This window comes from Lemur catta, chromosome 5 (genome assembly GCF_020740605.2).
Source record: "Lemur catta isolate mLemCat1 chromosome 5, mLemCat1.pri, whole genome shotgun sequence".
NCBI classification, from domain to species: domain Eukaryota; kingdom Metazoa; phylum Chordata; class Mammalia; order Primates; family Lemuridae; genus Lemur; species Lemur catta.
Window position 1 is genome coordinate 31532941 of NC_059132.1, and position 72089 is coordinate 31605029.

The window sequence follows — 72089 nt, forward strand, 5'->3', positions numbered from 1 at the left end:
GAACTGGCCATCAGTTAGGAGACGTGAGCAGGATGTTGACCCTGTCCTCCGACCTCAGGGCAGAGCAACAGGAGCTCAGACCACTCTGCAAGCCTTCCTCAGCATTGGCCTCCCGACCTCCTAATGAAAGTGAGTGTCCGACCCACCTGATGAGACTTGAGTCTGACTGATTGATGAGAGTTGTTTCCCGGCTTGCTGTCTGCTTGTAGTGTTGACTGCATTGGCAGTAGCAGGATAAGCAAACAATAAAACAAAGCAAAAATAAAACAAACAAAAATACCCCAGTCAGATCTACCAGGGAGAGCCCCACACAGGTTTGGATAGACTTACTCTACATAGGAAAATTCCAGAATAGCAGAGCTAAGGGCTTAGAGGTACCATTGCATAGATGGCAAAACTGCGGTCAGGTTGAGGAGGTGCCTGCCCAAGGCCACACGATGGAGGCTAAGGGTTTATGTGAGCAGAGGCAGCATCTGGCTTCCTGATCCTTAAGTGGGTGCCCTTTTAATTTCATCAATCTGTCTCAGTAAATGATATTTTTAGTACATTGTACTTATTAAATACAGTTTTATGTTCTCTGACCCTGTCTTAAAAGCTTGCAAGGCAAATGTTTTATATCCCTCTAAAACACAGAAAGTAAATGGTTTACTGTATGTGTCCGCTAATGGATCTCATAGGTCTTTTGGAGGCTCAGTTCTGACAGAGGTGAAGGAGTATCATAAAATTACAAATAGACCTGCAATAAGTGTTCTTGACCATGTCTTATGGTGCTTATACGTATGTATTTCAATTAGTTGTAAGTCTAGGATCACAGGGCATGCATATATTCAGCTTAAGTAGCAAACTGCTACTGCCAATCAATTTTCCAAAATGTTTGCATAGATTTATATTTCCATCAGCAGTGCATGAGAGTTCTAATTGTCCCACATCCTTGCCAGTACTTGAAATTGTCTATTTTTTTGTCATTCTAGTCATTCTGGTGAGTGTGTGATGGTTTCACATTGTGATATAAGTTGCATTTCTCTGATGACTAATAACATGGGGGATGACCACATATTTTTGACTGGTTTAGACATTTCATCTCCAATTCTTCCCATTCCAATTGCCCCTCATTTCCCTACAATTCGTGCTAAACCCTAACTTCTCCATTAACAGTGCTCTCTCTAATGTCACCCATATCCCAGTCAGCTGTAACACAATACCTGTCCTCTTCCAGTTGTCCCTGGCATCCCTAGTGTATCAGTCTGGGCTTCTTCAGATGCAAGTGTCTATAAACCCAGATCAAACTGGCTTATGTGAAAAGAGAAACAAACAAACAAAAAAGGTTGGGGGGGGGAGAAATTCTGTAGCTCACATAACTAAAAGGTCTTATGGTACATCTTAGGAATAGCTTGATTCAGAGCTCAAATGATGTCATCAGTTTCTGGTTTTTCTCTTTCCATGCACTGTATTGGCTCCATGATCAGATGTAAAATGACTGCAGTAGTTCCAGTTTTACATAGTTATAGGTTCAAGTTCCAAAGTAAAGAGAGAAATTCCTTCCCCAAACTCAAATAAATAAAAAGCTCCCAAATAGAGTCTTGTTGATTCTGATGGGCCTGTTTGGATCATGCGCCAGTCCTGGAACCTCTTGCCTGGGAGATTGGCTAAGGCCTGGGTAACGTTTCTGACCTGAGGGAGGAGGAGCAGTGGGTCAGCCCTGCTCAAAGCAAATGGATAAAGAATGGAAGCAGGTTGACTTCTCAGAAGTATATTGGGGTAAAATTACCTTGAGGGGAAAAAGATGCTGGGAAGCAAATTTAGCCGTTTTCTACTACATATGTTGCTCCAGTTCCAAGGCCAGAAACCTTTAGTTATTCTTGAATTTTCCTTCTCCCTCAGCCTCCAAGTCCATCAGTGATAACTGCCCACCAATTCTACATCCCAAATGGCTCCCTAATCCAGCCATTTATCACTACTGTCTCCATTCTGGTACAAGTGACCAGTAACTCATCCTTTGACTTTTGAAATAGTTTTCTTGGATCCTTTTCTCTAAATTCTAAAAATAACAATAGTAAGTAACACTCCTTGAGGGCTTACAAAATACCCAACATTGTGCAGGACACTTTACTTTCACTATCTCTGTCACTCCTAAGAGCAATTCTATAAAGTAAACAACTAATCATCCTCATTACATAGGAGAGAAAACTAAACGATTAATAATTAGAAGCAAATTCTTACTACACAACATTCTTCAATGACTTCTCATTTATCTGTATTCCTGATATCTGTCACTATGTAACAAACTACTCAATTTTATTGTCTTGAAAACAATAGCAATCATTTATTTACATTAAGAATCTACAATTTAGGCAGGGTTCAGCAGGGAAGGCTCATCACTGCTCCTTAGAGCATCAGCTGAAGTGTCTTGTCTAGAGGATGGGGAATCCACCTCCAAGATGGCCCATGCCTATTGTTGACAAGTTAATGCTGGCTATTGTCTTCAAGCGCAGCTGGGGCTGAGAGTCAGGGACCTCAGTTCCTGTCCATACGGCCTGTCCATGAGGGCTTCTCCACAGGCTGCTTGGGCTTCCTTGCAACATGCTGGCTGGGTTCCAAAAATGTCCCCAAAGTCAGGAAGTAGAAGGTGCCATTCCTTAAGACCTGAGCCCAGACTCAAGTCTGGCCAGATTCAAGGGGAGGTACAGAGAGCTCCTCTTACTGTGAGGAGCATCAAAGAATTTTGGATCAAGTTTTAAAACTGTCACCTCCTAACTATAGAAATCCATAAAACGAACTAAAAGACTTTTCCACAATCCATTATCTCAGTTCATGACAATATTTCCCTATGCACAGTGGCCTTCTTGCAGTTCCTCCAGTGCACTATGTTCTTGCTCCCCTTAGGCCATTTCACCTGATGTTTGCAACTGCCTGGAATGCTTTCCCTGTCTTTACTCAATCTCTTAGCACCAGCTCTCAGCAGAAAAGTCTTCTCCCAATGCTATCTAGGTTAAGTCCTTCTGCTTGAAGTCCTGACTCATAGTAGGTGCATCACACATATGTTTTGACAAAAGAAATTATTGAATGAGTCAAAAAATTCATTTTCCCTTCAGTCTTAAACCCCTCTCTCACCTCCATACCTTCTTGTGCCATACCCCAGCCCTACTCAACTTCTAGTCTCCAGGTGGATGGGCTCCAGCTCTTGTAGCATTTCAGCTCTTCTTGAAGTTCTACCTCCTCCAGTAAGGTGGCAATTCTCTAGGATCCACCAAGGATAAACATTCCACATTCAGGACTCACTGGCTCCAGTCCTTGTATAAATGAAAAGTCTTGAGAGCTTGTTTTCATGGAACCTTTGTCTAATGGTCGCAATGTTCCTATCTGTAATGTCGCTATTTGTTTTGAAGCTCTTGGAAGGCAGGCATGATGTTTCTCTGACTCACAATTCTTTATATTCTTAGAGAACAGGAAACAGATGTTCTCTGGACAAGAAAAGTGAAGTTGAGTTTTAATAGGCAGAGAGTACAGTATAAGCAAAGACTGAGGAGGCTGGGCGTGATCCCTGTTGTTTGATGAGGAAGACTTGGCTCTCATCATGCCCTGACCTGGGCTATGTTTCTGGTCGGAAAAGGAGATAGATTTTATAATAGAAACACACTGAACGGCAAGCCAGAATCCTGGTTTACCACCATCAGGTGCTGTCACTTAGTCTTCCTGGAAATCGTTCTTCTTATCCATCAAATGGGAGCTCTGAGACAGGACAGTAACTTGGGGCCAGCCCAGCTTTAGCCATCAACAATTCTGATCAAGAGTGGTGTAGCACAGTGGCCAGTTGCTCCTGCTCTGGAGGCAAACAGATCAGAGTTCAATCCCCAGTTTTGCCCCTTTTAAACTGTGTGACCCAGGGCAAGCCACTGCACCTCGTTGAGTCTCACTTCTGTTATCTGCAGTCTGGGAATAATAGTAGTTGTTCCCTCATAAAGTCGTTTTGTGAGTTCAAATGAGATCAGCTATACAAAGTATTTAGGATATAGCAAGTAAGCACCTAATTAAATAAATGATTCAACAATCAATTAGTGAGGACTTCTTACGGGAGGATATGGCACAGTGGAGTGGTTATAGGCTTGACTTTGGAGTCAGGTAATACATGAGTTTAAATACTGGTTTCATCATCTACCAGCTATGTGACCTTGGGCAAGTGACTTCTCTTTTCTGAACTTTGGTTTTCTCATCTCTCAAATAAGGGTAAGAGAAGAGAACTTCACAAAGTTATTGTGATGATTCAATAAGATAAAATATATAAAATGTGTCCCACAATGCCTAGCATATAATATATACTCAACAAATAAAAGGGTTTTTTTGGAGTTATTACAAATAATTCCTCTTCTTCAGGGAATAACCTGTCGATCAGTTTGGTTGGAGTGTAGGGGATACTTGTAGAGGAATACTGGGAGATAGAAAAGATAGTCTGGGCCCACAAGTGGTGGTTCTTGAATGCACATACAGGGATTTTGCATCCTATCCCAATGGCAATAATAAACCACTGAAGAAGGTCAGGCTCTCAGAAAGATAATTTCAGTGTAGAACATAGAAGACATTAGAGAGAAGATGCACTGGAAATGGAGAGACTTATTCACTCATCCATTCATTTATTCATTCTGTCAATTAACTAACAATTATTGAGCCCCTACATGCCAGGCACTAGTTGGTGAGAATGGAAAGGAAGATAGATAATTAAATAAGACCTAAAATATAATAAGTAATAGGCTAGAGAAGCACATCAGTGTGGTACCTAACTCAAATTTTTGGAGGGATCCAAAAATGCTTCCAGAAGCAAGTGATGTTTAAACTGAGACCTGGAGTATAAAGGAGTGGAAGAACACTCCAGGCAGAAGCAATGTCAATTGCAAAAGATGCATAGGCCAGAGAGAGCAGGGTGGGTGGAGGACTTGAAAGACGTTGGATCTTCCAGACGAGAGGGAAGAAGAATCTGAACTGGGGTGATGACCCTGGGGATAGAGGAGAGGGGATAAGTGAGCATGTCACTGTGGAGATAATGGCACAATATTATGCAATGTGATGACACACTGGGTGTGTGGAAGGTGTAAGAGGAGGCAAGGTGGCTCTAAGTTGACATCCTCCCCCTCATGTTAATTCACCCTTACTTTACTTTGCCTTTCACTTCTCAAAGGTGTGTGTTGGATTTTACCAGGTCAACTTGGTTTAGTTGGGAACTATGTATGGTGTCCTTTATGGTCCCAGGCAGGAGCTGTGCAAAAGATGCATTTGCATAAGATGTGGAAGGCAGAAGTGAAGCAGCAGTCTTTATTACTCTCTGAAAGTCATGTGGTCAGATGGAGTTACAGGCACAGAGATACCTGGTAGGTTCTGTTCTTCCTCTTGACAACCAGCCACTCCAGCCGCATGCCCCCCCCCCATCTCGTCTGCCACACCCAAAGGCAATAGCCTCAGAGAGGTAATGGTTTCCCACAGACCACTTCATGCACTATCACTCTGTGAGCCCGCTCTGGTGGCTGTATGTGCTTGACTTTCCAGATTCACTGTGACTCATTTTCTGATCCTTCAAATATTCCTTCCAGAGTTTCACTTCACTAATTTCTCCATAATTTTGGGGAAACTATTATTCCATAACAACCCCTGACTGATACAAAGTGCATAAACTTCTAAATAGCTTGGATTTCACTTATCCTTGCATATTTCTGGTGTGCCCAGGCAGTTAAAGAAGGAATGATACTGGTGTTTCTTCCCTCTAAGAAGAGACATAGATCATCATCTCATTTAGTTCAAAACCAAATAAAGATATTTGTTTGAGATTATGACTAGTCTCCTTCCCTTTAAGCCAGCAGAACAAAGCATAGGATATGATCAGCCAGATGACTAAGCAATAACATAAGAAAAGGAGAGAGGAGAAAGAATGTTTCAGGAAGAAGGAAAAGGATGTGCAAAGATTTGCAACCCCTCCTGAGGCTTGTCTACCTTTGGCTTGACATGGGGATTAAATGAGATAATGAGTACGAAAGCACGCAGTAAATGGCATAAACCTGTGCAACCATGGAATCAAATTGGGAAAACCATTTACAAGCAGGACTTTTCACATTCTACTCTTCAGTATTCCTCTGGGATATTCAGTTCACCTTCATGCTCCAGCTTTTAGACAAGTAAAATTTCAAAGAACATGTTCATGTGGTTGGTGCCAGAAAGTCCTAGAGCATTTGGCTTAGGAAATACCATTGTTTGCTCCTGACCCACTAGGGAAAAGGAACTGAGAGTACCTACAGACCAGTTTGTTCTTCTTTCATGCCAGGACTTTTCTGGAACGGAAGTATCCTGGCAACCTCAGAATTATTTCACCTTTTATGCCCCAGACCCTTTCAATTTTTTTTCTCCTCTGTCCCTGGGACAAGTCAGGAAGAAATATCCTTAAAGAATCCTGACTCCAATACTTGCCATGTTAATGTGGACAAGTTGCTCCAACTCTCTGCCTCTTAATTTCTGCATCATAAAATGTGGATAATGCTTTATCTCATGGGTTTGTTGTGAGGATTTTTTTTTTTTTTTTTTTTTGAGACAGAGTTTCACTCTGTTTCCCTGAGTAGAGTGCTGTGGTGTCAGCCTAGCTCACAGCAACCTCAAATTCCTGGGCTCAAGCTATTCTTCTGCCTCAGCCTTCCGAGTAGCTGGGACTACAGGTGCACACCACCACGCCCGGCTAATTTGTTGCAATTTTAGTAGAGACAGGGTCTCACTCTCACTTGGGCTGGTCTCAAACTCCTGAGCTCATGTGATCCTCCCACTTCAGCCTTCCAGAGTGCTAGGATTACAGGTGTGAGCCACCACGCCTGGCCCATTGTGAGGATTAAATTGGTTATATGTATAGTCCTTAGAACAGTGCATAGCACATAATGAGTGATCAGCAAATGGTAGCTGATAGTGTTACTATAAAAATAAGAACTTTTATCATTATGATAAATCAAAAGGTTAATTGTAGGTTCCTTGGCATTCAAATCAAATGTTATGAGGTTCTCCATAATCTATATTTTTAGTATCTTCTTCTTAGAGAAATCAGATGATTTAGAAGCTCTTTGGTTCCTGCTTAATATAATACTAACATCACTTATCAAGTCTAGTACATATGAGGAGAAATTGGTCTAGTTCCTCTATCAAATCATAACTGTGAAGTGGGAAGGAACCAACATATAGCCCAGGTTCTCCACCAGCTACCACATGCCCTTTCTCCTTGTCTTTGCAGCCATGCTGCCATGTGCCTCCGTGTACTATCTCCATTTCTTCCCTCCCACCTGCCTGCTACACGGCCACCCTACGTCTGGCTTCTGCCTTCCCCTTGCCACAGAAGCTGGCTTCCCAAAGGTGACCAACAACTTCTTTGCATCTAAATCCAATCAACATTTTTTGGCCTGCTCACCATTTCCACTTTCTAGAATCATTCTCTCTCTCTTTTTTTTTATTTATTTCAGCATTATGGGGGTACAAAAGTTTAGGTTATATGTATTGCCCTTGCCCCCACCCCCCGAATCAGAGCTTCAAGCGTGTCCATCCCCTAGACGGTCCGCATCGCGCTCATTATGTATGTATACACCCATCCCCTCCCCCCCCCCCCACATCTGCCTGATACCCGATTAATGTTATCCCTAAATATGCTCTTAGGTGATGATCAGTGAAACCAATTTGATGGTGAGTACATGTGGTGCTTGTTTTTCCATTCTTGGGATACTTCACTTAGTAGAATGGGTTCCAGCTCTACCCAGGAAAATACAGGAGGTGCTATATCACCATTGTTTCTTATAGCTGAATAGTACTCCATGGTATACATATACCACATTTTATTAATCCGCTCATGTATTGATGGGCACTTGGGTTATTTCCACATCTTTGCAATTGTGAATTGTGCTGCTACAAACATTCGAGTGCAGGTGTTTTTTGTTCTTTTGGGTAGATGCCCAATAATGGGATTTCTGGATCAAGTGGTAGGTCTACTTGTATCTGTTTAAGGTATCTCCATATTGTTTTCCACAGAGGTTGCACTAGTTTGCAGTCCCACCAGCAGTGTATGAGTGTCCCTATCTCTCCGCATCCATGCCAACATTTATTGTTTTGGGACTTTTTGATAAAGGCCATTCTCACTGGAGGTAAGTATCTCATTGTGGTTTTGATTTGCATTTCCCTGATGATTACAGATGTTGGGCATTTTTTCATGTTTATTGGCCATTAGTCTGTCTTCTTTTGAAAAGCTTCTGTTCATGTCTTTTGCCCACTTTTTAATGGGGTTGTTTGATGTTTTCTTGCTGATTTGCTTGAGTCTTTTGTAGATTCTGCTTATTAGCCCTTTGTTGGACGTACAGAATGCAAATATTTTCTCCCATTTTGTAGGTTGTCTATTTGCTTGATTATTTCCATCATAAAAATTTTAAATGATTTTAAAAGTAATAATTATTATTTTAGGAAATTTGGGAAATACATAACTTACAAAGAATATATAAAACTCCTATAGCTTTATCATTTAAAAAACTTGTCATTAATATTTTGTATTTCCTTATAGATTTTCATAAATTCATGTTTCAGTGCTGAAATAGGGATTGAAAGGCATGTAACGAATTATTTGTCTAATTAATTATTTAAAATCTATATTTCTAATTTGAATTTAAGCTGTATAAAGGCAGGGATTATGCCCACCACTAAATGTCCAATATCTGCCATAATGTAGGTAGCAGCTCAGTAAAAATGTATTGACTAAATTATTAGATATGATTTGGTATCTTGAATATTTAAAAAATTTTAACATCATCTTGTATTTCTCTGTGCCATTAAGCAATTCTCTACTAATTTTTTTTTTGTTGATTGCTTAATAATAGTCTATTACATAAATATCTCAGAAATCATTTAACCATTTAGTTTTAGACATTTAGGGCATGTGAATTCTTCATTATTTTAATTAATATTGTGAAAAACATTCTTATGTATAATTTTATGCCTATGCCTTAGATTGTTTCCTTAGGTCCTTTCCTAGAATCTTCTTGTTAAAAGTCTTTTTTGGAATATGTTCTGGAACTGCCTATTCTATTTCCCTTGCATTGCCTGTAACACATTCACACTTACTGTTTTGTGACTTTTCCTTTCTCTCTGATGAGCTTGGGATAAACATTAGTAACACCCAAAGCTGGGGGCTCAGCCTTGCTCACCCTCCTGCTCTCCATGCTGACAGGAGAAGTTCCTGATCCTACACTAGGAGCCACCAACATCTACACCTTTGTCTCGTTAAATACATCAGGTTACAGAGGCATAATAAAAATAGATTATTAATTTTTATTCTTCTTCTCCCTCCCTTTCCCCTGCCCTTGCCCCTTCCTCTCCTCCTCCTCTTCACTGCCCACCCCCTCCCGATCCCCTTCCTCTTCCTCCTCACACCTTTTTAAGGAAACAAAACTTTTTGAAAAAAAAAGAAAATACATTTATTATGTATTGTGGGTAATTAAGGGAGAAATGCAATGAAAGGAAAGGAAGGAGAGAAAGGGGAGAGATGGAGAGAAAGAAGTAAAGCTAGTAAAAGAAAGAAAAATAGAAGGGAATGATATGAGATCAGAAACAACACTTTAAGGTAGGAAGAATAATTAGAGAATGAGAGAGGGAGAAAACCAAAGGAAAAATATAGCAAAATCTTGGTGTAACAATATATATATTTGGGGCCATTCTTACGTATACCTTTGGTTTAATTTTTTTTCTGACAACCCTTCAGAGATTTGAAGAAGCTATTATGATTCTATAAGTTTTATTTTCATTTTTTATTTTTGCTTTTCTCTAGGGTAAACTTACCTAATTATTTTTATTGTTCCTTTGGGGACATAATTTTCATACTCTTAAATAGTCCAATTATCCTTTTTGGAGTAATGTGTCAGTATCCATATTAAAATGTGGGGTTCTGAGTTGGACAGGGAATTCCAGAGTGGGCTCCTGGTGTGGGCTGATGACCAGACGGCACAAAGGACTGTCCCTTCCTGTGCTTGGCACTTGGAACTTCTCTTTACTCTCATTTGCTCTCAATCTCTCTCTAGAGCATTTACAGCAGTGGTTGTAAAGCTGCTTGATCTTAGACCTCTTTACACTCTTAAAAAAATGATTGAGGACTACAAATAGATTTTGTTTATGTAGATGCATTCTATCTAGTGATGACTGAAGATAATAAATTAAAATATAAAACTTAAAAATATTGATTTATTAATTTATTTAACAATAACAAAAATAAACCCACTACATGGTGACATAATTTACATATTTTTAGAAAAAATTTTCCAAAGCAAAAAATACTATTGAAAAAAATGACTTTTTTTTATGTTTTGGCATATCTCTTCAACATCTGGCTTAACAGAGGATAGCTTGAGTCTCATGTCTGAGTCTGCATTTAATCTGTTGCAACGTGCTGTTGTGTTGAAGTATATAAATAAACTCTGGTCTCAGTTAGGTCCGTAGTTGAAAAAATGGGGACTATTTTAATGGCCTTTTCAGATAGTTGTAGATATTCTCCTTTGATATTACACTAAAACTTCCAAGTGGTAGTTTCTGAAAGATTAGTTGCAATACAGAATCTGAAACTATATCACTTAACTTTTTATAACTTATTTTATATAATAAGTTATATATATAACTTATATATAATCATTATTATATATAATCCGTAACTTACCCTTTTAACAGATCTTTTATGCTTGCATGACTTTGTAATACCATGCATTAGTTATTGGGAAAATATGAGTTCACTGAATTATGCAGATCTTCCAAATGTTGACACATTTCATTCTACAATACAGAAAAAAATCACATTTATTAATATTGCCATCAATCTCATTCAGAAAAATCTTTAAGTATTGGAAAGCTGACAAGTTCATAGTGGCAGATATCAGCCTTCCAAAATTCACTTGAAAGCTTGAATTTTATTGTCCCCAACAAACATTGGTAGTGATTTCCCTTGAAGGGACAGGCTTACTTCATTCATTCCTGAGAAAATGTCTGCCCACATCTGAATAACAATAGTCATTCTTTCAAGTAAAAATGGGGTCAAGAGTTAATAAAAGTAACAATATTTACTGCCTAATAAAAGACATTGTTCAGTGAAGCTGGCTTTTTCCCCCTCTGGGCGTGCATAGCAGTAAAGAATACAACGAAAACTTGCCCAGTTGGGCACCAGTGTCTTGATTCGTGCTTTTGCTTTTGCACCATCAGTGTAAATGTCAACACAGTGAAAAAGGCAAAGGAGTCTTACTCTGAAAACAGTTTTGGCTTTGTGGACCCCACGGAAGGATCTGGAAGTCTGCCAAAGGTCTGTGGACCACCCCTCCAGAACCGCCAGTACTTGGGATGCCTGCTAGTCATGATAAACATCACAGGTCTTCCACTGATCCGTTCGGTGACAGCAGGATGCAGAGCTTCCAAGAGATCACAGTACTAGCAGCAGGAACGAACTTGTCTCAGGTGCTGTGCTAAGTGCTTTTCATACATTATCGCACAGCGACCCTTCAGGTAGGTTCTGCTTTATCCCCACTTTCAGATGAGGAAATTGAGAATCAGAGAGGTGAGTTAACATGCCTAAAATGACACAGCTGGTAGGTAGTAGAGACCGTAGGAAACTCTCAGCAGGGTACTCCAGAGCCCACGCTCTGAGCAGCCGTGTCATTGCTGGAGAGGCTACAGGGTGGGTGAAGTGAAGAGACAGCGTGCTGGAGAGGTAGGAGGTCAAAATGGGGACTGAGAGTCTGGGGCCCAAGGATCTAAGGAGCACATCCAAGGTTTCCCCCAATTCTCTTTTCCCATATGATTCTCAAAAAGTCCTCTGACGTGGCTGGTCAGAGTTCTTCTCATTTCCATTTCCTGGGTAAGGAAACTGACGCTGCTTAGCAGACAAGCATCCCCTTGTGGCCTCAGAGGCATAGCTGGGAGAGCTCCACCTTCTCACCAAAGCCAAGGACTCGGGCCCTTCTTGGCAGCTTCTCCCCCTTGGGGTGTCACGCTGTCACATGCCATGGAGGGGAACTTGGCAAAACAGGCAGCGGTGGGAGGGGGGGAAGGGGAGGCCCGAGAGGCCTGGTGTCACGGAGGAACAGTGACCCGAGGTCCAGGCACTAGTCTGGCCAGCGGTGAGAGTCCTCCTAGCCTGGGTGTCTGTGACCGAGACCCCAAGCTGCTTCCCATTCTGGGGGTGCCATTCCACATGAAGCCGGAAACAGTTTATCTGCCAACAGAAAAGGAGGCGTGGGCGCGGGGGATGAAGCGACAGGCCAGAAAAGTACACTGTCGCCTTGGAGGCCAGAAAAGTACACTGTCGCCTTGGAGGCTGCTGACAAGGAGGTTTGAAGGAACAGAGAAAAAGGAGGTCATATGCAGCCTGGATTTCTTTCTCTACGGAAGGAGAAACTGAGTCCTGCAGAGGGGAAGGAACTTGCCAAAAGTCACGCAGCCTGTAAAGTGACAATGCCAAATGCCATGCTGGCCCCAGACCCCTGGTGCTCGATTCAGGCACTCTCAGCAAACAGGCTTGTTGGGGTAAATCAAAGCCAGCTTGCTGGAGAATCCCTTCTGGTCGCAGAGCAAACAGGCGGCTGGCAGTCAGGGTCACTTCGCAAGAAGCTCAGGCTCTGGGCACTCGCTCTCCTTCTCTGAAATTCTTGCCAACAGGGGCTGAGAACCAAGATGGAATTTCTTTGGTTTCTCAGGACCCCTCCCCGGGGTTTGTAATCGTGTTCCTTCTGCATACCCCTCTGGGTGTTTACATTTCAAGTGGGTTATATGCTTAGTTCAATCTGAGATTTCTTGTCTTCCAATGAGCCGATTTTGCCTTTGTTCTTTTGTTTATGTTCCCTGGACAATCAACAGTTCCTGAAAGTTGCAGGCCTCCTAGATGCGGAAGAGGGGAAATTTCAGGACAGTTCCTGAACGTTCAGGCCTTCAAAGCCCCCTTCAAGGCCGGCATATGGCCTCCAGAATAGAGGGGGAGATCCTTCCCGAGTCCGCATCTGCTGCAGAGGAAAATGCCTCTTCTCTCCTCAGAATCCCCACGTGGCCCCCTAGCCCTGCTGGTCTTCCACATGGGGAGCTGTATTGGGGACATTTTCAGTAATAAGGGGAAAGGTCACCTGTTCCTCCAGTTCCTTTCTTCATCAGTGGGCTGAGTTCTGGATTTTAACAATTAGGAATTAATTCATTAACTTCAGGCTTTGTTCACCAGGACAAAAGAGAATATTATATTGTCTTCTTCTTCTTCTTTTTTTTTGGTCCACAAATATTTATTGAGAATCTGCTGTGTTCAGAGCCTGTTTTAAGAGCTGGGATTCAGCTGTGAATGAAGCAAACAAATTCTCTGCTCTGGTGCAGCTGACACGCCGCTGGGGGAGTGAGACAGTGTATGACGGGCTGTCAGCCTGTGTGTCAGGCAAACACAGGTGAAGGGCATAGAGAGCGAAGGAAGTAGCATTTGAGATGGGATAGTTAGAGGCGGACACCGAGTTAGGGCCAGGGTTAGGAGGAGAGACCCGAGGAGGTGACATTTGAATAGGGACCTGAATGAAGCTAGAGAATGTGTCCTGAAGTATCTGGAGAAAGACTCCTCTACTTGTCAGAATGGTTACCCCTAAAATGGAGGGGGGCTGTCTTCCAGCCACAGATCACACAGGACCAGCTTAACCCTGTTGTCAAGTGCAGGCCTCTTGCACATTCTTTTTGAAAGACAGCTCTGTCTCCCAGGTTGGAGCACAGTGGCATCATCATAGCTCACCGCAGCCTTGAACTCTTGATCTTAAGTGATCCTCCTGTCTCAGCCTCCTGAGTGGCTGGAACTACAGGCGTGCACCATCACACCCAGCTAATTTTTCTTATTTTTTGTAGAGATGGGGTCTCACTGTGTTGTCCAGGCTGGTCTCGAGCTCTTGGACTCAAGCAATCCTCCTGCATCAGCCTCCCAAAGTACTGGGATTAAAGACACGAGCCACCGTACCCAGCCATCCTCCACATTCTTGAAGACCATTCTTAGGTCCAAACCCAAACCTTCTTATCCCAGTATGACTGTTATTTCAGCTTAAAGTTACCTTTCAATTTACTTTAAAGAACAGAAACAAAACAAAACAAAATAGCCATTCTAGGGTCTGGGGTCAGTTGACCAAGTCATTGATTATTTCCTCTTCCACCATTCTTAATCCTCACAAGATTCCAGAGGTTTAGAGTTGGAAGTGACCTCTGATGACCCAAACTCCTCATTTTACAAATGGGAAGAGTAAAGCTCAGGCATGGGAAAGGGCGTGGTTTTGGTTGGTTACAGAGTTAGTTACAGAAATGGCAGAGTGGGGACACATGCCCAAGTGTCCTACTGATCCTGTGCTCTTTTTCCTTCTACTTCCCGCCACACCACATGTCACCTTTACTCCACATCTATTTTATATACTTGGAGAGTAACAATAATAGCTCATGTTTCCCTAGAACTTGGGTTTCCTCTTGCAATGTTGTTCTGTTCTTCTCTGAGGACGTTTTCTGAGAAGGGAAACTCTCTGTAGGTTTCTTTTTTTTTCTTTTAAACTAAATATTATCTTTTGCTTTATGCCGGGCTCTGTGATAAAGGACTCACACTCAGTATTTCATTTAACCCTCACAACCCCTTTGTGAGGCATTATGATAATCATTCTTATTGAAAGACTGGGAAGCTTAAGTTCAGAGAGGTTGAGTAACTTACTCAAAGTCACACAGCCAGAGAATGGGGGAGCTGGAATATAAATGCAGAACCTGCAGACTCATCCACCAGGCTAGTCTGCTCTCCATGTCTAGCTTCTGTCATCAATCTGGGTTGAGTGCTCCTATTGGGTCCTCTGTCCCTTCAGACTTGTGGAGCCTTTATCTTTTTGGCTATGTTGGTTACTTTTCCTCACTGCCATTATCGTAGCAGGTGGGCCATGAAAGAAGCCTGCCCCTTGCCTTTCTCTTGGAGATTCCTGACCCATGGGTTGGGAGGCTTGGCATCACCTGACCTTGGCATCCTGGCTGTATGTGACACAATACGAATGATGGCTTGACCCAAAGACCACTAGCCCTGGGCTGGGCAGCAGCCTGTGAGGTGTGAGTGCTCTGGCCAACAGGAGCACTGTGCTCTGGCTGGTGATTGGCTGAACCAATCTGGCCTTTTCTCTTGGAGAATGGCGAGATAGGGTAAGGCATAGAATAACGCTTATAATCAGGGAAGGCAGCAACAGATACCCAGTGCTCACGGACAGATGAGATAAAAGTGAAAACATGCTAGTAGTGGAAAAATATTCTGGCCTCCATAAGCTTTGGCTCTGTAGCTTCCTTACTTCTCCTTGAATCCTTAAAATAAACTAGTAAATGAGTAGCACGAGCATGTCTCTGTCCATGCTCCCTGGAAGAGGCAACAAATGGACCCTTTTCAGTCTGTCCTCTGTTAAGTGCAGCAGTTGGCTCAGCTGATCACCCCCAGCACTGAGCATTCAGCTGGGCAGAACTTCCCCAGCCTTGGGTCATTGCTGTGACTCGTCTCCACGATGCCATCAAGGCCAGACTACACATCCTCAGCCACCAGAGATGTCAGAGCTAGAGGGCTGAAGGGCATCGCGTCGTTCAATGCAAGCCTGTCTTTTTACATGTGGGAGAGGCTGGAGGAGGAAGTGGCAGTTCCATCTTCCAAAAGGGCGCCCATGGTTAGAAGAGCCAGGGTTAGAAGCCAGATCTATCCAAGTCCAGAAACTCTGCTGACTCCAAGGCCTGGGTAGACTCCATCCATGGAGATGGTTTCTATGGAGGTGACTCTCAACATTTCTCCAGCCCTTGTCTGCATTTGGAGTTTCGGTCTCTGTTTCCAGCAGTCAGTGGGACTTTGCCACTTGCATGTCCATAAGCACTTGCCAAGTGGGGAATCCGAGTTGTGACAAGGTCAGCCTTTGCGTCATCCTCCTCCCCATGTCCCCAGGTCCCTCTGTTCCTCCTCCTGCCTCTCTGCTCAGGCTGCAGCAGCATCGTCCCTCTGGCTGTCAATCAGCCAGGCAGGCGGTTCAGCTTCACCTCTGACTCTCCCTTCCCTGCTTACTGTGTTAAGTCGACATTCAGTGGTGCACTGAGCCTTGTTTATGCTTTCCCCACGTTTCTGGCTTCAGATCTTTGTTTTCTGTCTCCCACCTCAAATCCACTCAGCGAGGCATTGCTGTGCTAATCCTCTTAAAGCATTGGTCAGGTCGCAGCACTTCCCTTCTTAAAGACCCTCATTGACTTCCTGCTGCCTGGGGAGGCAGGGCCCTGTTCTTTGGGCTGGCCTTTGAGACCCTCTATAACATTGGGGAGCTCCTCCAGGCCCAGCTTCCTGTAATTCCTCTCCACCTTTCCAGCCCTCCAGCCAAACTGCACCATTCCCAATTTCTCAAATGTTCCCGGTGGTTTCCATATCTAAACATTTGTCCTTTTTTGTTTCAAATGCCCCAATGCTTACCTTGTCTTGTGGAATTTCACTCTATCTTTTAAGGTCTAGCTCAAATGCCACCTCCAGGAAGGCCTCCCTGATCAAAATCCTGCTGATCCCAAACCACCTTCATCCCCGTTCCTTGGGCAGAGAGGTGGACTCTCCCTATTGACAACTAATTCTGGAATATCTGTTATGTGCCAGGCACTGTGGATATGAATCCATGCATTTTTACAACTTGTGGCAAATACTAAGTGCTTACTATGTGACAGGCACTGTCCTAACACAAGAGGTACAACGCTCACTACCGCAACAAAATATCAGGTAGTGAGAAGTGCAGTGAAGAAAATATAAGGCAGCTGAGTCCAGTTCACAGGGAGGGGGGAGATCAAACGTGTGAGGGCTGAGCAGGGCCCACCAGGACCCATGGCAGCGAGGGGCGCCTGCTCCAGAGATGTGCAGGCCCAATTGGCCCCACCGAGGAGCAAAAGTTCAACAAGACCCTTGGGCAATTCTGTGGCTCCTCCTGCATCCTGACTCCCTCTTTGATGTTGCCTGGTCTCCTTGTCCAGCTCTCTCCAAGGGAAATGCAATGCAGCCGCAAGGAGGAGGGTCTCCTTCCAGGGCCTGCAGACCGCAGGGGCTCCCTGTGGCTGCGCCCTGGAGGCTCTGTCCCGCAGCCAGGTGGCCCCACTGTTGCAGGACGAAATGTGTAGCCAGACCACAGGAGCATGGGGCAGTGCAGCCAATCAGAACAGAGACCGCTAAGGAGGGCGAGGGCATGGTGGATCTTCTAAAGTCTGTTAGCAGGGTGGCAGATGTTACCCGAGAACAGCTCAGGTGAGTCGGTCATTGTGTGGCGATCACAGCAGACTGTCTGCCTCCCCGGCGCTCCACTCCTCAGGTTCCACTCTGTGGAACGTCCTCCCCGCTCTTCTTGGTGATGAGGATGATGATGATGACAATGACCACTACCACCACGAGAAACATTCCCTGTGGCTCTGTGGTTTTTCTCATGTAATGTTCACACGCAGTCCTTGAGTAGGTACTGTCATTATCCTCATTTTATAGGTGAGGACCACCAGGCTTGGAGGAGTTAAGAAGTTTGCACAAAGGCATGCCTAGTCCGTGGGGGTGTCGGAATTCAAACCCGATCCGATGCCAGACTGCAGAGCCCCTGTGTGTTTAACGACTTAACAGTATAGTCTCCTATACTGTTAAAATTTTATCTGACCCTAAGACCTTGTTCAAATATCACCTGTACCACGAAGCTCTCCTTGATTACCTTGTTCATGTCTGTGTGTGGTGCACGTGACTGACCTGAGCAGTAGTTGCCATTCATTCATTCAACATTTATTGCGTATCCACTATCTGCTCTTCGAGCGCCTCTCTGGACTGGGCTCTGGGAAGAATGACTCTGCCCCTCTTGGGAAGCTCCCTGTCCACTTACCGCAGGGCAAGATCAAGGCTACCGTGTGGTGTGCCCGGTGTGTTCATACTTCTGTCTGCTTGCAGCAGTAGCTGCCAGCACTTCCAGAGCCTGAGAAAGTCGTGGGGTTTCCCTATAGTCAGACAATAAAAAACCATTAGCAATTCAGGTCAGACATATGGAAATTCAGCAAGCTGCAAAACGAGCAGGTGGAGAAGCGGCAGGGAGTTCCGCCAGGCAAAGTAGCGCTGCAGGGAGCTACTAGTTTCTAATTCTTGCCGCTGTCTCTGCAGCAATCCTGTGGGCATGGACTTCCGAGTCCTCTGAAGAGAAAGGAAGGGATCTGTTTAAGCTGTACTCTGTATCATTCCAGTGATGAGGGCTTTTGCCAAGTGTTTATGAGGTCACTTTAAGTTAAACCCTACTTCTTTCCCCCGGGTACTGTCATTCCAGCACCTCCAAGACTAACCTGCCTGAAACACAGAAGGAGCCCGAGTTAGGCTGTGCCCTGTTGAGTTCCCAGGCTCGGTCCAAAAGGAGCACTTCTCATTGCCCCACCGAGGAACTGGGTGGTATTTCCTTAGCCATTCTGGAGACATCTGGACACTGTAGTCCTTCCCAAGAGAGGTCTGGCAGGTTCTTAGAGAACCCACTGGAGGTAATGGTTCTCAGCTTTTGAATGGAAGAGATGGACCTTTGAAAATCACAGGAAATCTATATGATCCCTCAAAAATACACACATATACACACATACACACGCGACAGTATACAATTTTAGAATATTCCAGGGCCTCCTGAAGGGCACCCTTGAATCCAAAGTTTGGTGTTCCCAAAGTGATACATGTAAGCAAGATAATTTTAGGTAGTGCATGGACAAATCTTGTTTTTTATTTTTATTTTTATTTTTAATTTCAGAATATTATGGGGGTACAAACACTTAAATTGCCTTTGCACCACCCGACCAGTGTTCCCGTCCTCCGGACAGAGCTCACTGCATCTGTTAGGTGTGGCTTTACTCATCCCCTCCTCCCCCCTCCCAAATATTGTTTTTAATTCCTGAATATTTATTTTAATATGTACTAAAATCATAAGTAACACATTGCATCTGTGAGCTTGTTAATGTTTCTGCTTGGGATGAGGCTAACCTGGAAATTATGACTGGAATTGAAGTCATTCTTTTTTATTATTGTTATTTATTTATTCCAGAGACAGGATCTTGCTCTGTCGCCCAGGCTGGAGTGCAGTGGTGCAATCATGGCTCATTGTAGTGTCAGATTTCTGGGCTCAAGTGATCCTCCCACCTCAGCCTCCTGATACACTCTGCTAATTTTAAAATTTTTTTGTAGAGATGGGGTCTTGCTCTGTTACCCAGGCTGGTCTCAAACTCCTGGCCTCAAGTGATCCTCCTGTCTTGGCCTCCCAAAATTCCAGGATTACAGTCGTGAGCTATTGCATCTGGTCTGAGGTCACTCTTAATAAGAAGATTAAGTAAATGATCAGTGGTTTAGGGGCTCTCTAGAAAAGGCCGTACACAAGCGAGTGATGCTTTGGATGCACTGCTTTCATTTGTGGAATCTTTAATCTGACTCAACAATCAAATTGCACAATGAGGAAACTGAGGCCCAGAGTGTTAAGTGACCTATGAGCTCCCAATAGTCACAGGCAGATTGGGGGAAAGTCCCCAGGGTACCAGATTCCTAGGCCGGAGGTTTTTTGTTTTTGTTTTTTCCCTATAACATCATTAGTTTTCTTGCTTTCTACCTATGCACTTTTCACCTCAAAGGGTAAAAAAAAAAAAAAAAAAAAAAAAAGAATAGTTCATCTGAGTTCATTCTGGGAGCAGAGGGAACCGGCAGTAACTTCATGTAGCCGGTTAGATTGCTGTCAGTTTACACAGACTCTTACAAGTATTTTCCTTAGACTCTTTTCACTGCTTATACTTATAAACGGAAAAAAATTTTTTCAAGATGCTTGTCATTCCTCCCACATTGTTAGAGACCTGCCTGTGTATAGTCTCAGGAAATGATTTGATGTTCTCTCATGGGAGTTTATTCTACTTAGCCAGAATCATAAGAGAGAATCAACCTTGTATGTTATGAAGCTTCTTTTGATTTGGGTTGACATTGTGTTTACTGGTCTGGTTGCCAAGTTGAAAATGAAAGGTGTATAAAGACTTTCTTTAAATCTTCTACGTGGGTCAGCCCACCGGGGGTGCTTGGTTCTGAATGCATCCCTTTCAGAGGGACACAGACATAGGGGACTGTGTCCAGAAAGAGGGTGAGGGGACAGAAGGAGACCACAGCCCCATCAAGGGAATGGCAGCTGAAGGAACTGCTGTTGGCTGGCCTGCAGACAGAAGACCGGAGGGGCCATCCCAAGGTCACTGTTGGCAGCTCTGTGAAGGGCTACTGGGGTCAGAGCAGGGCGGGCAGGCTGTGCTGCATGTCTGCAGAGCCCCGGGTTCCAGACCACCTGCCACCTCAGGGGTCGGGAATGGAGTGGGCACACGGACACCTGGGGAAAGTGAGGAGGGGAAGGCAGGAGCTCCAGGGAATTGTTGTCATGCAGGAATGCAGGCTAGAAATTTGACTTTTTATGTAAAATCTTCTGATTATTTAACAGTGGCAATAAATTTTAAACACATTTGAAAACATCATGTGGCCAAACAAAACACATCTGTGGGTTAGATCCTGCCTGCAGACTACCGTTTTGTAACTTATGCCTCTATGGACCATGAGTTATTAATATTTTAGCATTTCCAGTTGCTGATCCAGTACTTGAGCCCACATGTGGTTTCCCCCTTTCTTGTGTGGCAGTTCCGGTCCTGTGGTTGTGTGCTCAGGGCTCAGGGTACACAGGGACTCCAGGAGAGCATTTTTACCACCCTTTAGAGGAAAGTGTGACACTCAGGGACAAGAACTCTGAAGTTCCAAGAGTTGGGGGACCCCTTATGGGGTAAAGGGAGAGCTAGGCAACTCCAGGGAACACGGGAGGTGGCACGGTGCCTGGAAATGTCATTGACACACAGGCAGGAGAGCTGAGTTTTCACGATACCTCTGCAATTCCCTAGTTGTGTGTCCTTGAACAAGTAACTTCTCTAGGTCTCTTTCCTCCCATATACAATGAGCGATGACATTGGATGGGGTTCTGAGATTTTGTATCAGTCACTCCTCCTCACCCTCAACCCATCCCGACAGGATTTCCAAGTCCTCATACCCAGTGTGACTTTCTGTGGTGTGTTTCCACCAACCCTAAGAACTCACTCTGCAGAGCCAGTCTGGCTCAAGTTGCCCCTTCCTGCCACCCCAGGATTCTCTCTGCTTTGAATGCCTTCCTGCTTTCTCTAGCCTTACTCACCTACTCCCTGGGCAAACCTCTCCTGACCTAGGTAAGGTCTACTCCCTAGTAATATGCAGGATTCCATCAGAGAGCTCACTATGGTTGCACTTTTCATTTATTTGTGTGATCATCATACTAATGTCTCACTGGGTTAGATTTCTAATGGCCTCTTCTAACTGTGATATTCAGTGATTCTGGGATAGCCAACTAATGATGAGCAGGGCACAGAGCAGAGGTTCTTAAGCTTTATTTCTGCCCCATGAAACCAAAGGGGTGCAGTACACACCCAGCATGAACCTACTGGGTTGAGAAACACTCACGTAGAGGCTAAGGGCACAAACGTGGTCTTGCCATTTTCTCCTGCAGCTTGCTAGCTGTGGGACTCTTTGGACAAGCCACACCGAGACTCAGTTTACTCATCTGTAATTTCATGTGTCAACTTGACTGCGCCATGGGGTGCCCAGTCATTGGCCAAACATTATTCTGGATGCATCTGTGAGGCTGCTTCTGGATGAGATTAACATTTCAGTCTGTAGACTAAGTAAAGTAGGTTTCCCTCCCTAATGTGAGTGACACTCATCCAGTCCCTCCGAGACCCGAACAGAAAAAAAGGCTGATCTTCCTCCGGATAATAGAGAATGCCTATGCTTGACTGTCTTTGAGCAGGAACATTGGTATTTTTCTGGCTTCAGACTGGATCTGAAACATTGTCTCTTCCTGGATCTTGAGCCTGCTGACTTTTGGACTGGAATTATACTCTCAGTTCTTCTGGGTCTGTAGCCTGTGGACTGTGGATCTTGGGGCTTGTCAGCCTCTGTAATTGCATAAGCCAATTCTTTATGGTAAATCACTTAGAAAAATATATACATATATGCACACACACACACACACACACACACACACACACCCTATTGGTTTTGCTTCTCTGGAGGACCCTAACTGATACATGTGTGAACACTAATAGCTGCCCCACAGCGTTCTTGGGAGGAGTAAAGTGAGTTAAATCACTTTAGCTATTTTTGGACAAAAAGCAAGTGTGCCATATGTAGAAACCATAAAAATATTTTGAAATCTAAGTCAGAGCATCCTCAGGATATAGATTCTAGCTGGAGTTTTGGATATTTCACCAATTAGTACCTCCCTCCCCACCACAGGACTCAGGAGACATGAGGTTAAATCAACTAAGGGTGATTTGGGTCCCAGGGGACATTTTGCAATGTCTAGAAATATTTTCGGTTGTCACAATTGAGGGAAGGGAGGTGCTACGGGCATCTAGTGGGTAGAAGCCAGAAGCCAGGGCAGTAGCTGAATATCCTGCAATGCCCAGGGCAGGCCCATGACAAAGAATTATCTGGTATAAGATGCCAATCGTAGGCTAAACAGTGAGCAATAATAAGTATATATGATCTTGTAAGTCCTAAAGTCCAAGTCCACGTACAGACAATCAACGGACAATAAGCACAAAGACAAAGCCATGGCACAGACTCCCAGCCACCAGCCAAACTGACGCACCCGTCCTGGAGGCTGACTTACTGGAATGCGACAGCAAGCATTTGATCTACGCACAACTTTTCAGGAAAGTAAAGCTTCACGGAAGCCGTGTGTCCCTGGTGTCCTATACGGTGCGATCATGAAGCATGACATACATTTGTGCCCACACCCTCTTCCTGCCTGAGCTTTCCAATACTGTGCAATTCCTGTCCCATGGAAGCTCTGGGAAAGCAAGAGGCCAGGAGGTTGCCGGCAGCAGGGAGATGGCGTGAGGCCGGGTGTTGTCTTGGGCTACTGACCGCTCAGGTGACTTAGGTTGACGCACTTTCCCCTTTTTGGCTTTAATTCTTTCATCGGTGAAATAAAAGGGTGGGATGAAATGGCCTTGTAAGTGTCCCTTTTGTTCGGTAGTGCTGACTCTTATTAGGGCAAGATTGCAATTCCCTTGTGGAGGGCTTATGCTCCCAGCCACCGTGTGGGGTGGAGAATATCACAGAACTTGGGAACACGAGCTTTGGAATCCTAGGCTGGAAATCCTACCTTCTTCTCTTACTTCGATATGATTCTTGGAAAGTCACTTAAATGGAAATAGCAAAACTATGTACCTCAATAGGCTGATGCAAGATTAAATAAGATGCTGTTCGAATAGTCTCTGACAAAGAAAAGGCACTTAATAAATAGAAGCTGCTGTCATTATTGTTAGCTATGAGGTTGTGGTGGCGGAAGCTGCAATGCTGAACACACACAGAAATATGATTAAGAAATGGTCTCTATAACAGACGAATTTACAAGCCACCAAGAGAATCGGGTCAGGGACACAGAGAGGGATGAAGTGCTCAACAGAAGCACGGCCACTAGGCTGCAAGGTGGGGTTTGCCCTGAGAAAGAAGTTAACTCCAGCCGGACAGACAGAGAAGGCTTTGCTGGTGGGAAAAGTGAGGTGCAGAGTAGGGATGTGCAAGGATGTTTGGGAAATTATCTCAAGATGTTTACTGGATTCTAAGTGCTGTCCTCTTTACATTCCTAAGCAACATCAATGGGACAAGCAAGTCCTCTCTGTGGTTCTCATTCAGCCCATAAAACCTCTGTGGAACTGATGGATTCTACAAATAGTTTATGTTCTGCCTGACCCTTCTACCAAAAGAAACTGGAAAGAAAGAAAACAAAAAAATACAAAAAACCAACTATGTATTAATATATCCAAATAGTTCTAGTCCAAAAGCCAGCAGGCTCGAGACCCGGGAAGAGCCAGTGTTGCAGTTGAAGTGTCCAAGAGGAGTCCTTGGTGGCAGGACACAAATACACAGACAGACGAAAAAGAAAAGACCAGAAAAGAGCAGGTGCCTTTTCTAAGTGGGAATTCAAATGCAGAGTTTAAAGAGCGAAATATCCTCTAGTTAACCCTCTGTGTGTGCCCAGCTGCCCCCACAGCTCCCAGAGAGCAAAGCTCCTGCCACAGGGAGAGAGGGATGAGGACACACAAGCAGAGGACTTGAAGCAGGTCCTGTGCAGTGGTAGAGAACCACAGACTTGATGTGACAGCCCCGCCACCTCATTTAAGTGAGGCAGCTACGGGCTGGGGCTGCAGTCCTGGCGCTGCAGTTGGCCTGCTGCCGTATATCCCTTGCTTCACAGGTTGCAATGCGGACTAAACAAGAAGCCGCATGGAAAGGGGCTGTTGTGAAATGCAAAGTGTTCCATCTAAAACAAAGCTACTACGACTGTTGTTATTTTCAGAGATGAAGACACTGAAGTGCAGAAGGGAAGACCTTTGTCCGGGCCGTGAACAAATGGCAGAGCTGGAAGTTTCTGTCTCCTTGGGCTGGGTGGGCAGGTTGCTTTCAGGGGCAGGGTGCAGGCAGGCCGGGGCCACCTGAACAGCCGAAGCCCTCTGTTTGGTGCCACCTTTGGCCAAGGGAGCCTGGCTGGGGCTGATAAACACAGCTAACATCCGGTACGCATTTCAGCAGCCCCTCCTACTAGGACTCCGAAGTACACAGGTTTGCAGTGGGAAGCCCTGGGGAGCTGAGAGGAAGAGCTTGGGAGAACATGTGGGAAACTGGGACAGCCAAGAGAAATGAAAAACACATTAGCTGGTGTGAAGGGAAGAGGATGCAGAGACACAGTCCATAGCTTTAAATGTTTCCGTCATCTGCAGCAGAAAGGTGAAAACGACCTTCTGCCGGGCAAGCCCAGCTCCAAAGCCCAGGCTGCTGACACAAAAGGCCTCCAGACTTTTTCTCTGTGAAAACCTTTGCACAAAGAGTGACTGTGACAAAATCATTGCAATGCAAACATGCATTGGAACCTAGCTTCCAGGTTGGTCTGTGGAAAGAAGACTATAGCCTAATGACAAATGTCTTGATGCAGGGTGGCTTCCCGTGCCAGCTGCCTGTGATTTGTTGAGCAAAGCAATTGCCCTCCTTGAATCTCTGATTCCCCAGCAAGGCATCTAGGTGGGAAGAGTCATGAGGTACTTTCTCGCTTTAAAAATGTGAAGGATGTCGGACAGGAGGAGAACAGCACAAACCATTGTGTGCAACCAGTAGCCAAGTGCTGTCTTACATATTTCACGTACATAGTTTCCTGCAGCCTTTACAGTTTCCCTTTGAGGAACGCATCATTGTTTCTAGTTTAGATACAAGGAACATGAGGCCCAGAGAGGTTTGAGACTTGTCCACGGTCACACAACCAAGACTCACAAAGTTGAGATTCAAAGTCACATCTACTGCTCTTCAAAGATAATGGTGGACTAGGAGAAATCAGCATGCTTGCCCCCTGAAAATGGTGTTGTTATAGAACATGTGCTCCTTCTTATCCTCATGAGCCTGTCCCACCTCCCAGCTCTGGATATTTTAGGGGGAAAGATCCCCAAATTTGGAGATAGGACACAAGAGATGTGTGCCGAAGCTGGCTCAAACTGTCTCCAAAGAGCTGACCGTGTGCACCTCTTCTCAACTCCACAGTCAATGATGTCATGTTGGTACTTTGAAATTGGCTATGATACCGGTATTTACACCACGGGGATAAGCAAACACCACCAATCAAAGACTCCCCCCTCACTGAGAGCCTGTGTACCAGCAAACCACTGGATGTTGTCTCATCTCCATCACCAGCTGAATGAATAAGTGTTTAGGAACATACAGTAACTTGACATCGTGTGATATCCACCCATGTGAAACGTGGTTTTGTCTTGTTGACCTGCGTTACACCAGTTCGTGCTGGTGATGGTCAGAATCACCTGGAGTGAGTGCTAATAGGTGAAGGAGACCCAGGCGCCTTCAGGCGGGATGGCGCCTACTGTGTTCTTACCAGCTTTCCTAGGAGACCCTGGTACCCGTCTCAGTTTGAGCACAGCTGGTCTAAACTACAAACTGGGAATAGGAATCCCTCCCTTGGCCTTCCTCACGAGGATGATGAAAGTAAGCATAAACGAAGTCACATCTTGGCAGGGTGGGTGCCATATAAACATGACTCTGAGGCCCCGTTTCCTTGCCTGTAAAATGGGAATAATTTTCCCCTTGCCTGATGATTATTGAGAAGGCGATCCCATAGCAATGATTTTACAAGTGGTGAAACTGTACAATGTGTGGCATTGTGAGGACAAAAATAGGAGGATGAGCTCTCTTTTGGCTCTATTTTCCTAGGAGTGCTGGGGACACCCTCCTTTCACCTTTTGCTCCCACATCCTATTTTTGAACTTGGCATATTTTGGCCTAGGGATTAGATGACCCAATGGAGCCAACAAACCTGGGCAGCCACCCTGCCCAGCACTTCCCGGCACCTCTGCTCCTGGCAGCAGCTGGTCTGCCCCTCCAGAACCGCCCACTGGCCCCAGCCCAGGCTAAAGAGGTACTGCAGGCCTTGTCTCCTTCCAAGGTGCTTCTCAAAACCTAGCACTTAGCTTTTTACATAGCGGCTGTCCTACATCAAGAAGCTCCTTGGCTTTGATTTTAAAATATCCCTTTCCCCCCTGCGTTTTGGAGGATGGCCCACCCAACCCAGCCCAGCTGTTGACCCGTCCATAGGGTAGGGATGAACGTCCTCAGGCCTATGCTGCAGAGGCCAAAGTTCTAGGGTGCACTTGCCATGATCTTATCACGTGCTTGGACATTATACAACGTCAAGTCACCTCTCTGGGTCCCCACTTCCTCATCCGGTGTTTCCCAGTGGGGAGCGACTGGCATTTTGTGTGGGGTGATTCTTTATTGTCCTGGACGTTGCAAGAAGTTTAGCATTCCTGGCTCCCAGCCACTGAATGCCAGCAGGGCCCACTTAGTCACTGTGACAACTCCAAACGTCCCCACGCATTTCCAAATTGCCCTGTGGGGCAAGGTCAGCTCCGCAGCTGTGGTCTGAAGGTTCCAGTTGTCTCATCTGGCAAACAGACCAGAGAGGTTCCCCGGAACCCGAGGGGTCTCAGGAGCAGCCGTAAGTGCTGCCTTAGGCTGGAAGGAAAAGCTGAGTGTGTCTCTGTCCTGCTCTAACCACAGTTCTGCTTAGATTTATTTAATCTATAACGGGTTCTGCACAGTAATTTGTTTGGAGAAACCCTCTTGTGGTTAAAAAAAAGTGTGCAAACCACTGGACTGGCCCAGAGGTTGCTAAAGGACAACTCAGAGGCCCAACATATTCTGCAGACATGTCTTGTTAGGCATGGGGTTTCAAAATATTTGGAGCTACCATAAAAAAATCTGGATTTTAGGCTTCCCAAAATAAAAGAGAAACAAAAAACTGAAAAACAAAAACAAGAGGACAGGAAGATTTGGCAACACTGAGCCCAGATTTCGACAAGGCAAGAGTGGGCAACAGCTGAGCAGGGTACTTCGGCGGGGCCCACCCTGTCCCTCGTTTCCTCTACTTGCCTGGCCCCGTGGGCATAGGGTGTGCAATGCTTGGATCAGATCAGTAGTTCTCAATCCAGAATACCTGGAGGAGCTTTTAAAATTCCAGTGCTGGAGCCGTAAGCCAGACTAATTTAATCACACCTGCCCTTAAAAGCCCAGATTCATGAAGGCATCCCTGCTCCCTCCCCTCATGTCCCTTAGGATTCCCAGCCTCCTCCTCTTCCCCTGGAAACCCCGGACACTGCCCAGACTCATCCCCATCAGTCCTTTCACTTGTCAGTGAGTCCTCACCAGGCAGCACATGTACCTGGCCTCCCGCTGGGCTCGGTGCTTTCTAACTGGATTCACCCAGTGTTCTGCTCTCACCAAGGTCCCGGAGAGCTCAGACCCCTCTCCTGGAGCCTCCGTCCCACTCAGGGGAAAACTCTGCTAGCCCCGTAATTCACCGTCTCCTACCAGCCTCTGCCACAGAGACAAATCCAGTAATTTAATAAATAAAGTAGTTCAAGGTTTCACATTCCTTCAAGGTATGGGTGAGATGTGCTACTATTCTAGTTCCTATGCCACCAACATACCCGCACACTCCCCACCCGTGCGTCACCCGGGCTTCCCATTGCCCTTTGCAAGTAAATAGACCTCTCTGATCCCACTCGCATCTCATGTTCATTACCACATCAGTAATGATGTACTAAAAAGTCTAGAAGCATTCTTTTATTCCTCTGGTTCTCTGAGTTGATATATCTAAGTGACCAGCACATCCCGTGGACTCTACCTCCTGTACATATCTTGTACATCTCACATGTGGGATGCATTATATCTACATAGCTCAAACCCCTCTGCTTCTTCCCATCTCCAGTTGTTTCAATTTTGTCTATCTTTTTGTGGTCTGCACTATAGCAATAACCTCATTTTCTCTTCTACAATCCCTTCTCCTTATTGCACTCAGAGAGCTCTGCAAAAAATGTAAACCAAATCATGTTACCTTCCTACATAAGAGCCTTCAGAGTCTTCCCATCCTTAGAATGAAACCCACACTCCTCACTAGGGCCTATGAAGCTGATCTGGCCCCAACCCACTCCCCCAGCCAGCCACTCCTCATACTACTTTACCTTTATTTAATTCCAGCCAGACTGGCTGCCTTTCCACTCCTTAAATATACCAAACACTTTGCTGCCTCAGGGCCTTTGCATATTCCATTTCTTCTGCCTATCATTTTTGTTTCTATACCTTGGTTCCCACAGCTGGTTTCTTCTCAGGATGCAGATGTCATCCTAAGTGCCACTTCTTCAGATAGTCATACCTCTCTGTCTCACAAGTTATTCACACTCCATTGAATAAAGTGAATGAATCCCATTACATTATTTATATCTTGTTACCAATTATTACAAACAGTCATTATCTTGCTTATTTATTAGTTTCCTTGTTATCATGCATCTGGTCCCACCAGTATATGTGAGGTCAGGTACCTCATCTGTCTTATTTTGCACCTTGGGGCTTGGTGCTGTGCTTGGCACGTGGCGTGAGTCTGTCTCTGCAGAAGGATTCGGTGACTGGATACCAAGAAGCTTCAGGTCCTAGGCTCCTTGGTGCACTCATAGCAGACGATGACTGATGCTCTTCCAGCTCTAACATTTTAAGATGCCACAGGCTCTGCACCCGTAAAATGTCAATTCGCAGTGGGCCACTGGGAATTCCATGAGTCACTCAGGGGATTATTACTATCTTGGTGCCTCTGTGACCATAATAGGCCTTCTTTGGTGGAATGATGCTGATTTTTCAAATGTCAGCGCTAGAAAGAAACTTAGAGACGATCAAAGCACAGTCTCCTCATTTGACGAGTGGGGAATACAGACTTTAACTTATCCTTCACTTAACAGTTGCCACTGAAACACATTAAAAGTTAAAGGAGATAGGATCACTTTTGCCTAGAGGGTCAAACAGCCACCTTGTGTCTTTGGTAAAAGTACTACCATTCTCATGGGCCAGGTGTGAGTACCCTGGTGCTTAGTCAAAATTTTGGGCATGGCCTGTACCTTCTGGCAGTAGAAAGGAAGGGATCATACTTTGTAATTTTCACTGTAAGCCTTGGGGTTGGCAGAAAAGCTGGTCTCAAAGAGTTTGTGATATGTTCTGATCTGATATCAAAGAGGAATTGAGTTATTTAGGAAAATCTTATACCTTCTCAGATTAAAATAGATATGGCTTAATGTTGAATTTTCATTGTCCATCAGCATAGTATAGGAAAAAGTCCATGAAATTGAGTATCAAAGATTATAGAAAGAAGAGATAAAAGACTAAAAGTAAAGAAAGAAAGCATATGGATAATGAAAAAGGAAAAGAGCAAAGTTGAAAGTACAAAGTATTATATGAGATTAATTTGAAAGCCCAAGGTCCAAGGAAGAGAGGCTAGTCATGGAAGGGGTGAGGGTCCTTCGGGGCTCTTTGTCTCTCTCTGCCAAGAATTTGGCACGTGACGTTGTGTAAATTCCTGCAACAGAGATTGATTGAGCTCATGCCATTTGCTGAAATCCCTTCTCCTTTCTGGTCCTCTGTAAAATGAAAAGGATGGAATAAGTGGTCTTAATGTAATTTCTAGAATCCTATTTATTTGTCACTTTTTGACTCAAAACCACAGACAGATCCCAAAATAGAACTGAGAGCATACTCTGACCTCCTTTCAGTTATGTGCCAATTTCTTTAAAATCAGTCAGTGGTTTTCAAAGCCTGATGGGCCAGAGTGACAGAATGAGATAACAAGCAGTCAAATTAAAAGCTACTTCCCTTTACTTAGGTAATTTTTAGGCACTATGAAGTTCCTGATGACACCTGGACACCATCCACTTCTTTTTTTCCGCCAGAGCCCAAAGTCCAAAACATTGGATTAAAACCAAGAATAAAGGCCCTTACATTCGTATATATGATTTTTGAAGCTTATGAAATGTTTTACATACTTTATTTCACATAAGTCTTAAAACAAACCTGAGAGGTGTTATTCTTCTCAAATTACCAATGAGGAAACTAAGGCTCTGGGAGACTGATTTGCCCAAGGTCACCTTGGTGCGCTGCCATTCAGCTGCCATTTGCTCTCAGTTCCCTTCCTCATGCTCCTCCTGCTCTGCTCAGTGTCCCAGGGACCTGCTTGCCGGGGGGTCCTTTACCCTGCTGCTTCCAGGCAGGCTTGGCTAATGGGAGTCAATGAGAGAGGACTGAAGGAGAGGAGGGGAGAAGCCAGGTGTTTCTTCTCTTCTCTCTCTCCCTCCAGTGGCATCTCTAGCAATGGCTTCATGTGCTCAGCGCCTCCAGCTCCTGACAAATGTCCTGGCTTCCCAAACCTGCTAACACCACCTTCTCCTGTATTTCTGCTCCAGTCTTAGGAGCAGCAGCATCTTCCTGCTGGTGCTAATGTCTGTGGTGCTTCCCCATCCCCTGTTTGGCTTCTCAGCTTTTCCATCACCTGTGCATCCAAGTCCTTATATTCAATTTCTTATTTTGAAAGACCTGGAGTGGTTTCTGCTTTTCTGGTTGGACCTAGACTCAATCACCTGGCTGGGGACTCACTACCCTGGGGAGACATAAGGGTCGCAGAAATGAACCAAGACAACCTACCAGATGTGTGTGTATGTGGGTGGATGTTCATTTTCCCATTAAACAGTGAGAGCCTTTTCATCCGGAACTGAGCTTCTATATCTTCGGCTCTTGAGGTTATAGCACAGTGCCTGCCATATAGCAGGCACCAGTAAATGTTTGCTGACTCACGTGTTTGTTTGATAAAACAAAGCCAGCCAGAGTGGCTATTTAGTTAATCTCCTTATCTCTAAATATCTATTAGACTTGGACAGAAGAAATAGAGTTCTTTCTAGTCTGTAAAACATACTAGCGAGCCATTATTCCACATGCTACAGAGCCACACGGGGAAACCCCATCACTAGTGATTTCTACAGGATCATTGTGGCTTTGAACCATAGTAGTTATTTTAGATGGGAAGATATTAATTAGTTGAAACTTGGGGATAGGCACAATTGCCTAAAAAAAGAAAGTGAGTGAAACTTAGATGAGAAAACATGGAAAGAAGCATTCTTTTAAATTATTTCTATTCTCATATACTCATGCACAAAGACTTTAACAGAGTTGGACGGTGGTTTGGGAGACCTGGTTGCTGGCTTCAGCTTTGCCATGAACGTGCTGTGTGGTCTTGGGCAAGTCACTTCTCTCTGGCCCTCAGTTTCCTCACTGGTAAAATGAGGTGGTAAGATTAAGTATCTCTCACTAAAAGATCCAAAAGCTTGTCAGTGTCTAGAGAATCAAGCCCAGATGTATTCTCACGTTAGAGGAGACCTCACCTACTCTGGCCTCAGCTTACCTTTCCAGCCTCACCGTTCTCGCCAGCTCACCCCACTCACCAGCCCTCTATGCTACCTGCATAGCCAGCTGCTTATAAACCTGGACCTCTGCAGTCCTGTTTTCTCTATTTCTCTTCTGTGTTCTCTTTGTTCCACTTTGTGGCTCTGCTTAATTTCTCTCTTTTCTGCAATGGTCTCAAATTCCCTCTCCTGTTGGTATAAAAACAATGAGATTCCTTGCTATTGAGAGGTAGTGTGGCATCCTCCCGGTGGAGAGAGTGGACTTTAGAGCAAGAACGATGAGTGTAAGCCCTGGGCCAGCAATCTGCTGGCTGTGTGACACGGGACAAGTTACTTATGGGCTATGCCTCAGTTTCTTTATCTGCAAAGTGTTGTTATTAATAGTACCTATATTAAATTTCTTATGTTGAAAAACCTAGAATGATTTTCATTTTCATGGTTGGACACACACTGAATTACCTGGCTGAGGAATAACTGTTATGGGAGCCATAAACATGGCAAAAATGGACAGAGACAGCATACCACCAGTGTGTGTGTGTGTGTGTGTGTGTGTGTGCATGCATGTGTATTTTCCTATTAAACAATGAGAGTCTTCCCACTATGATCTAAGTTTATATATTTTGGCTGTCTAGGCTTTTGTACCATGACTGACATGGCAGGTACTAGTAAGTGTTTGCTGACATTTAATTCTGGCAAGGATTAAATTAGATAATATATTCTGTGCCTGGAACAGTACGTGGCACTGCTGGCAATATTTGGTGATACAGCTATTATGATTATTAACCATTATTTATGTCCCATAAGGCTCTGTACTTTCCTGTCTAATCAGTTATTATGTTGTCTTATCATCGCAGTTTTGTGTGTTCATTGCTTTAATTAAACTATGAGCTAGTCAAGACCAGGAGACTGTCATATGTTGAAGCCCTAACCCTCAGTATGTCAAAATGTAACTGCATTTGGAGATAGGGCCTTTAGAGATGCAATTAAGTTAAAATGAAGCTGTTAGGGTGGGCCCTAATCCAATCTGACTGGTGTCCTTACAAGAAGAAGAAATTAGGATACACAGAGAGATGCCAGGATTGTGTGCACACGGGGAAAAAGCCGTGAGATGAGGCAGCAAGAGGGCTGACATTTGTAAGTGAAGGAGAGAGGCCTAGAGGAAATTAGCCCTGCAGACACCTTGATCTTGGACTTCCAGCCTCCAGAACTGAGAAAATAAAATTCCGTTGTTTAAGCCACACAGTCTGTCGTATTTTGTTGTGACAGCCCTAGCAAATGAATACAGAGACTATGTATTTATTCACTCATGCAACCAATATTTGTGGAGCATCTATTATATGGCAAGGCCTGATCTGCGTAACAGGGTCTAGCATGCTGGGAAAATAAAGAAAGAAACAGGGCTGCTGCTCTCCGGAAGCTTATAGGCTAATGGGAGAGACTGACAGTCAAAAGATGACATAAGTCAATGTGGTAGCAACAAGGAAGGAGTCCCAATGCTCTGAGAGTGCATGGAGCTGGGTGGGGTGGGTGGGGGTGAGAACAGTATGTTCTGGTGTGTGCATCATTTTATTCCAGGCGCTATCACCATGCTGTGCTAACAGCCAGCACTCTGTAAATGTCGGTCAGCTTTTGTTGAAGGCTACGCTCTCTTGGTTGCCTATGTGGGTTAACATGACTCCTTAGCACTCAAGGAAAGAAAGCCCAAGCACAGACTCTGCTCAGTGTTGCCTGCTTTCAGGCCGCATGAAGCTGGGGCAGCGAAAAGACTGATGGATGAGGAGGAAGAGGAAGTGGGTTCTCACCCCAGCCCTGCCGCAAGCTGGTGGTGACCTGGTGCAACGCCCTTCCCCTGTCTGGACCTCCATTTCGTCATCTTCAAAGACGAAGCTGTTGGAGCAGTGCATCTCTAAGATCCCTTCCAGCTCTGTGAAATCTTTCCTGAAATCTAGTTCATGAAAAACTAATTTTGGAAGGAGGAAGGAAGGGACAGATGGAGGGAAGGAGGGAGAAGAAAGAGGTAGAAAGAGGAACATTGGCAGGCAAGAGCAGAAAAGAAGGAAGGAAGGAAGGAAGGAAGGAAGGAAGGAAGGAAGGAAGGAAGGAAGGAAGGAAGGAAGGAAGGAAGGAAGGAAGGAAGGAAGAGTGAGCTAACGAACTTGATTGGCAGGTGGGACCCTGCCTGGGGTCCTAGACTTTCCGCGGTTCTCCCTTCGCAGTCACTGGAGGGAGCAGCCGGCCTCGCGGTGGGCTGGCAGCAGCCTGTGGGTTCAGCGGCCTAGGTCCTGGCTGCACCAGGCTATGCAAACTTGGGCAAGTTATTTCACCTCTCACATTATTTGCCACAGTTTGATCACCTACATTATGGGGGCGGTAATATCTACACAACAGGGATGCTGTGGGGATCAAATTTGAAAGTAGGTGGTGAGGTTAGAGATTGTGGAAGTAATACGGGAATGGCTCCCATAACATCAAACTGCTGATGTGGATGGTTCTCACTTTACACAGCCACCAGTACACCACCCCTCTCCCAAACCACACATACACCTACTCGCACAAATGCGGTCACACACTGCATAACAACATTGTGGTCAACAATGGATTACAATGGAGCTGAAAAATGCCTATTGCCTAGTGACATCTTGATGATCCTTACCTTGTCCAGATCCCCAAGTACGGCTCCTTGACCGAATCCAGACTTCACAGAACAAATCCCATTATTAAAAGGATTTGTTCTGTAAAATTTGGATTCTGTCAAAAGGCCACACTCAAGCATGGTCACATGTGCCCCCAAGGCTGCAGGTTCCCACCCGTGAATGTGTGTGGTTGTGTCTTAATTTGTAACAAAAAAGCTTAGAAAGTTTTAAAAAATTAAAAATAGTAACAAGTTTATAGAATAAGGATATAAAGAAAATATTTTTGTGCAGCTGCACCATGTGGTTGTGTTTTAAGCTAAGTGTCATTACCAAAGAGTCAAAAAGTGTTAAAAAGTTTATAAAGCTGGCCAGGTGCGGTGGCTCATGCCTGTAATCCTAGCACTCTGGGAGGCCAAGGCGGGTGGATCGCTCAAGGTCAGGAGTTCGAGACCAGCCTGAGCAAGAGCGAGACCCCGTCTCTACTAAAAAAATAGAAAGAAATTATCTGGCCAACTAAAATATATATAGCAAAAATTAGCCGGGCATAGTGGCGCATGCCTGTAGTCCCAGCTACTCGGGAGGCTGAGGCAGTAGGATCAATTAAGCCCAGGAGTCTGAGGTTTCTGTGAGCTGGGCTGATGCCACGGCACTCACTCTAGCCTGGGCAAAAAAGCGAGACGCTGTCTCAAAAAAAAAAAAAAAAAAAAAAGTTTATAAAGTAAAAAACTTACAGTAAGCAAAGGTTAAGTTATTATTGAGGAAAGAAAAATATTTTTAGTAAACCTAGTGTAGCCTCAGTGTGCAATGTTTATAAAGTCTACAGCAGTGTACAGTTATGTTCTAAAGTTATGTTCTTCGCATTCACTCACCATTCACTCACTGACACACCGGAGCGACTTCCAATCCTGCAAGCTCCATTCATGCTAAGTATCCTACACACATGTACCATTTTTATCTTTTATTCAATATTTTTATTGTGCCTTTTCTATGTTTAGATATATTTAACTACACGAATACTTACCATTGTGTTACAGTTGCCCACAGTAGTCAGTACAGTAGCATGCTGTACAGGTTGTAGCCTAGGAGCAATAGGCTATACCAGATAGTCAAGGTGTGTAGTAGGCTGTACCATGTAGGTTTGTGTAAACACATTCTACGATGTGTGCACGACGTATCCCTGTCATTAAGCAGTGCTTGACTATAATTGAAAAAATGTGCCACTAAACAAGAGTTACCGTTACCACCTCCAAGCCACTCATTATTTTCTATCTGTTGTATTATAGTGCATATAAAATATTATAGCTGCAACTCGCTGAACTGATTTCGTGGGTCACTTATAAGTCATATCCCTTCCTGTAAAAAATAATGACTGCAGGCTGCAGTTTCCAGCATGTGCTGCAGGCCCCACAGGGAGCACAAAAGACAACTCGCTGAGATAAAGGAAAAATAATACAACAATCAATTTGTATTGTTTTTCTTTCATGCTGGTAAAATGTTTATTTTTGTATATGTTTTAAAATAGACATGGTATATTATTACAGTACTATGTGTATATTCTGCGCACAGTACACACACACATATTAAGGGTGTGCTAACAAAGGTTTACCGATGAGGGTGCATCTTTGGAAAAGTTTGGAGTCTAGGATCCAGGGTACCACAATTAAGTAAGCTAAATAATTGGACAATCGACTACAGTGTTTCTTTAATAGATTTCTCTAAAATGTTATAATTCAAATCTCTTTTGACTTGGTCACTGTAGCCTGAAATTCACGATGCAGTAAGATCTCAGTCTATCTGCGTGGAAGTTACTCTGGCCCAAGGTATGAAGAGCTTTGCTGGCTCTTCTGGGACCCTGGATAAGACAGCACCTCCTCGAGTTTCTGTTTCTTTCTTACAGTGAGGGAGGTAGGTAGTTATTTCTTTCAGTTCACTAAAATTATATGTTTATGAGTATTCAGAACCTCTTAATTTTTCCATCCCTGAGTATTAATTAATTTCAACAGCAAAATGTTCCTGGGGTAAGAGTCTGCATTAGGTGTGATTGGGACCTGTCTCCAATCCTCCACCCAGGATGGCTTATCTTTCAATCAGGAAGTGTTAGATACACAACTCTTTGCTTACCACAAATCTTTGATTTGATAATTAGGTCATCAACTGAAAGAAATCACAGACAACATGCAAAATTAAGGATGGGTCTGTTGATATTTCTTAGAAAGAAAGTAACGTCTTCTACCCAACTACTCACCCCTAGGCACCGTTACCACAAGTATCTCAAAAGCCAAATTCTATTAGAATGTTTAGTACAGGAAGTAAATCAAGTAGAAAAAAAATTATCAGTATCCAACAATAGGAAAATGCACAATTTTGATAAATTCAGATGAAATATTCTGCAGCACTTAAAATAGCATTTAAAAGCATTATTTCATAACATGTGGAAGTACAATATGATAAGTATAAAAAGCAGGATACAAACCATAATTTATCATAATCTCAATTTTATTAAATGTAAACTGTATATCATATATACATGTACAAAAAAAAAAAGACCTGGAAAAAAGAAATATTCCAAAATGTTAACAGAAGTCATATCCAGAAAGAGGAACTACGGGTGACTTTTATTTGCTGCTTTATACTACCCTGCATTTTCAAATTTCCTCCAATAGGTATTCATTTTTTTTGTTTAGACATTCAGCTATTATTTCCTAGGTACCAACTATGAGCCAATTATGTTCTAGACACTGGAAATAGAGACAAATCCCAGCCCTCCTGCAACTTACCCTCTAGTGAGTGGACACAGACAATTAACAAGAACAATGAATAAACAAGCAGTTATGCAGGTGATGGCGTCTAATCAGGGTGATGGGAGAGAGTGACAAGGGTCATGCATCTACCTTGCATGTATGGTCTGGAGGGCAGCCCTAAGGAGGTGATCTTCGAGACTGAACAACACAAAAAAGCCTGAAGATCTAGGGAAAGGCTTTTCCCCTCTGCAGAAATGGCAAGGCTTAAGGCTCAGTGTGTCACATGGCAGAGAGAAGGCTGGGGTAGCCCAAGCAGTGTGCCAGGAGGACGAGCCGAGGTTGCAGGGACCTGACCACACCAGCATCACAGGCCTGGGAAGAAGTCACAGAGAGATTTCCCGTAGGGAGTGACAAGATCGTATGCCCCTTAGAAAGGTGACTGTTGGTGCAGAGGTTCCTGGAAGTGGAGGCAGAGCGGAAGTGGGGAGATGTATTAGAAAACACGTTTTTTTAAAAAAAAATAATTTGCCAATTCTGTGACCTGTTTCCACAACCGTAAAATGGGTACTTTGGCAAGGTCAACAATTTCTAAGTCACATCCAGTACTTAAAAAACAAAAACATTATTATTTTGTGCCCTTATCTTTCTGAAAGCATGTAAGCGTCTTGGACACAGGGGCCAAGTCTCACCCCTCGCCATTCCCAGCACCTGCCTTGCACTTTATAGGTCCAAATAAATGAGCATGCCGTGTGCCGGTATATGTTCGGGGGTGTTACTAGTTCTCAGTGTGAGGTTTCACAGTGCTCCTTGCCAGCTCACCTGCTTAGGACCTTATCCTGAAGGACAGGCGGCCACTGAACGCTTTTTAGCAAAGGCTGGCTTCCGTGTTCTAGAAAGTTCAGTCAGGCAGTAATGAAGGGGGTTTGGAGACGGCCAGGAGTGGCAGCAGGGAGATAGAAAGGCACTTTGTTTTATTAGAGAATCCCCCTGGGTCAGGATATTCAAGACAGCCCACCTGTAAAGGCACAGACTTGCTGGTGCGGAAGCTCTGGATGTGCACAGAACCGCCTCCAGGGTGGGCCTCACACACCAGGGGATGAGAAAGTGCTAGACTCCGCTTATTTATAGTTGAGGGAAATGAGGCACAAAGAGACAGAGTGACTCATGGGCCGAGGATTTCTGACTTCAGGGCCTCCTCTCCGCTAATGTGAAAAGCAGGCTCCACCGAGGGAGTCATCTGGGGAGGAGGAGGGGTTTTGCTTGTGTCCAAGTGGAAAGGCGCATGGAGGTGGGCGGGGGTGGGGACAATATTCTTGGCAGAAACCATGGCAAATGCTCCGATATCTTAATTTTGACACCCTCATAATCCAAGAAGGGCTGAAGTTGGCTGTCAAGCTTGGGTTATGAAACCAGAGCAGATCAAACAAAAGAAAGAAGCAAAACTTGAGTCAGCCGGATGATAAACCATGTGGAGAACATGCAAATGCAAATGAAAACAGATCAGAGACACTTTCCCAAGAGACGCAGAGCTTGGGGATCCCGTACCAAACCACTTCCATCAAAGAAGGGGAGGCAAAGGCAGGGAGGGAAACAAGCCTCCTGCCCCCACCCCCGGAGCCAGAACTCAAGCTTTGCTGGCAGCATCAGGATTGGGACTCAAAGCCAGTTCTCCCCACGGCCAGCCAGTGTTCATCCCACTCCCTCACAACCAATTCTGGATCTAACTCTTTACTTGCAAACTTATGGGCAGGCACAAGAGCAGGGGACACAGTGATTCCAGACATCTTGCGCATGCTGTATGTTGCTGTGTACATACACACACGTTGCTTTAGGTTTGGTGAGGTCCTTCCTTCACTAGGCACTGTGGGCTAATGGCATTACTAAATACCTGCCTTTACCACCCAATTCAAAGGCACAGCTCATGGGACCCCGAACAACTCAAATCCAACTGCTTCATGTCAGATGAGGACTGGAGTCCAGAAGAGATGAGCTTGCAGAGTTACTTAAACCAAGAGCTGAAGCAACTTGTCCCCAATCCCAGTGCTCTTTCTAGATGGCAGGAAGGAAAACTCTGCTCTTTAATACATGTATGCGAGTTTCTGTTCTCAAGCATGTATTATCAAAAGGAAAGTGTTAGAGATCTAGACAATTTCCCGCTTATTACTTTGGCTGGGGCCTGAAACCTTGGCACACAAATTCATGAATTTCTAAAGAAGTCTTTTTTTAACTTCTTTAAATGTTTGCTACCATGATGATGATGATAACAATCACAGTCATCCATTAGATAAACATTCACTGAATGTCCACTATGTACTGGGCACTCTGCTGGGTCCTTTATGTACTTTTAACCTCTTTTAATTTTTGTAACGCTAGTATGCAGGTATCACCATTCCTCCCACTTTTTTTTCCCCAGAGGGAAATAAAATTCAGAGAGGCTAAGAAATTTTCTCCAGGTCACAGACTCTGGAAGGGACAGAGTTGGGATTTAATTCCTCTGTTGGATTCCACTATGCTGTGCACCTCAGATGCCTGGTGATCTTGTGGTTTACCATGGACACTGTGTGGGGCAGTGGCTCAATTCCGGAGGAGTGGGGGCTGGGGTTTTCTGGACCCCTTGCTCTTCTGGGCTGCCGAGCTTTGCTCTGACCTCTAGGTTACATCTGAGGTTTATGAGCCTCTCCTGGAGACTCGGCGTGGGGGATCCAATGTAGTTGGGCCAGGCTATAAAAAGGCCCTGATCAGAGCAAAAATTATTCACTTTTGAGGACTATTTTAGATGAGAAGAAAACATACTAAGAGTGGATAAAGGAGAGGTGGACTTAGGCTGTGAGAATTTCTTCCAATGTCCCAGATGGCATTCTGCTTCTGTTTTTTGTTTTTTTGTTTTTTTTTTTTGCTTGAGACAGGATCTCACTCTATCACCCAGGCTCGAGTGCAGTGGTGTGATCATAGCTTACTGCAGCCTCAAACTCCTGCGCTCAAGTGATTTTCCCACCTCAGCCTCTCGAGTAGCTGGGACAACAGGCATGCACCTCTATGCCTTGCTAATTTTTTAAAAAGTTTTTTTGTAGAAAGAGATGGAATCTCACTATGTTGCCCAGGCTGGTCTAAAACACCCGGCCTCAAGAGATTCTTCCACCTCAGCCTCCCAAAGTGCTGGAAGCCATTGCACCAAGCCCCATTTCTGATTTCTGTTTTATTTATTTATTTATTTTGAGACAGAGTCTCACTCTGTTGCCCTGGCTAGAGTGAGTACCATGGCATCAGCCTAGCTCACAGCAACCTCAAACTCTTAAGCTCAAGGGATCTTCCTGCCTCAGCCTCCCGAGTAGCTGGGACTACAGGCATGCGCCACCATGCCCGGCTAATTTTTGCTATATATATTTTTAGCTGTCCAAATAATTTCTTTCTATTTTTAGTAGAGATGGGGTCTCGCTCTTGCTCAGGCTGGTCTCAAACTCCTGAGCTCAAACGATCCGCCCACCTTGGCCTCCCAGAGTGCTAGGATTACAGGCGTGAGCCACCGCGCCCGGCCTCCCATTTCTGTTTTAATGTCTACAGGAACAGAAAGCTCATTACCTTTTAGATTGTTCTAATTGTTAGAAAGGTCTAGTCTTCATGTTGATCCATAATCTACCTCTGGGCTGTGTCCATGCCTTGGGTCCAAATCTGCCCTTTGGTTTACAAAGATCAAGTATACTGCCTCCCTACCCAGCTGCATTCCGGACTTTTGAAGATAACTTTCTTTCTTTTTTTTTTTTTTTTTTACCAGTATTCCCCAAAGTGTGCCGAGCATAGTAAGTTTGCACAATGTTACTAGGTGTCCTTTTTATAAAACAAACATACCAAACCAAACAGACAAAAACCCATAAATATAGCATTCTGCGGGCAAGCCAGGTTAAACCAGGTCAACCAGGTACATTTCCTGCAAGACTTCTCACAACTTTTACGATGCTACGGCGAAGTATGAACTCTACAGGGAAATACTGGCTATGCAATGTTTCCTAAACTTTCAATCTCCCTGACTTGTGACCTCAAAATCTTTTTCTCCAAGTGTACCTTTTACTATTTCCTAATGTAGCATTAGAAACGGTGTTTGAGAAATGCTTCCCCATGCAAATCTAAGTCTTTACTGTTGTTTCCAAGCTAAAAAGCCAGGCTCCTCCCAACTACTCATTGTGAAACATAATTTTTAGGTTTTCTCACAATCTCCCCTATGGTTCTCTACTAGAGCTTTCAGATGAAATTATAGGATGCCTAGTTAAATTTAAATTTCAGATAAACAAAGAATCACTTTTTTTGTATAGATATGTCCCATGCAGTGTTCGGGATGTATTTATATGAAAAAAGTATTCATCGCCTGCCAGAAATTTAAGTTTAACTGGGTGTCCTGTATTTTTCTTTGCTAAATCTGGCAGCCCTAAAATGGCTCCAAATGCCCTTTGCTCTTGCTAAATGAGATTCTCAGAAGTGTACACCACACTCCAGAGGTAGACGAGGGCTGAGACATTGAGAACCTCAGGAGCCACCTCCAACTCTGTTCTCCCTGAGGCATTTTCAAAAGGAAGATAATCGTACTTTCTGGCTGGTTAGAGGCAAGCTCAAGGCTGACAGATACCAGATCGCTTTCTGAATATACTGGCAAAGTCCAGAAGCCAATTTCCCATCCCTCACTCTGTTGATAAGCGTATTTAAGTTTCCCCGAATGTTAGTCTTAGGGAACAAGATCCAAATGCTATTTATGATTCCCTTTTCATTGCCTGTCTTCTCCAATAGACTAGAAGAAACTCAAAGGCAAGGACCAGCCATGTCCTTACTGGTCACTACTATCTCCCTGATAGTTACCATAGGTTCTAGCATATATATACATGCTCACAAATTTTTTAATGAATGAATGAATGAGTCACAACATTGCTTGGAAAGCTAAGTGAACCAGATGAGCTGACACTCAGAGAAGAGATTGCCAGTGGACTCTTTCCTTGTGGTTAGGATATGTCCTCTACCCCAAGCTCTCCCAAACCCATTATCCACTGTTCACCTGTGCTGAAGGCAATTCTGTTGGAAGATGTGTGTGCAAAACAGGAACATCTAATTGCTATGACTAAAATAAAACATTTTGACCAAACACAAACTGTTTTCAAGAAGTTGAATTACTTCCCAGAGCCTGTAATTTTTACTGAGGTGTGGAACTTGGCCCTTAAAACAGGCTGGGCTGTAGCCAGTGGGTGTGGCATTGGGGCAAATCACACTAGATCTGCCCACAGAAACATCTTGATCCAAGAGGAATTAGGCAAAGTGAACAAGAGCAGCCTCAAGCCTCAGAAGAGCCTGAGCTGCCAGCAGGACAGGTATGGGAAGCAGGACATAGGACCCCTAGCCTGGACTTGGTGATAGTGCATTTGGAGACAGGCACAAGGACCACGGGAAAGGTGTGGAGCTTTTGCTCTAAGTCGCAGTTAATAGAGCTCACCACTGCCCACCCCCAGCGTGAGCGCACCCAAGCCTGGAGCTTTATTGAGAGTATCCTAGGGACTGTCCCTGGAGCCGTCAGCTACTTATCTGTAGCGTGGCAGCTACGGCTTCAGTGCTGTAGAGTGTTAACCCTGACTTTGTAAGATAAAGGTGCATCAGATGTGGGAGAGAAAGAGGACCAAAGATTCTTCTCATGCTATGCATAGAAACAATTAATTGTTAACCACTATTAACGTTTAATATTTTTATCTGGCCAGCTTTCTGGTTCACTGCAGATGTTACATTACTTTTTTATTGTTCATATGTATCAGTTCACTGATACGCTAGACTCAGTGCTCATAAGTTATTAGGCTGTCCACTAACATGAAGTTTCTACTTAAAGTTATTTCTTTTACTATTAAGCCAAAGACTATGGTAGAAAGGGAGAGTTTTAGACTTTTAATGACAAAACAAACCTTCCCTAGCCACTTTTCTCTCTCTAAATAATAATAATAGCCAACAACTGTATAACTCTTATGTATGTATTGGGCACTGCGCTAAGCTTTCTTATATATTACTTCACTTAATTTTCACAAAAACTGAACACAATAGGTACTGCTATTGAAATATTATACATTTGAAAATCTGAAAAAAAAGAATTTCCACAGAAAGACCTTCCTCTGAGAGATCCCATCTAGGTGAGCCTGAGAGACCAGTAGGCACTACAGGAAAGCTTCAGAGAGCATGGGAGCAGAGAAGGTGTACCTGAGAGTCTAACCTGCCTGGCCCAGACATCAGACATTGCAGTGGCTGTTTGATTGATTGAGCGATTGATTGACTAAGATTTTTATTTGCAATGCTAAAAAGAGAAGTGTATAATGAACTCAGCAGTGCACGGGTCATTGTTGGCATTTAAGTGATGGAAGCCTAACTAGAAGAGGGAATTATAGGTGTAAAGTCGTCCCAGTAGAAGTAGCACAAATGCTCAAGAATCTTTGCAATTATGGGAAATAGACAAATAGAGTATCAGCTGAGGAGGGACATACACTGAAGTGAGACCATTTCTTTTTTACTTTTAAGATGGGGCATATTTGAGTCTGCATCCACATCGATGAGGAAGATCCGGACCCATAGATTGCATGCTAATGCTACCTGGCAACAACAGGCGTACATTTTGCAGTTATCTTCCCTCACGCTAGGTATTCGGATGAAAAAAAATTATTTGCTAGGTGAAAAAGGGTATACTCATGAGCTTTATTTGCAATTATTTCCTTACTGCTGGGTCTCAATATATGTGTGGGCTTGTTAGACATTCGCTTTTCCTGTTGTAAATTTTCTGTGTGAGTTCTTTGCTTTTGTACAGTGGGTTCATAGTGTTTTTATTCCTGTTTCTAATTGCATTCTATCAAACAAAAGAATTGGATTTTTCACCACCTTTGCTGTTTACTATTTAGTTATTTTATGTGTGTATAAGGATATTGGGGGAAGGTATGAAAGTTTATAAATTTTCTGTGGTCAAATCTGTCTGTTGGTCATATCGTGTTCTTCTCATTACTTTATAAATGTATAAAGTTCTTCTGCATCATTTGAGTAAAATTACCTTTTGTACATTTAAAAAATGCATCAGAAATTGGAGAATTACAATGAGAAGAGCCCTGGGTCTTAGGAGGGTAGCAGAGTGTAGTAAAACTTGCGTTTTCTGAGTATGAGCATGAAGACTTGAATTCAAGTCTCAACCCTGCCGTACATTAGATCCATGTGCTTAGGCAAGTCTTTTAACCTCAGTCTTTGTATCTCTGAAATGGGAACAAGCATGCTGACCTTGGAGCTGTTGTGGGGATCAAACAAGATGGCAAATATTGAGCTGGGCACGGTGGTGTGCCCCTGTAGTCTCAGCAACTTGGGGGCTGAGGTGGGAGGATTGCTTGAGCCCAGGAATTTGAAACCTAATCCCCAAAAATGATAATGAAAAAGGATGGCAGATATAAAAACTTTTTGTAAACTGCTAAATGCTGTTCTGTATGGTAAATTATTATTACATGGTGTCCCCTTGAGTGCAATGGTCTCTAGCAGCTTGATGGATCTGGTCATTTGCCACCGTGATAGCATAAAAGAGCACCCAAGTGGGGGAAATGAAGTGTGTCCCTTACACAGTCTGAAGCAAAACGAAAAGGACTTCAACGTACAATACAGAATTCCTTTTAATTATGGAAGAAAACATTTTCCAACCTCATGTTGGAAAACATAAAATCTCAGTGGGTAGAAATATTTAGAGTAACAAAAAAATCACTTGGGAACATTTTTAAGGCCCGAGATGTAAGGCTTTAGGTGAGCCTTTAATTCTGCATGAATGTTTCTGTTGATCTCCTCGCACCCTCTCACTGGCTCTGGCCAAGGCCCTTTGCCCACTTTTCTGGTAAACAGGAGCAAAATGTACCCAAGGATAGTTCTATTTCATTGGAGGGAAATAATTCAGAGAGTTGTGGCTGATAAATTAGTTGCTACTTCCTCTGCTGTGAGATGCTACACCCACTGGAGGAAAATTCACTAATGTGTAAATGTGTGTGTGTACATGTGTTTTCTGGGCCAAGGCAATAAGGAACACAGACAGACATCTTGCCTTGAATAGGCTTTTCCACCCAGCTTTGTCTGTGTCTTCCTCCAGTGTCACATTTCAAGCACTGGGTGCTTATGGGATGCACTACTCCTAGTCCCACCCTAGTGCCCACCAGGACCTGAAGACCTGAGCTTTCCCCTGTGGTTATGTTTACTTCTTGCTATTGCCAACTGTATGCAAAGAGTACTCCAGGCTCTTGGAGCTGGGCAGAGGCTCTGCTTACCACTCTAAGAGGGCACAAGGCAATCTTTGTGCAACCTGACCTGCCCATCCGCCACTCCTTGCCGAGGCCAAGAACAGTCAATGGTCATGTTCTGAAAGTAATCCCACCTTGTCACTAGGTGCTCTGAGCCAAGAGGAGGGGGAGCAGGGCTGGTGGCACATGCATGAGGCCAAGCAGCAAAAGACCAGAGCCAGCTCTGAAGTAGAGGGCTCCTGTCGCATATACCACTTCCCTAGTCCCCACACCGCCCTTCCCCAGAGACTGACTCGGTCAGGCCTGATAGTACCCAGTGAGAAGGGTGTTCCCCACCTCCCAACGCCCACTGGGTATAATAAGCTGTGCATATAAATACACGGGGGTGTGTTCTGAGAGACAGAGTTTGTGAGTGAATAATTACATGTAAATATGCATTTGTAAGAAAACACTCACAGGTATAAATCTGAGCCCTCATGTGTGCACCTATCTATGTGAGAATGCTTTTGTATGAGAAGGCATATCTTCAGAGAGAGTCTCTCCAGATACAAACTGACCTGCAAATATATCAGTGGCTTCTAAATGCTCTTAGGATAAGGACCCCAATACTTAATACCACCTAAAAAAAGCCTTCAGAGTGTGTCCCCTGCCTGCCACCTGCAGGCTCATCCTGCACCCCCATCCTGCACCCACTGTGTCCTCTCTCTTTCTGCACACCAGCTGTACTGACCTTCACTCAGTCTTTCTTATGCATGAGGTTTCCTATCTCCACAGGACATTTGCACGTGCTTTTGTCCCCAAGCGGCATGTTCTTCCCCCTTCTCTTTTTCTAGGAATTAGCTAGTCATCTTTCAGCTATCAGCTGAAACTTTACTTCTTTTTGGGAACATCTACTGCCCTCTCAGAATTAGTTAGATTCCCCGAAGACACCCTATATCTCCTTCATAGTACCCACCGCAGTTACCATTTTGTATGCATTTCAAAAACTTATCTCTTCCATTGCATGCAAAATTAGTAAGGGCAAAGATAAATTACTTTTGTTCACTTGCTCATCTTCAGCACCTAACAGCTCCAGGCGCATAAGAAGAAGTCAATAGACATGTACGGAATTAAGGATGTATGTACTTAATAGGGAGAGAGGGTCAGCATAGGAATCTATGTGTACGTATGTATCAGGGTAACCGTGATTACGTGACTTGGCATGTTTGGTCACTTACAGCTCACAAAAGTGTGCTTAGGAATCCCTATTCCTGCATATAGCTAAGGGAAAATGTTTAGGCCTGAGTATGTCTGTGTCCTGCATGTGTGCACGTATTCATGTGGCCGTATACACAAAAGGACCTAGCTGTGTACCTGTCTGTGCAAAAATGCATGTGTATGCACTTGTGTTGATATGGGTGTAGGCGTCAGCGTAAAAGTCTCTGTGTGTTTATTTGGGTGTGTATATCTGTAGATGTAGGGGTTATAAGTGTGAGTCATATTGTTCTCTGCAGCTGGGCGGGTCCCCGTTCAGATTTCTAAGCAGGAGGGTTTATGTACATGAGGCAAATTGATTCATACAGACCTTTGCATGATTTGACTTAACCCAAGGCGGGGTGTTGTGAGGGAAGGAGCACTGGACTAGGAGCCTATCACTGGGGCAAAATTCTTTTTTCTTCCTAGGCTACCACCTCTCCGTTTACATGCGGATGGTCAGGGACTAGGCGACATGATGCTACGGAAGGGTGTGATTGTATAGAGCCATGTCATGACAAAACATTTTTAATTAAGTGTGAAGTTGCTTGAGGCATTTGTTGTCATCTTCCCCTTTTATGGTAATGTCTTAGCATTTACAAATTGTTTTCTTCTACATTATTTTATTTGGTAACCCAGGGAAATTAGGATTCTGTTTATTTGACAGAATGGATATTTGTGTGAATACATGCAGCCCAATAGAGCCAGTTTTATGTGGCTGTGTTTCATGCTCTAGAGTGGGAAGGGGAGAGGAAGACAGGGTGATCTCCAGGACCCCCGAAACTGTAATCTCTGGAGCACCTGCTTCACAAGCCTCTGGGGAAGTTGTGGCAAAATACAGATTTCTGGCTCCCAATTACGGCCCTGTTAGAGCAGAATTTCGGGGATGGGTTTCAGGACTGTGCATTTTTTTTTCAGAAGTTTCCCTAAATTATTTTGTAAGGCTTGGGACCCACTACAATAAAATAAAATGATGTTAAGAAACTCACACCTAATCTGATACCATTAGCCCTTCCACGATTCTATAAAAAGAGATTTCTAAGGCTGGCACCCTGCTGTCCTTGAGGTTAACCCTCCATCCTTTTGGGTTGAGGATGCTGGGTGAGGATGTGGATTTATAGAGAGATGGAGTAGGAAATGAAGCAAGAAACAAAGTCTAATAATTCATAAGCAACATGGTCAGGGTTGTCTGCAATATTTAGAAATATCTAAAGGGATATTTTTTATAAAGAAAAAAAACTAGGCAGTCGAATAGAGACAGAATTGATTGGGATAATGAAGGAAGACCCTCAGACACAGGCAGCTGCAAGTTTTGGGCACAGGCCTTAGGAGGTAAAATCGGTGTAGTGTGGTAGAAAAGAAAGCACTTTTGCTGTGTCATGGGTGGTGCTGTTATGATTTTTAAAACTGTTTTCTCTTCCTGGATAAATGCACACATTTAGAAACTTCAATCTTCCCCTTACAGCACTGGAAAAAGTAATAATGAAACAAGTCAGAAGAGGCTGTCCTCTCTTGGGTCCTGTATTACTTTGCCCGGTGACTCTGGCTGCTTTGAGCCTGGGTTTTGCAGCCAGTGCACCGAGGGGTTAATAGGCTCTGCGTGGCCCGTCCTGCCCTCCTATTCTCGAATGAGAAGCTTCAGGTGTTGACACAGACCTGGGCAGAGGGAAGAGAAAAGCACCCGATTTCCAGATGTCAAGGGCTCCCCTCACCCGAAAATGGTGCTTTGACTCAGCGCAAACCAATGTGCTGTCACCAGGCTCCTCCCTCAGCCCTCCCACCTAGCAGGGGCAGCTCACTCAGACTGCGCCTGAACAATGTGAAAGACAGTGATGCCGACTCTACGTGCAATCTGGTTTCCTAGTCTATACTTAGTCACGACCTTCCTAATAATAGCATGCGCTTGCCCCTTAGTTTCAAGGGTCAGAGATTAATCAGCCCCCTCTGAAAAGGATCCCTGGGGAATTAGAACAAAATGCACCCAAACTTTCTTCTCATAATCTTCTCTCTCCCCTATCCTCAACAGGGGAAAGACAGATGTCCTATTCTAGTGGCAAAACACACTAGCTCTGGTTCAGAATGCCCGGGTTTCCCTCCAGTGGGTTGTGTGATCTTGAGCAACTTAATTAACCTCCTCAAGTCTCAGTGTCCTTATTTAAAAAATGATGACAAACATAATGGCACATAATAGCGCTATGTGGTAGCGTTGCTGTGAGTCCTCAATCAGACCATGCACAGCAATTGCCAAATGCAGTGCGTGGCTGTGGCTTGTAGGAAGCATTCTGTAGTTACAGCATTGCTATTATCACAAGAGGTGGGTTGGAATAGGAACCTATTGTTGCCCTTTTCAAATAGCAGGTATTGGTCACTATGTGATCTGAATAGACTTATTTTAACCCAAGTCAACAGGCTGGGTTGGCGGCATTCAACAATGCAGAAAGAACTCTGTCCTGGGAGTTCAGTGGTTAGTTTCCCATGCTCTGAAAGCAGATTAGAGCCCAGGTGCAGAAAGCATGCTTTCAACAATATGTGTATGGAAACATCTTTTTCATCCACCAGCAAGGTTGAGGGGGCATTCTGTTTAATTTGCAAAGTTTATACCTTCGTAATCTTGTTCCTCAAAATGTGGTCCATGGAGCAAGTATGTTGGAAAAACCTGGGGAAACTTGCTAAAATTCAGATTGTTGGGCCCCAACTCAGGCCTCCAGATTCAGACTCCCTAGGAGTGGTGATTCTTTTGCATCCTAACGTTTGAGAACTGCTAACCACTCTGTATTACCATGCCAATGGGCAAGCAGGAATTATAATATCTGGATCACAGCATACAGAAAAAAATATATATTCAAGGGGGTATTTGTGAAAATATTAGCAATGGATCCAAAACAGTATGAATAATTTAATTCTATTTTTATTTAAAAATATATTTATACACATTTATATAGCCATGCTTAGAACAAAGACTGGAAGCACATACATCATCAAATTTAACAATGGCTATTTCTAGGTAGTAACATTATGTGTGATTTATCTCATTTTGTACTTTCATATATTTTTTTTTCTTTTGAGACTGAGTCTTGCTTTATCTCCCAGGCTGGAATACAGTGATACAATCATAGCTCAATGCAACCTCAAACTCCTGGGCTCAAGAAATCCTCCTGCCTCAGCCTCCCAAGTAGCTGGGATTACAAGTGCGCACCACCATGCCCAGCTAATTTTTTAATTTGTTGTAGAGACAGGGTCTCACTGTGTTGCCCAGGCTGGTCTCAAACTCTTGGCCTCAAACTCAAGTGATCCTCATGCCTCAGCCTCCCAAAGTGCTGGGATTACAGGCATGAGCCACAATGCCAAGCCCTTTCATATACTTCTAAATGTTCTGTAACAAGTACCTATCACCATTCTAAAGCAAAAAAATGTGCTTTAAAATAAAAGCAATGTGGTCAGATGTGCAAAACTGAAGACTTCCTGAAATCTTACAAAATTTTGGAGAAAGAAGGAAAGAGAGGACTCATGTAAACCAAAGCATCTCTCTTCAGAGATGATGAAACAGGTATAGAGAAAGGAAGTGGCCTGCCTGAGGTTACCCAGACTAGCAGGGGCCACCACAGACCCTAGATCTCCAGGCTTTGGGGCCAGAAGGCTTTGAAGTGCTCCGGTGCTGGCCAGAGACTTGCCTCCCTTCCTTCCCACCCTGTTAGGGTGACGGAAAGATCACAGGAAGCACAATGATTCTGAGGGTGGAGAAGGATGTAATAGCCTTTGCAGAGAGGACTTTGCAGCTTTCATTATTCTCTCTCTGGGAGTTAGTAGGTCATTTGCAAAAGGCATGGGAAGAGCAGCTGATGAAAAGGTCTAATAGTTTGGAAAACTGCTTAACCTTATTGCTCTATTTCTGGATTTCCCCCTATGGCCAAGGACTGTTGGGATCCTCATTTCCCCGAGAGGTTTCCTGTTTAGGAATGCAGTGAAACCTCTGAAATCTAGAGGAATTGGGGGGAAGGCCAGCCGGAATTAGGGAACACTCTGAATACTTTTTAAGGACATTCAGATCTATTTTTTTCAAGAATATAGGATCACAGATTTAGAAGGAGCCTAGTCCAGCCTCCTACTTAGTGCAAGAATTCCTGGGCTTCGTCCCCCACAGAGCCTCATCTGGGCTTCTCTTGAATACCTCCAAAGACAGGAGGCTCTCTATTCTGATAACTTATTTTACTCTTAGAAAAGTCTCCCTTCACCTGAGCTGGGAAGGTTCTTCTTGCCTTCTGCTATTCATATAGTACTGGTAGCCCCCTTTTACCCCAGACGGTCCTGAAATATTTAAAAGCAGTTATCATGCACCAAATAGTCGCTTATAGCATACTCTTCTGCAGGCTGACTGCAACCAGAATATTCAGCCATTATTTATGTTACAAATGTCATCAGCTCTGAACAGAAATATAAATGGCTATTTCTAAATTGCCTCTAAATTAACATCTATATAAATTCAGAGCTGAGTGGAACTCAGATGCCACTTGCACTGGCCTCATTAGTTTACAGATGAGCTTTTGCTCACTTTTAAGGTCCCTTTAAGAAAGCCATTTTACCCAACTTTACAGAGAAAAAGACAGACAGACACAGAGAGAGACAGGCTGGGTTGAGACCATGACTCTAGCTGTGTGAATCCCAATCCAGGGCTCTAGCGACTCAGCCTGACTCTCATTATTCATAAGACACCAACATTTCTCAAGTTCTTAAAAGTGGTTGGGAAGTTTGTTCTCTTAGGTATTTCAAAAATTCCTCCTTCAAATTATATTTGCACTGTTAGTGAAGTAGAGATTAGCACAGAGCTGAATTTAGTAGACATTATACTGTCAGTGAAAAGGCTCATTGAAAGTGTATTAACCTTCCTTGCTCTCTGTCAGAAATCACCTCCCTTGGTCTAGAATGCTACCTCGAAATGGACAGTGCACCCCTAGGACCACACACACCTACCAGATTTCCGTAAGGTCCAGCTAGCCATCAATTTAGGAGAACTTCTCAACTCTGGCACTGAGAATGGTTTTGCCAGGGCGTAGGGCAGCCTGTGTTTCTGCTTTACCCTGCTGTGCTCATTTTAGTTTCATGTCCTCTTTCCAATTTGGCCTGATTCTCTGATGAAAAGACAAAGCAAAAACTCAGAGAAGCACACTGTGCACTTCATGATTGGTTTCCTGTCTCAGTCCCCAATAACCCTGCAGTCACATGCTTGGAAGGGAACATTCCTCCCCACCCCAACCCACAGCAATCTCTCTCTTCTCTCAACAAGGTATTACATTTCCAGTTCTTACACTTATTCTGGCACGGGTTATAAACTGCCTCATGCTGCTTCCTGGTGTGCATGGGTGCTAGGCTCCATGGACACTGGAATTACATAGACCTGGTTTCTAGTCCTGACTCTGCAACCAGTTGGATTTGAAAAGTTACTTAACTTTTCTGAATCTCAGTTCTCTCTTAGATGAGGATAATTATGCTCCTTATATCCTATGGTTGTAAAGATGACATAATGCTAACAGGTGCCTAACATAGTCTCTAATGTTTGATAAGATTCCATAAAAAGGCATCTGTTTAGTACTATTAATATTATGCTCCAGAAGGCAGAGACTGAAGCTTACACTTTTCCCATACTGCACACAGCAGGCGCTCCGTAACTACCCCTGACTGATTCTGGTCTCGTCTCCATTTGGCAGTAGGTTCTTCCTAAGAAACACTCTAAGCATCATGTGCGGACAGTTCCTGTTCCCAAACTCCCTTTACCCCTGATTCTTTCTCCCATTAATTATCCTAGTGGGGAGGCCCACCCTGTCCTGCCACGTTCACACCTGTCAGCTTGCATCTCAGGATAAAGTTCTCATTTGACAGACTCCAAGAACTTGCTGTCCAGGCAAAAAAAAAAAAAAAACCCTGTGTGATGATGAACCCAATACAAACCTTAGTAACCAGCATGTCAGCAAAGAGAGGGACAAAGGGACACTTACAAAATCCTGCCCCCCAAAAGAAACAAAGCAACAGTAAAGGAGGTAGAAAGCAAGGAAGCAAGGGATTAGGATATGCCTAGAATATTCTTGCTTATCAAGATCCTTAAAGCTGATCAAAGTTCTTGTATTTAAAGTATTCATAAACGGACCTGAACATGGCTAAACTCCCCTTTTAGCTGGGAATCCAAATTAACATTCATAGCTGAATTTTTAGCTGAGATTAGGTCAGATGCACCAAAAGAGTATATATATAATATTGACATTGTTTATTAATGATATTTGTTGTCCACAGGACTTACAAATGATGACAAGTTTCCAATTATTTTTTTTTTTTTGAAACAATACCACAGTAATTTCTACCTGGAGTGGCTTGAAATTCTTGGCACATCATAAAAAGCCAAGGCATCTCCTAGCTTCCCTAAATGCAGAGGATATCCTAGTGGATTCTTGCCGAGAAAAAGGAACAATTCTTTCTCTTATTCCTCCTGCAGATTATTACCTTATTTCTTGAGTTTTGAGTTAAGGATCCAAAAGAAAAAAAGTACCTGCTGAAATGAGTTTGTTATGCTACAGCCCCAGAGAAAGCTTCCACAATTGTGGGTAAGGACAGGACTCATGCAGACATGGAGGAGAGAACACAGCAGCTCCTGGAATGGCAGTTGGGTTCCCTGGCTTGAGCCCTGCTCTGACATCCTTAGCTGCTTACCTTGGGCAGGTCATTACCCCCTCATAGGCTTTTGGTCTTTTCAGATGTCAAATGCTTTCTATGGGCTCTTCCATGTCCAAGATCCTATGAGGCTAATGAGAGTGTGATGATTAGCTGGAGAAGCTGCTCAAATCTCTGGGTGTGGGGCCCAGAGCAGTAGAAAGAGCATGTGATAATAGATATGAAAACTCTTGGAGAAAAAGCAAAAGTGCTGAATGACACAGACTCTCCAATTTGCCACATTCCAAAAACACGGGTGCCTAACATTCTCCTAAGAGCTCAGTGCTCTCCCAGACACCCCCCACACTGAGCTGACAGGAAGCAGAGAAGGCCATTGCTTTTCTGGTTGGGGACCTTGGCTGGGCAGAAGGGAAGAGAGGATTGGAGTCAGCTTCAGGAGCCAGTGAAATGGCAATGAACCCTGCAGGCGGATCCTCTCCAGCCCGGCGTTGCCAAGGAGGACGATCCACTCCATCAGACCTGGGCCAAGCTCTGGCTCAGACACACAGGCAAAAATAGAAAGGGGCTGGGAGAAGAAATGTGTTTACTTTTGTGATTTCCCCTAATGCGCCTCTTAATAGTATTATAATCTCTCCACAAACAGGCAGTCCTGACCCACAGGCCTCCTCCATTGATAAGCCCTCCCCAGCGATTCATGTACAGCCTTCAAACCTCCTAACGTCTCGTGGTCACCGTCTGGGCAGCTGGAAGGCCAGTTTAGAAGGCAGCATGATGGAGCGGAAGGAGCACTGGCCTAGGGTCTGTCGCTGACTGGGTGAACTGCGAAAAAATCCCTCTGAGGCCATAAAAATAAAGCACTTGAATTAGAATCTAAAAATCTATTTAGATTTTTAAAGTTTGCATCCGTGGCTTTCAACCAGGGGCTATTTCACCCCACAGGTTGTATTTGGCAATATATGGAGACAATTTTGGTTGTTATAACTCAGGGGGTGCTACTGGCATCTAATGGGTAGAGGACAGGGATGGTGGTAAACATCCTACAATGCATGGGACGGACCCCCCACGACAAAGCGTTATCTGGTCCCAAATGCTAACAGTGCCGAAACTGAGAAACTTTGCTTTGTATTGACGTGAGAAGAGTCAACCAGAGAGGAAAGCAGGGACGGAAGGAAAGGAGGAGCAGGGGTTGAAGCCCTGTTTCTAGGTCATGAGGTATTCATCAGTTATGCGTTTTCCAGCTTTTCTCCCTGTGACCAAAGCCCTTTTATTTTTCCTCGGAATTACAAGGCCACGTTTGAGCAGCTTTTTCACAAGAACATCTTCCTTATCCTTAAAATGCCAAGCCCCAATGCAGTACAAAGAGCTCCACTATAAGACATGGCAAAGATATAAATATAAGCAGTTATGAAACAAGTAGAACTGGAAGGTGGGTGGTGGGGGCGCACGGAGGGACAAAACATATGCCCATAACTCTGCTCCTATGAGTCAGTGTTTCTGCAGTAACAACACAGAACAATAACCGTGGGGCGAGCCGAGTTGTACCGAGAGCAGGCAGAACCGATCTGGGGCACGAGTGTCAGGAGAGACGCAGATTTGCAGCAGTAGATTCAAAGGCAAATGAAAGGGTTAAGCAATCAGGGCATGTCATTCTGGTATCATTCCACATTAAGTCATTGGGCAGTTATTACAAATAGTTACCTGTGGTTTCCAGTGGGGGAGACAACGACACTCCAGTCAAGGGGTTTTGGAGAAACAGGTGCAATGCAGACATGAGCAAACAGTTTATTTACTGTAAACTTCAGACTTTGCTCAGAAAAACAACTGAAGCTGCCCCTCAAGTCCCTGCCTACAACACCCCATTTGAGCAAATAAGAGGAGCGGGAGAGAGTCCATGTTCACAGATGGGAGGTCTGAGATACTCAAGAGCCTCAAGTCCAAGGGTGCAAGAAGGAAAATCTCCTTCAGATACAAACTATCAGCAGCAATATATCACCCCTAATACTTGACCAGTGAGGTAGATACATGAAAAAGTTATCAAAACACAGCAGACCGAAGTCCTCGAGGACTAAAGCTCTTCAGACGTGAACTTACAAGTTCTGTGCAAAGAGGAACTGAACTGTACAAGACACACTCAATTTACAGCTTAAAAAAATAAAAAAAAAAGGCAGAAGGATGCCCTTCCTCCTGCATATCTCTATACAATTTTATTCTAAATTTATTACACTCAAGTTAAATAGTCTATTTAGTGTTCTTTGGGGGGGGGGGAATCTTAAAAAATAGAAAAACTGCTTTACAGCAGTGAGTCATTTGTACTACAATGCCTCCCTTGTGAACCAATGCTATGGTTAGGCACAGTACCTTGACACTTCACAAAGTCTTCCGTGCCTGGGGGGTCCTCGGGCAGCAGTTCGTTTTCTTTCTCCTGCTCCACGTGATAGGCACTCTGCTCCCCCGAGTACTCAGTTTTGCCGTTGCTGTTGTTGGAACAGCCATTCCCATAGGCCTTCAGAGAAGACCTGCGCAGGCACAGAAGCTCCTGGAAGGCAATCCTGAAATCCGGGCTCCGGCAGTAGATAAGGGGGTTGAAAGCAGAATTGACATAGCCCACCCAGTTCAGGAGGATGTAAACTTCCTTAGGGATGAGGTTATCCTGGATCGCATGCACAATGTTGACGATGAAGAAGGGCAGCCAGCAGAGGGTGAAAGTGCCCATAATGATGCCCAGTGTCTTGAGGGCTTTGTGTTCCTTCAAGCAGAACTTGGAGGACCTGCGGAGCCCGTGCCCGCTCCGCCCATCGTGCTCAGCCTGGCTGAGGTGCTGCGCGTGGAAGCGACCCTCAGATTTGTCAATCTTCTGGAGCTGCCTTTTGGCCACCTGGAAGACCCTGGAGTAGACGAAGACCATGATCACCAGGGGCACGTAGAAGGACACGATGGAGGAGGCAATGGCATAGGCTTGGTTCGTAAAGAAGTCACAGCAGGTCTCCTTGGCGTAGCAGTTGATGGCTTCCTGGTGGGTGGCCCGGTACCAGTGCATCTGGATGGGCAAGAAGGAGGTAAGGCCTGACACGATCCACACCATCAGGATGACCACCCGGGCCTTATTCTTGGTTAGCAGGCTCTGGTACTTGAAGGGAGATGTGATGGCGAAGTAGCGATCCACCGCGATCACGCACAGGGTCTCGATGCTGGCCGTGACGCACAGCACATCAATGGAAGTCCAAAACTCGCACCAGAAGTTGCCAAAAGTCCACATTTTCATGAGGATATGGCTGGCCCCAAAGGGCACCACTGCCAGGCCCATGACCAGGTCGGCACAGGCCAGAGAAGTGATGAAGTAATTGGTGACCGTCTGCAGACGTTCGAACCTGGCAATGGCCGTGATGACCAGCACGTTGCCAAACACGGTGGCCAGGACGATGAGCGACATGACGATGGCCATGCCCACCACCCACGCCTCGTCCCGTTCCTGCGTGACGTCGTGGTCCGGCGGGTGGCTTCCGTTGGGCGCCAGCAAGAAGACGCTGCTGTTCCCGGGCTGCCCCATGGCTCGCGGGCTGGCAGGTGCGCGCACCGGGCGCCTCAGCGGGCGGACCTCCGGCGGGGCGCTGCGGGCCTCATTCAGCGGCCGTGGGGTGCGTGTGGTGGGGGCGCGTCCTGCACGCTCAGCTCGTGGGGTGCTCTGGGCTCGCTGCGCCCGCCGGTTCCAGCCTGCGCTCTGGAGAAGCCGCCTCGGAGTGCGCGCTGCCCGTTATGTGCACAGGACTTCAGGGGACCTGCCCTCCCGGTGACGTACGGGAACTTTGGGCCAATGCAGCGCCGGCAGTCCCGAAGGGGCGAGCCACCCCTCCCCTTCCCTCCCCTCCTCTCGCCCGCCCCTGTCCGGGGGCCGGCCCGGGCGGGGCCCAGCTGCTCCCTGGCGGGCGGGCCACCACTCCCTGCAGGCTGCCCTGGCTGGCCCCTGAGTGCTAAAGCTGGGGCGAGCGTGCCTACCAGTCACCCCGGGAGCTCCAGGCTCTTCGGTGGCTGCTACCTGTCTGTCCCGGGAGGCTGCGCGCCCTGAGGTCTCAGGGCAGAGCGCAGCACGCGGACACTCCCCTACACTCGGAAAGAGAGAAGAGAGTGCCCACGGGGACACGCACATACAGGCACAAATGCACCCCGACAGACATGTTCAGACTTATACGGAGCCACAGACACTGGGACACACCCGCCCGGCGGCACTGACATGCACACGCGCGCGCACACAGCCCAACAGGCACAAAGTCACCCCTGTCCAACACAGAGACGCTGCCAGAAACAAGCACAGAAGCACCCAGAAGCACAAAGGCACGGTGACACACGCAGTAGGAAGTAAACACATACAGACGCTCGCTTGGACGCAGGTAGAGAGACAGAGACACGATGTCCCCATTCCGGTACTCACAACCCCCCTCACCCAAGCACTCACACATGTCGCTGCTGCCCCCTCCCAGTAAGCCAGTATATTCTCTTTCAAATATTTGGGAAGACCACAGGCGGTGACTTCAACAGCTGCAGATGATGATTTCCTGAGCACACTCACTGTCAAGTACTTTGGGTGTCCTTCTGGGGAATTTGCAGGCATCGAGACAGATAATTTTACCCCTTGGGTTTCATTCGGAAAACTGGGGTATGCATGTATGTATTTTGGGACTTGGGAGGGAGAGAGAAAGTTGTATTCTTTTGTTTTTCATTCGTGGGAGTGTGGCATCACTTGGTGGACTGTAGAGGCATTGAAAATGGGATAATTTTCCTTTTAAACACAATTCCTTTCATAACCCTGTTGCAACTAAAAAGAAATCCTTTTACCTGTTGGAGTTTGTTAATCTGTTGTGTTGAAGCACATGAAATTGCCACTGTTTGGTGTCTCTGACTTACAAAAATGGCAATTTCATGTGGTTCTGGTTATTAGGAATGTGTTAACATTAAGAATATTTTTGAAACTATAGAAAGCAAAAGATGATTTTTACTTAAAATAAGACCAAGCATTAAAATTAAGGTCTTTGTTCATGAAATATTATCCTTTGCATCTGGCATATGACTCCACCGCTTAAAAGAAATTAATTATCAGGGTTTGATTTCCCATGTATTAGTGGTGTCTGAAAAACTGAAACTATTTCATGCAGCGTAACTAAACATACTTTGCAGATTACATAATAACATAACAATGGCTAACATTTAGGGAACATTCCGCTATGTACTTTTCATGTATTATTCTATTTAATCCTTCCCACAGTCCCATGGAGGGGGAATTATTTTTAGCATAATTCACAAATGGGGCTCAAAGAGGAAAATAACTTGCCCAGTGGCAATGGCCGGGCAGTGCCGGAAGCTGGATTTGAACCCAGGTCTGCCTAACTCTAAGACCCGTCTTTTAATGTTTTCAATGTACTGCATCATTACATGCTGAAAGGAGCAAAAGTTACGGAAGAAGCACTACAACTGGAATCCTACTAGCCAGGTTCCTGACTCACCTGACTTAGAACTTTCTAGCTCACTTTTTAAAAGGGAAATCACAAAGGGGGGGCCTAATTTCCTCCATCTCTAAAGGAGGAATAAAGTCACTTCCATTGGGGTGAGCATCAACTTATATAATAATATACGTGAAAGTGCTTTCTCACATATAAATGTTACACAAATATGCATCATAAGTAAAGTGTGTATGAATTACTTAGTAATCTAGAATACATTGTTAGTTTTCTCTAGTAGAACAATAAAATACTTTAGGACAAAAGCAATTTGGATGTTTATTCTAGAAGTAAATCTCAGAAACAATATTTAATCTACATGTACCCTTTGACTTCCTTCAGTAGCAGAAACTGTCTTTTTGCAAGACAGATGCCTTACAAAACAAATATATTTCCCATAAGACCATAAATATTAATTAAGGATCTGTTATGTTCACATAGTTTTCAAAATATACCCACCCCATATTTGTGCTTTCCAAAATTGGCTCTGGTATGATGCATTTTAGGAAGAGGCAGTGTCTGTTATGCAATGGTGTTTCTTTAAATACACATCTACAATGAATTGTGGAACTAAACCATTTAAAATCTCCTTCCTGTTTGTCAAACTATGGAATAAATAAGCATATTGTTTAACCTTCCCATAACAAAATGTGAAAGAGAAAACTCTTGGAGAACAAACATTAATTGATCATTTATTTAGATCTATATATACAAGTCACTTAAAAGTTTAACTTAATATTTTGGGAAACACCTTTTTAAAAATCCCACAAACACTTAGTCAAGAAGCGAAAACTGCTTATGTCAACCAGGACGTTCTGGGCCTTTGCCCGCCAGCCTTGACAAGGGGACACACTCACTCGCTCTCTCTGCTGCATCACCAAGCTGGGAGAAATTTCAAGATGTTGTATTTTCACCAAGAATCTTTTCTCCTGACCTCCTTTGAGAATTACAAGGTTAGAGAAAGTTAGACTGGGAAAGGGTTTAATAGATCATTTAGTATATTCCTCCCAGTTTGCAAATGAGGAAACGAAGTGAAAAAATAAGACGTGTTCAGTCCAAGGTGGTAGGAAAAATTTGGAGTCCAGATCTGTCTCTTGGCCTCATGAGTTTTCCCTGCCCAACACTGTCATTTCATTTTCTAGCAGAAGAGTTTGAGTAGCACTGCTTACTGTCTTTGTGACCTTAGAGAGTTAATGCTTCAGTTGAACTGGAAAGTTCTTAGTGGACTAAATACACCTTTATCTGATATAAGAAAAAGTAGGCTCTTTTGTGGTGATTGATAGTGTCTAATTACATGTTTTGTCAATCCCTTAAGACACTGATTTGTCATTTCCTGCCTGCCAAACAGGAAAAATCCCACATTTCAATTTACCTAATGAATGTTTAAATAGAAATAAAGTTCCGTGGTGCTAGAGAATGCCCTTGCTCCAATAGCTGGACAGGTTGGGAAAATCTTATCTTGGGTCTTGGCTTTGCCAAGAGTCCTTTCATCTTTATGATCCTAAAGCAGGTAAACATCTATAGATTTCTTTCTAAATGATGGTTTAAAATGCTTGTCTTTAATAACATTTCCGTGTGGCATTGTGTCATGAAACTTAAATGAATTCACAGAGATTGAAAGCATGTAAAGTTCTTAGCATGCTGTCTTGGAAAACAGATACCTTACTGTTGTTACCTTATTTTTGAATCAAAATGTATATATAGAATGTACCTTTATCTTATCAAATCATATGTGTGGAAAGACATAGATGAATGGATGAGTAATTTATTTTTAATTTGAATTGCTATGAAAAATAATCAAAAAAGGAACAAAACTTGGTTCCTTAGAAAGAAGAATGATTCTGAAAATGGCCATTGGCTAGATGGGATGTCTGTGGGTTTTGAATGAAGCATCTCACAATCTACATGATACATCCACCAAAACTCTCGGAGAGCCATCTCTAGTGATGGCAAGCTCGCCAGCCCCCTTTGTAGATGTGTATTTCTCTGACTGTCCAGGTAGTGAAACTGAAATCCACCTTCGTACTTTTACCCATGGATCTTAAGTCTGCCCCCTTGAGGCCACTCAAAACAAGTCTCCTCTCTCTGACTGTCCTGGAGCTTTTGGGAGAATCCCTTGAAGTTCTCCTGAGCTTTCTCCTCTTCACCTTAAATATTCCTTGTTCCCTTGGGTCTAGAGTCCCCTTTACCATCATGGAAAACCTCTTTTATTCATGCTCGTGTTTGTCAATGTCTAAACTTAACATCAATACCTGGAAAGATCCTAGAACAAGTCATCAAACAATCCATTTGCAATCGCCTTGGCAACCAAAAAGTAGAGCAGAGCAACCAGCAAAGCTTTCCAAACATCTGATTATACCAGATGAATTTAATTTCCTGCTATGCTAGGGTTTTATGAGACATGCTAATAAATTCTCCACATCTTCGGGCACTGAGCAAAGGGAGATGGAATTAAATTAAAGCAGGGGAGACTTCAGTTGGCCACGTAAAGGACTCCTTGGCCTGAAGAGAATCAATCACTCAAAGGGGCTAAACTCTAGCAGATTTCCTCAATTGGGATTTTTCAAGAGAATTAAACCCTACAGAAATTATTTGAGTGACTACTCTTCCCAATTCTTCCAAGGATAGGACATAGGCTATTCCCCTCCTAAGGACATAAGAGAGAAATTAAGTCATTGCATACAATGTCATGGATGCCTTAGGGCAGAGTGTTTAATTCTCTTGCTGAATCTGAGAGGGATGTCTTGCAGTCTCCTTTAGGTATAGGAATGAACAGTGTGTGATGATGAATGTAGGTGATGTAATATATGTATGTGATGGAAGCAGTTTGGTGCAGAAGAGAGTGCATGCATTAGGAGACCTAGATTCTAGTCCCAGAATAGCTATCATGTTCTGGGTAATCTCAAAAAAGTCACATTTCTTAGGGTCTCAATCTTCAATGAAATGGGAGGTTGGGCTTGGTGACAACTAAAGGACCTTCCTATTCTAAACTGAACAAACTTGTAGTGGAAAGTAAGTACCTTGAGGGCCATCGAGGAGAGGAGTTCCGAATTCTGCAGAGCTACTGTGCAGGAGGCAAACAAAAATTGCCAATATCCTATAAAACAACTTGATTATGGGTTTTCCCCCCATATTTTGGCTATTCACATTTCATCATCATGATTTCTGCTATTCTAAATAGTACGTATACTACGATTTTCTAAACTATTGATTCACTTCAGAAACTCAAATACATTTATTTTTAAAGAAAATTTTATATCACTGCAATTACCACACATGGAAAACTGGTGTCATTTGCCTTAAATAGAAAGTAACCATGAAAACAAAACAATGTTAGCAAATTCTGGCTAGATTTTGTTGCCTGCCAAAATTCTGAGCCTGAGGCTTCCTCTCTTTTTATTGAAAAGAAAGATTAGCAAGTGCTAGGCAGATATTAATGGTAATCTATCCAAATGGGACTTTCTCCATCTATTTTGAATGATAGAAAATTGAAGAGGGAACAACTCCTAAGTAGTACACTGTTAGTTAATGTACTGTTACTGAATTATTTAATATAATTTTTTATTACACCTACAGGTGTCTCAGCCCTGGACTTGAACTAATGGGATATACCGCTGTGATGGAGGAAGCGTGGGATTTGAAGCTTAATGGATCTGCGTTCGGATCATGGCTGTGCCTTTAACCAGCTGTGTGCAATATGCTTTAGCCTTCTGGACCTCAGAGGTACAGGTGGAAAGTGAGGATAAAATGCCTTGGATGACTGTGGAAGGAATAGAAGGAATGGATGAAAAACTAGGTTTGGAAAAGAAAGGAGAGAACCAACATGACAACAGATCAGCATAACTTGGATTGGCTGGGGTGGTGAGTCAAAGCAGTGGAGCCTTTTCCAAACAGGGTACTAGGTAAGTGTGGCTGTAGGATAGGAAGAGGTGATGAGTTCAGATAAGACCGTATTGAATTAGAGGTTTTGGTTGGACATCAAAATGGAAGCTAAAAACATAATGATTAGGAGATAAATAGATTTGGAGTGATGTGTCTATGGGTGGTCATCATGACGGTAGGAGCATTCCCTGAATAGCAGCACTCTCAGAGGATGTTTCGGGTCGTTAAATGTAACAATGTGTTTAAAGAACTTAGCACGGTGTTTCCAAAAAGTGTTTATTATTGCCGTCATCATCACCATTATTATAATCTTGGATTTTCTAGGACAGCTTCAATTTCTGGAATTCACACTAGTTTCTCTAAGGGTAGTCTTCCAAGTGAATAAATAAGTTGATCCAACAGGGAAGAAATTCTATGTATATATCAAAATACTAACAGTGTTAACCTTTGGGGTGGATTTGGAGGGATAGCTTATGTTGGATTCCCTAGCAGCTGCCTCTGAACGAAGATTTGTGTGCAAGTGATTGAGGAAGGGAAGCTCCCAAAAGAAACGAGGCAGGAAGTAGGAGAAGCAGCACAGAGAAGGAAAGAAGGAATGGCAAAGGCCCAGACACAGCCTGCTCCTGGGAGCAGCTCTGGAGCAACCCTGGAGCCAGCTGCTTGGTTTGAAGTCCTGCCTGCCTCCTCCAGTATCTCAGCTGTAAACCCTAAACAGGTTACTTAATCTTCAGGTGTCTCTCTTTCCTTATCTGTAAATTGGGGTTGTTTATATTAACTCACAACCTCATAGCGTTGTTAGGGAGGTCAAAAAAGTAAATATCTGTAAAGTGGTTAGGACTGGCCTGGCACATAATTAGTGTTCAATTAATTATTGATAGTAAACCTAGAGGAGCCGTGGAAAAGTCTCCAAGCTATGGTACTCAAAAATCCCACAGGGAAGGGATTTTGCATGCAACTTCTTGGACTGAAGAACCCCAAAGTGCAAACTGTCCAGAGCTGTAGCTAAAAAGAAAAAAATGAAATGCAGTGTCTTGAGGGCCCCGGAGGAAAGAAAGGGAACTGGGCATCTGGCAGTGTCTTGCGGAGAAGAGGAGGTCAAGAGGCAGGGCTGAAGGGGAGATGATGGGAGCAGATAAGATAGATGATAGCTGAAAACAGACAAAGGAAGGAAAGGAAGCAGAGCTGCCTTTCTCCAAAGCATTGCCTTGTACTGAGGAGTGCAAAGGGGAAGATCTCACTGGGCCAAGGAGAGGAGGTCGAGGTGCCCACCTAAGGCTAATCACTATAGGGTGGTGGAACATACCCTGAGCCTGGAGGACGGAGAGCTCTGTCCTGGCCCTCCCACCTGCTGTGTGACTGCCCTTCTCTGGGTCTCAGTTTCCTTATCTATAATGTGATAAAACCTAATCAAGTGATCTTTAAGATCAGTTCCCGGCACATCATAATCTCGAACTCCTGACCTCCGAGCGATCCTCCTGCCTCGGCCTCCCAGAGTGCTAGGATTACAGGCATGAGTCACCGCGCCCGGCCTCTCTGGCACATCATAATCAATTGGTGGTTGTTAAGGGGTCAGAAAGACAATAAGCATGGTTTTTGCTTATTATGTGTGTATTATTTACCAGAATCTGGGCCTGACACCTTACATGCATACTCTCTTCTTTTATTCTCATTTCTGTACAACCTTACAAGATAGGTACAGTTATTCCCATTTTACAGATGAGAAAACTGAAGTTTAAAGAAATTAAGCAGCATGTTCCAGGTTGCACAGTAGATAATAGGAGGAGTAGGGCTTCAAACCTAGCTCTGCCTGAACAAGCCTCACTCTGCACCACCAACATGGGATTCAGAGGCAACAGCCCAGACTCAAGAAAAGGGTGAGTGTTCAGGCTGCTGAGAAAGAAGTGCCCTGGTTGTCAGGGTCTTGCAGCTGAGTTTTACCAGACTACTGGAGCAAAGAGGCAGCATTTTCCAATCGCTTATGGGAAAAAGGCCAAATGGCCAAGATTTTGGGCCAAGCACCCTGGTCACGATTTCTAAAAAGAGAGGGAGGATGTCAGGTCTTGGAAGTCATTGGCCATGAGCCTCTGGGCTTCACCCATGCCCCTTCCCTCACTCACAGCATTCTCCCCAGGCCACCTCCTTTTCTTCTCTCCTCGTCTCCTGCACTGGTCTTCACCCCCTGTACACCCACACACCCACCCATCCACACACACAGACACACAAACACGCACTCATACTGGGTCAGCTTCCTTCAGGAAGACTTGCTGATCGTACGGCAGGTTAGATGCCTCTTCCGTACACTTTTATATTGCCCCATAGGTTTGCCCCGCAGTACCATTTATCCTGTATTAGCATATTATTATTATTTCCCAATATGCTTGCTAATACAACTTTATTCATCTTTGTATCCCTAACACCCCAACAAGGGCCCAGAATACAGAAAGCAAGTACTGTACATGTGTGTGCACTCAAACACACACACTTCCCAAAAAGTACCATATAAGGAGTGAGGGACATAAAGAAATGAACAAAGAGGCAGGGGCCTTGCAAATTTAACTTCCATGTGATGTAGTAAATGCTATGATAGAGCTAGGAAATTGATTTTATGGGCAACAGAGGACTAATTTAGTATCCCATCTCCCCACATAAACACTGGGGAGGACGCCTGGGGAAGGCTTCCAAGAATAGCAGGTGAGCTTTGAATATAACATGGAATCTTCAGCCAAGAGACTAATGGGATTGCTAAAAAGAAAATAAATTGGCACGGTTCTTTGGAGAGTAATTTGGCAAAATTTATTAAAATGTAGGATGCATGTATCTTTTCACCTAGAAATTTCATTGCTAGAAATTTGTTCCTTAAATGTCAGGTGTGTGTGTAAAGATATTATTTCAATTTTGTTTGTAATAAAGACTAAGAAAAACTAATTGTTCAGAAAAGGAAAATGTCTAAATGAGAAGAAATCCATATATTATGATGTGTAGTTATTAAAAAAAGATTAAATTGACCTAAATGCACTGACTCGGGAAGTTGTCCTTGCTTTATCATTAAAATAAAAAAGCAAATTGCATACCAGAATAGGAAATGATTCCATTTTTGTTATGCTAGAAAAACATATGTATGAAAGTTTTGGGGTACCACTAAGCCACTACTTCTAGGGCCCACGGTAAGCTCTAGGGAGCATGATTTGCAATTCCATGTGGTGCTGCTTCTCAAAGATTTATGATAACATGGCAAAAGATAAGGATAATTATGATATGACAGGGCGTGTGATAAAAGCTATAAAAGAGGTATAAAAAAGAGATCTGCACTCAGCAGAGGGCTAGTCTTGTTGGTTGTGTCAGCAAAGATGAAGAGACATCATAAAAAGTTTCATTCGGTTGGTGGTTGTTAGGCTGGACTTGAGGGAGTCATGTGATTTTGGTCATCAGGCATGGAAGGAGGGGAGGCCAGGGAGAAGAAACAGTGGGAACTGAGGCACAGAAGTGGGAACATTTGAAGTAGGCTTGAGAGACAGCCAGTACTCCAGGAGTGCTAGGGCACCAGCCATGTGAGGAGAGGAACAGTAGGATGCGGATTGGGCTGCGTATTTTGAAAGCCCCCAAATGCTGAGATAAGGAGTTGAGTCTTGAGAGATATCATGGCAGGAGGTGGAGTAGGCCATTGGAAAGCTTCAATCTGAAAAAGAGCCAGCAGTTAGATAGATGGGGCTATTTCACAGAGCCCGTGCTCAGCAGCCCTGTGCCAAAGGAGCGGATGAGGAAAGAAACGAATTTGGCAAGGAGAGGGACGTGGTGCTACTCCTGCGGGCCTGTGCTGTGTGCCAGGTCTTTGTTTCCTCATTTGTAAAGCGGAATTTTACTGCTCTTGTGCCTGCCCCTACACTGGCGGTGAGAATTAAATGAACAAACAAACGTATGTGTGACTTTGGGGCTGACTGCAGGAGAAGGGCTGCGTTCCTATGGGAGAGGGTGATCATTACTGCGAGAAGATATAGGACAGACCTCAGGCAAATGGAGCCCTCAGGAGGGGTGTGTGGCAAGCTGTGGGAGCGTATGGGGTGGTCATCTGGGCCACGAGGAATGCAAAGAAGGGGTGGATCAGCATGCAAAATCCAGAAACAACAAGAAGAAATCTTTCTTTAATCTGCCACACTGGCAAAATTTCATGCATTATCAAAACTTAGGGTTATAACCAGACACTGGTAAACCTTGTAAGTGTTCCATCAAAATTTAAAATGCACATACCTTTTGATTCAGCAATTCCACTGCTAGGAATGTCTCTTGTGGATATATGTACACAGATTCATAAAAAATGTTCACTGCGGTATTGTCTGGCATAACAACAAAAACAAAAATAACCCAAACTGGAACTAACCTAAGTGTTTGTCAAAGGAGAATAGCTAAATATATTCATGTATTGACATACTATGGATTATTACACAAACATGGGTGTTTATAGTAGCTGTATTCACACGTGCCAAGACTTGGAAGCAATCAAGATGCCAGCTTCAGTAGGAGAATGGATAAATAACAGTCTTGATTGGAGGTGATGTTGTAGGCTACAAATTGAAATCTTCTGAGATCTGGCACAGTGAGAACTCCAGGGCCTTCGAGCGTATCAATTACCACACCTGGCTGGTGTACTACAGGAGCAATGAGAAGTCTTGGATGACCCAGCTCCATTTCCAAGATGCTCTCTGAATTGCTATGCCAGAGAAATGGAGAAGTACTGTTAAGAGAGAATGACATAGCTTTTAAGATTTTGCTTATTTTTGATAATGCTCCTGTATATCCTCCTTTTGTTGGTGACCTTCATCTCAATATCAAAGTGGTGTTCCCCCCAACCACACACCACCTCTTTGATCCAACCAATGGATCAAGTAGCACCTTCTAAGGCCTACATACTACCTGAGGAAGACCTTTGCCCAGGGTATTGCTGCAAATGAGGAAGACCCTGAAATAACACTGATGCAATTCTGGAAGGATAACAGCATCTATGACTGCATGAAGAACCTTGTGTGGGCTTGGGGTGATGTCACAAAGGAGTGTATGAATGGCATCTAGAAGAAGACACTCAAGACCTCCATCTATGACTTCAAAGGATTTGCCAAGGATGAGGAGGTTGCAAAATTCAATGAAGCTGTGGTTGAGATGGCAAACACCTTTAATGGTGTTGACGGATGAGGAGTTGTTGGGACTGGAATAGGAATGCAGAGCTGACAAAGCAGCCAGAGAAAAGGAAAATGCAAGAGAAGCAAAAGAAAAATCTCAAGAAATTTCACAATGAAGCATTTAGCTGAAGCTTTTGCAGACCACAATAAACTCTTTAAAAAGTTTGAAAACATGGACCCCAACATCCAAAGTTTTTCATAAGTAAAGAGCATTGTGTTTTGTCTGCTTATGAGCAAATCTGTGATGAAAAAAAGATACAAAAACAAGCAGGATGGCTGTGTGAGTGTGAGGGCACTGGGTATATGGGAAATACTTCCTAAGTGTTCGTGTGACCTAAAACTGCTCAAAAAAATAAAGTCTACTATTTTTTTTAAAGGTAGCTCTGTACTAGCTGATATAAAACAATATCCAAGATACATCATAAAGTAAAATTGCTAATTGTAGAAGAGTGAATAGTATGTCCCCATTTGTGTAAACAAGCTATTGTGGCATCTACCCAACATAAATGCCCATCATAGGAACATGTGTAAATAAATTGAATACGTTAGTGTAACTGTAGAATGGATTTTATGCTGCAGTTCAAAAGAATGAGATAGATCTATGTGCCGATTCATCAAGATCTCCAAGATTTGAAGTGCAAAAGGTTGAAACAAAGCTATGTATATCACTTTTAAGTAAACGTAATATGCGTTTGTATTTTCACAAACGTATTTTGGAAAGATACCCAGCAACAGTGAGCGGTGTACGTATACCATACTGGATAAGGATTGGGAGATGGGACCTGTGGGGTGGACCAGAGAGTTTACTTTTACTTTCCTTTTAGTGCTCATCTGGTCTGCTTGGATTTTTACTATGAGAACTATTAAAAAGTACAGTTTAATTTAAAAAAAAGAGAAATAATGCTCCACAGGATTCTAAATTTTACTGTCATGGCCACTCCCCTATTTTGATGGAGAAATTGAGATGCAATTTAAGCAAAAGTTGACAAACTCAGTAATCAATCTGCGACTGTGGGGACCTGGGGTGGGGGAGGGGAGGGGATGTGCAACAGATAACAGCCAAGAAGTAAAAGTAGAAATAGTTAGAATTTTTAGTAACCCCTTTGGAGGGGGAAAGAGGAAGGATGTGAGAAGAAACCAGGAAATGAAAATAAAGATGGCAAAAACTCGAACAAATGAGGAAGCTGTTAGAGAATAGACTGAGCTTGCTCAAGCAATTTCTGGGGCCTATTTTCTGTCCCGGGTGTGTGCGAATGCCTATCTCTGCGCACACCCTCCGCTGTGGCTGTTTCTGACAGTCTGGTGGATTAGCAGGGCCATAAATCTCTGTCTGGGAGCTGGAGTGCTCTTAGGGACTACCTCGCTGGGCAGAGCCCCACCGCAGCGGACGGGCCTTAGAGACAGCCACAGACACCAAGAAGGGCTGGGAGGCGTTGGGGACACCCCCCCCAACCGCACCCCGCAGTGCTGCTCTACTTCTAGCTGCTTTCTCTATCCTGCTTCTGCATAAAATTGTATTTGTGCAAACCTTCCACTGCTAATAAATACCCACTAATGTTCCAACCTTTCGCAGTACAAACAGGGAAACAGATTCTCAGGGAAGAAGGAATTTGAGAAATATCAGAGGAATAGTGGAAGGAGTGGATCTAGAACCTGGGGCTTCTAACATCTTTTACTGCTTTTTATTCTTACCTTTTATTTGAGGTAGAAAAGGCCCGAAGGCAAGTTTATATTTCAATGGCTTACGTGGAAAAAGGAATGTTCTTAGGAAAAGAAAAAGCAAGACTCACAAAAACCGATAAGGAGAAAAAATAACAGTAACTAGAATAGACAAAAGAGGAGAATTGTGCTCAAATATTTTCATGGGTGAATTTATCCACAAAATGGAAATTTAAAGAATTGAATGGCAGCGATCCAAACAATTTTTGCTGGTGCAACCCCGAAATATGATGGTTTGACTACCTCCTCTGGATCAGTCACTTTGGTAAGGTGCTGTTGATACAGTAATGAGTAAGTCGGACAATTTCTGTCCTCAGTGGTTTGCAGTCTAGTGTACAGTTTGGCAGCTTATACAAAACCAGAGCATGGATTCACTACAAACTCCCATTTGATGCACTGCCGTGAGCTACCAGTTTGCTACCAATTTATTTGCAAAGCTCAGCAAAGCGTGATGTGCACTGTCTCAATTAAAAAAGATGTTGGTCTCAGCCTCTGTGAGGTTCCGGATCAAGAGTGAAACCAGTGCTCAAGGGAGCCTGTTAAGAGATCCAGGGCTCTGCTTACCGGTTTCTGGCAAGTGGAGGACAGCCTGGGTAAACAGAGCAGCCAGGGCAGCAAAGAGCAGCGTTGCTAAGAGGAAAGGGAAAGAGGAAGAGCAGAGGCTCCTGTCCCTGCAGGGAGCTGACACGCTGATGTCCTAAGTGGGGGAAGAAGCCAGTCAGTGACCAGCGAGCCCAGAGGGTGCAGCACAGACCCTCAGAACCCCAGAATGCTAGACCTGGGACTGCCCTGCAAGACCATGGAGCCCTGCCCTCCCCGCACACAGAAGCCTGTGGCTCACAGGAGGGAAGCAACTTACCAATGTCTTAGGGCAAGTTAGAGGCAGTGCTGGGATCGGATCCCAGGACTGTCAGCACAGGACTTGCCCCCTGGCTGCATACTCCCCTGTGAAAGGAATATCACACTAGCTAAATGCAGGATGTTTTGGATCCAAACTGAGTTTTCATCCCAGTTCTGCCACTTGCTGCTGACTTTATGATCTTGGGCAAGTTTGTCTTTTAACCCAGATTCCTTCATCTGTAAAATGAGGACAGTCATTGCAATTACTACCATGGCTTTTCTCCAAGGTGGTCATCATAGACTCCTTCTGTCCTGCATGCACATGCCATTGCCCTGTCACCCCATCATTATCATCACCCTGTTGTGAGATGGGGTTTATTCTTCCACCCCTTTGGATGTGGTCTGACTTGTGACTGCTGCTACCAGTGAATACAATGGAAGTGACACTGCCAGTTCCGGAGCGAGTCTTAGGGGATGACAACCTCTGCCAGTCTCTCCTGAACTGCTTGCTCTGCAAGAAGCAAACAGTCCCACTATGTAAGAAGCATACTGCCCAGAGACCTCCGTGCTATGAAGAAGCACAGACCAGCCCATGTGATGGAGCAGCCTCATGGAGAGAGACTCACCCACCCCCTCCAGCCCCTAGCTCTTCCGGGATTACATGGCAATAGGTAAGGGGAACACTTACCTCCCAAGACTACTGTGTAGATTCATGAGACAACCATCTAGAACAAGACCTGACATATGGTGACACTGAATAAATGGTAGCTTTTTACTGAACTAAAACCAAACAATACTAAAGTACCTTCACCATAAGTCTCTTCGAGAAAGTGTGTGTGCAGCACCCCTAATGGGTACATTTGCAGACTGTGCAGAACAAACCCCGTCCCTCCCCCGTCTGGCAGCCCCTCACGGCGTGCTCCAGCCACACTGGCCTCCTCAGCCCTTCCTGTGAGTCTGGTGTTTGCACATGCTGTTCCTGATGCCTAAAAGCCTTTCCTTTCCCCCTGTTTATCTCACTCTTGTGTACTCATCTCTTAGCTCTCAGTTTAATCATCATTTCCGCTGGAACTTGGTCTTTGTCCCCACCCTCTGGGACATGCTCTCAGAACACTGTGCCGCTCTCCTTCCCAGCACTTATCTTAGTTTTGCACCTTTGCATTTATTTGTGAGATCATTCCATAAGTATCTTTTCGAAAAGACTCCCTCCCGGCAGGGACAACCTGTTAATTTTACTGGCTTTTGCTTATCACCATATTCCCCCAATCTAGCACCAGCTGGAACTCCTAAATATGTCGATGCTCAATAAATAATTTTTGCAAGCAAGCATGCAAGCCCCAGTTTTCCATGTGTCTTTTCTTCCTTGGACTAAACGTCTCCAGGCCCTTCAAGGTATAGGACTTGGTTATGACTTTGTTCCCTTCCCTTCCACTGACTCCTGGTTGACGCCACTCAACCCAAATCCCCTTCCCTCTGAGCCACCTTCAGGTGGCTGCCTCACACAAGCTGCCTCTGGAATTTTCTGAACTACACATCTGCT

At 44.2% G+C, this 72089-nt stretch overlaps 1 protein-coding gene across 1 annotated transcript; it reads right to left on the minus strand.

Moving 5' to 3' along the window:
- Positions 1–4784: 4784 nt before the first annotated feature.
- ADRB2 (adrenoceptor beta 2) lies at positions 4785–57201 on the minus strand. Its single transcript, XM_045551420.1, has 3 exons — positions 55807–57201; positions 10697–10809; positions 4785–4988 (listed from the first exon to the last, which is right to left on the minus strand). The coding sequence occupies exons 1-2, from the start codon at positions 56993–56995 to the stop codon at positions 10805–10807; spliced, it is 1194 nt and encodes a 397-aa protein (XP_045407376.1). The 5' UTR covers positions 56996–57201; the 3' UTR covers positions 4785–4988; positions 10697–10804.
- Between the last annotated feature and the right edge of the window lie 14888 nt (positions 57202–72089).

Excerpts from the sequence above, each read along its gene's own strand:
- ADRB2 (XM_045551420.1), bottom strand. The coding sequence starts at position 56,995 with ATGGGGCAGCCCGGGAACAGCAGCGTCTTCTTGCTGGCGCCCAACGGA.